The following is a 71,573-nucleotide window of genomic DNA, read 5'->3' as shown; positions in this document are numbered from 1 at the left end:
CTGTGCAGGAGTGTTTATGGAAATTTCTGACCATGTTACCTGAAGTCTGTTTGTGAGGTCAGACGCTGATGTTGAACGGAAGCTGTTCCATCAGGTCGAGGTCAGCACTCTGGGAAGTTCTTTCACACCAAACTTGGTCATCCATGTCTTTATGGACTTTGCGCACTGGTGCGCAGTCATGTTGGAACAGGAAGGGGCCATCCCAAATGTCTTGGTACGCTGAAACATTAAGAGTTCCTTTCACTGGAACTAAGGGGCCAAGCCCAACTCCTAAAGCACAAGCTCACACCATAACCCCCCTTCCACCAAACTTTACACTTGGCACAGTGCAGTCAGACAAATACTGTCCCCCCAGCAATTACCAAACCCTGGATTGCCAGCGTGATTCGTTGTTCCAGTTCTGTTCAATTCAGTTTTATTTATATCTTGACAAATTACAATAAGAGTTGCCTCAAGGCCAGAGAACACATCTCACTGCAGCTGGCTCTGTGATTTTTCCGTGGACTACTGCTTTGTTGCTGTTGTTCCCAGTTGCTTCCATTTTGCTATAATGCCACTAACAACTGACTGTGGAATATTTAGTGGTGAAGAAATTTCATGACTGGACTTGTTGCATCCTATCACGGTACCACGCTTGAATTCACTAAGCTCCTGTGAATTCAAGCGTCAAAAATATAAAATGATTGTAAAACAAGTGTAAAGTACCATGCACAAATGTTTGTAGAAGCAGCCTGCAGGCTTGGTGGTTTGATGTTATACACTTGTGACCTGGATGGGTCAGGGAAAAATGATGGCAGTACCGTGTATTTTATCGCCAGTTCTTCTGCCTTTATTGTGACTTATTGATCATGATTATGCTGTGCACAGAGATATACAATACAAATACCAAGGTCTTGCTTCTGCCATCTTCAGCCATCTCCAATGCAGGAAGTTCCTCTTTACCAATCAGACAAACTCTCTTTATCTCAGTGATAAGTCCAATTGTCCATTATTCTCCCGGTTCTTCACTCCTTCTGTGTCACATTCAGCATTGTGTTGCATACATGAGCACTGATTTGCCCATTGACGACTGAAGGCTACACACACCTAAAGTCAGTACGAGTTACATATCATGGTCACCTGGTTTATTGATTGAGTACAGCTGTGTTTTAACCTTTGACAAAGTGGTGAAGATGTGGACCGTACTGTCACGGCGGCGTGGGAGATTCTAGCTTGCGCTGCAACGTTTGTGCTTTATATTGAAACGTTGTTTTAATTAAACACAAGAGCACAAATAGTTTCTACAGTGTGCTTCTTTCTGAAAAGCCAGTTTGTCTGTGAAGCTGCTCCTTCCACTAACACGCAACGTACAGCAGAATTCAGGCTTGACATAAGTACCTCTCAGAGCCATAGTTTTCCACAGATATAATTTCCTGCCTATTCCTTTAATCATCTTTCATGGGATGCAGAGTTTTGGTGAGGAACTGTAGTTCGTGGAATGATGACTCAATAATTGATCAGAATAAATGCATGTCTGGGATACAGAGCATTTCTTCACCTGCAGGTATGTGACGAAGCTGTTAAACCCCTCTAAAGTCATAATTATTACTTGTGTTCTCCTAATACCAATACTTTCAGCTGACAGCTCTCCTAATATGAGTTATGTAAGTGACAGATTGTGTTTGGGTTCATGCTTTTGTAACGTGAGAGTTGTTTTCTCAGCAAACACAGACGCTGACCTGTCAGCTGAAATATTTCATACCTGTCTGTGTATATTTCACAACTAGGCAGACATCATACAGTCAACACCGGTTTCCTGAAAATCCATCTTGTTTATTCATATGGTAAGCATGATGCAGTTGCACAACACTGAATTCTCCAAATGACTCATTCACCGCACCGGCAGTGACCCTGGAGTTTAATTAGCTTCAAATGATCACATAACATAACACACAGCCCCTACTGATTCAGCACACTCTGTAAACATTCCTGAAATGCTTTGGCTGTCTGCACTCCGCTTTACTTCAGAAGGCATTTTCTGGGTCACAGCCAACTGGCATTGATCAGGATCGTTAACAGCATGTTCCCTCTCTTAAAATAGCCTGCTGTATCACCCATCCTTAACCAAGAATAAAAGCTCAGCAGTAAATCAAGAAAATGTGGACATGTTAAATGTGTAAGATAATTGCATAGGAATTGAAAAGCCCTCTGTCCTCCTTCTGTTCATCCTGGGCACCATTAAGTGCGTTTAATGGTGTTTGCTACTATAAAGGAGTGCAACCTTGTCAGTGTCATGGTCCTGGGCCATGTGGGCCCAGTATTCTTAGTTTTCATGTATTTTTGTATTTTGTTCTTTATTTAGGCCATGCTTCCTGGGTTGATCTGTTACGTTGTTCCTTATGTGTTTTCCCTTCGTGACTCTTACCCCCTGTGTGCCCCTCTGTGTATTTATGAGCCCTCGTCTCTCTTTGTGCTTTATTCTATGTTTTCCCCAGCCCGTTATGTCTGCGTTCTCCCCGTGCTCTCTCTCCTCCTGTTTGAACCTCTGTGTACTTCCTGCTTTACTTTGCCCATCTCCCATCAGTGTTATGTTCACTCCTGCCGTGTCTTGTTATGATTATCAGTGTCACCTGTGTTCCCCGTGTGCATCCACTTCCCCTGATCATCCCTCATGTGTATTTAGTCTCTGTGTTTCGTACAGTCTGTGTCGCGTCGTCTGTGTTCTCACCTCCATGTTTTCACGGTCAGTCCTTGCAGTGATCATCATAGTCTGAGTTTTCTTAGTTTGTCGCAGTATTAGTTTTCCCAGTTTAGTTATAGTCTAGTCACGCCATCCCTGCTTTGTTTGTGCACTTTGTCTTCAGCCATAATAAAGGCTCGCTTTCTGTTAAGTCCACTCCCGTCTACTCACTTGTGTATGCACCTGGGTCCATCACACACACCACCGCATGGCCTGTCTCTGCAGACCGTGACAGTCAGTTTGATTTAACCTCCTAGGACCTGGCGTCCACATATGTGGACATCACATTTTTGGTTGTCTAGACCAAAATACTAAATTTTGCTCTACAAGTGCCTGATATCCACTTACGAGGACATTATACTGCCTCTGTTTCATCAAAATTTAAAACAAACATCCTCATATGTGGCTCTCATTTTTCTTAGAAACAAAAATTAAGTTAAAAAAAAAAATCAGGTGATTCTTTGTTTTTGCATTCATCGGATCTCAATATGCCCAAATATCAAAGAGAAATTAAAAATGCATGCCATGGAAGAGTTCAGGTCTTAGGAGGTTAAAGAAAGAAAAAGCTAGTGTTCTGTTTAAAGTGTAAATAAAAACAGAATGTAGTCATCTGCAAATCATTTAAAGACTCTTTGAAAATACAACATAACAAGCTGAACTGTGTGCTGACGGCAGATGTTGAAAATAAGACATTTTTCATTTTGGAAAGAATGCATCACTTGGAAAAAGCTGGCAGAGGAGCATGTTTGTCACTGTGTTGCATCAAATCTTCTTGTAGCAAGTTTCGTCTGTCATACTTTGTCAATGGTTGACTGCTTTAGCTCCTAAACTTTTTTTTATGACTGAGCCATGCTGGTCCATCCTGTAAAAATCTTTCACCATAATACTGTTGCAGATGTTTGCTTTAAACCTGTTTGCAAAGAACACACCACGTGGCCCTTCTCTTTAGTCTAGAGGACACAGTCTCCTTCATTTTCAGGAGAAAATCTGAATTTACTTGGTTGGACCACAGGACTTCAGTCCACTTTAAATGATCTCTGTTACACAAAAGGTGGCGTGTTATGTTCTTGCTTAAACCTTATTTTACAAAATGTATCGCAAAGAAGCATTTCAGCGTGCAAGAACTGTATTCAGAAGTATTTCCAACCCCAAGCACCAATTTCAAATAGCACTGAGAAATGTTATTGTTAAATTGCTGAACCACTCATGCGTGAAATATTTCACAGCTTGGTGAACCTCTTCCCATCTTTTCACCTGATACACTCTCAGATCACATTATTAAATAACTTAGTTTTCACATACTCCAGCGTGTTAAGCATTACTAAGTATTGTATAGGAAGTATACCATCTCAAGTTCTTAATGTGCTGCAGGCATCAAATTCAGAATGAGTATATTCTTGTTTTTCTTGGTTTCAACTTTTAATGTGTTGCTTTTGTGCACTTTTCAATTAAATCTGGAGTTTAAACGATTTTACAAATAACTGCATTGTGTTTTTGTTGTTGTTGTTTTTAAACAGGACTGTATTAGGTATTCATAAAAATTCTTATCAACAACTACAGACTGATGTTGTCACATACACAACTGTTCTCTGGGTATGTAGACAAGTCAAGCCAACTTTATTTATAAACAGCTTTAAAACAGCAAGCACTGACCAAGGTGCTTAACATTAAGGAATACATTAATACTAATACTACTAATAATAATAAGAATAAGAAGAATATATTTAAAAACGGGGAAAAGTACATTAAAGCACAATTTGCATATATGTATAAAATACACAGCAATAGCCCAGTATGTTAGCCACATACAGTACAGACACATACACATTACGCTCATATATGCACACAGCTGTTCCTTTATAAGGGATGGTTTTGTTTTGTTTTTGTTTTTATTTCCAGTCTGTTTACTGAATCTTGCGATCAAAAACACAAAATAACCTTTACAGTAAATCAAGTGTGAGTTTTACCCTCCATTGTGCACTGCAGTCATTCTTTACCACCAGAGCACAGGATCATTTTTCTGTATTTTGGCTGAAACAGCTGCCTGTCCCATTCATGTCAACATATGCACCACTTAACCCGTGGAGGAGTCCACGCTGTGCAGTACCTAGCTGTTTTTTTTAAACTTGGCTCAGAGAAATCAGCAAAAAATTAGGATAAAGGACAAAATGCAAAGACCTGTTTGAGAGAAGGATAAACTGATCCTTTATGAAAGCAGAAATGTGCTCTGTTGACTTTTTCAACGACTCTTTCGCTTTGAGTTGTTACGAGATCTTGTCATGATTGTGGAGTAAATCCAAGAAAAGCCATTTTCAAGGAAGGTTATCCATTGGTTATTTTATGCTCAGTTTATCAGTGATAGCAGACCTTAGCAATATTAGCAGATTAAAGCCTCTACAGAGGCTCTAAAGAGATTTCTCAGTGAAAAACACTGAGAAATCTCTCAGTGATCATTTGAACATTACAGAATGTGGCTTTTCTTAGTCATCTGTTTCTTGATAGGCTTTATTGCTGTAGATATGCCCTCAGCACTCCCTTAACTAGGAACACCTAAAACATCTAAAGCAGTCATGATGTCATAAATACCTGTGTTTGGGATGTATAAACAGTTCAGAATTTGCTGATGTGACCACAGTGGTATACAGTCAGACTTTCCACACAAAGTGTGCAGTGCTGGGGTTATATTAATTAGAGATAACACCTCATACACTCCCCTCCTAAACTGTACTCATTTTCGTTTTCTTTCTTATCTTACACAGTGAGGATTTTGCTGATTGCACGCACTAGATAAACAACTGAAAGAGGATTTAAGACATTTATAATAATATAGTTATATAGTTATTTTTTGTTGTTGTTTATAACAGCCTTGAACCGTGCTGTTGTTATGTTATTAAATTGTTGGCACACTTTTACAAAATAGACATAAGAATACGCTCAAGGAAACCAAGTTGCATTGTGATGATAAAGTTATAGTGAAAATGAAAACTGTGTATTTGTTGATTGGAGTGAAGAAGCATGTCATCACTGCAGTTGACCAGTAGATGGCCTCTGGTTATCATTATTTCACTTGAGAAAATAATAAGAAACAGGTACTTACTATTGACTTGCTGCTCAGACTTAAAGCTTGTGCTTTCAATTAAAAATAGGGGAAAGTAAATCTGGAAAAGTTTGTCATTAAAACAAAACAAAACAAAAAAACTGCCCCACCCCAAACACAGAGTATTTGAACACTGCTGGGACACACATTGGCTGATAATTTGATTCATATTGAAGATATATAATTTTTAAAATAAATAAATAATAGTCCAATAAAAATTCTCAACAGAAAGATTGTTTAATCAAAAAGGTTTTAAACTATTTATTATCAAAGTCAGCTGAATGTACTGGTATACTGTTCCAGAGCTTTGGTGTCACAGACTAAAACGCTCTGTCTTCCCTGGTCTTTAGTCAGGTTTGAGGAACAACTAACAAATTCTGAGCCTGTGAACAAAGAGCAGCAGTGAGCAGCAGTGTGTTTTGTAAAATGGATATTAAAATAAAATAAAAAATATTTGAAACGATTCCTAAGATCTATTGGGAGCAGGGGCGGCTCTAGAGGAATTTTCTTTGGGTGGCATGGAAATCAGGTGGGGTGGCAAAATCAAAGCCATTTCTTTACACGTATGCAGGTGTTACATTCTGTAGTCTATATGGTTAAAATGCATCAAATGCAGCAAGTATATGCATGTTGCATGTAGAAATGGTCTGTATGATTCCTAATGGATTTAACCTGAATAATTAAACATTTCAGTTCAGTAAAATCCAGAAAACAACACAACATGAAGTGGCTCATTTTAAGAAATAATCAGAGATCTGCTCTGTCATGAAAAAAATGGATGTATATTTCACCAGAATTTTTAACATTAATTACACACACCTTCACGGCATTGTCATTGTAACAATCAAAACCTGTGTTGAAATCTGAAGTGGCCATGATTGATTCAAAATGTGCTCTGGTGTTGGTTTGTTATGAAAACAAGAAATAAAGCAGCTTTGGATGCTATGGGTTCAACAATTTTTTAATGGGGTTGGGGGCAGGGTAACATTATGCAATATATTAAGTTTTAGAATTTATGTTCAATGTTAAATGTAGCCAGGCTCAAAGTATCAATTTTAGCTTATTTAAATAAAAAACATGAAAAAAAATTTTCCAGTTCAGCTGAGGAGACTCTAGAGAAGAATTAAATATTCTATTTTGATGGCTGGATTTAGCTTTTGAACAAAAAGAAGCAAGACCCTTATTGATTTAGGATATAGTTCAAGAGGAGTGTCTTGATGCTCAATCATCCAGGTAAAGAAATCCCAAAAAGTTGATTCTGTTCATCTGGATGTAGAATTTTTGGTGGCAGAAACATTTCGTCACTCATCCAAGTGGCTTTTTCGGTCTCAGCTGACTGCAGGTTTCCTCAACGTTATAAACAGTACATTACACAATGACTGAAACCAGATCACTGGCAAGCAACGGGCTGTGAAGTCAGTTTCTTGATCATTAATATGCAAAATGTCATGACCATTGATCAACAACCACTGATCAAAGACTATTGATCAATGATCAATGGCCATGAGTACCATTCACAGAGAGTTGGGGAATGGCTGCAATCACAGCATTGTAAGATGGCGACAGATGTACCCTTAGGCCCCCTCCTCGATTCAGAGATGGTCTTTCCCTTTTCACCTAAATGGCCTCCTTGACTCCACGCTCAAACCAGCGTTCCTCCCTGTCCAGGATGTGCACATCCTCGTCATTGAAAGAGTGTCCACTGGCCTGTAGGTGTGAATAGACTGCGGAGTCCTGGCCTGACGAGTTAGCTCTTCTGTGTTGTGTCATACGCTTCGCCAGAGGTTGTTTAGGTTCCCAGATGTATAAATCCCGGCAATCCTTCTGGCAATCAACAGCGTACACTACATTACTCTGTTTGTGCCAGGAGACCCGATCCTTGGGGTGGACCAATTTTTGACTCAATGTGCTTTGGGGTTTAAAAGCCACAGAGACTCTGTGTTTAGAGAAAAATACGTCTCAGCTGTTCCGATACTCCTGACACATAAGGGATCGCTAAGGGTTTTCGTTTAAACAACAGTTGTCCTTCTCTCGTGGATTGTCTGGAGCTTTCTGTAGGTGCCTTCCTAGCTTTGACAAAGCTGGGATAACCTCATTTACTCAGGGCCTTCTTGATATGATTCTTCTACTTCCCTGGTCGCTGTATCTGTGGGGATGGTGTTTACTCTGTGTTGTAGCGTCCTGATGACACCCGTAGGTTTACAGTGAACATCGACTTTTAAATGTGCCCCATTACTGATGGAAATCTCACAGTCTAAGAAGGCTAACCTGCCTTTTCATTATCCTCCCTGATGAATTTGATGTGTTGGTCCACCGACTTAATGTGAATAGCGAATAGTGGTACATCCTGAGATCTGATTTTCACCCAGGTGTTATCCACATACCTGAACCAATGACTTGGTGGTGTTCCAGGGTAGGACTATGATCAATCGTCATGACAGTTTGCATATTAATGATCAAGAAACTGACCTCCCAGCCCATTGTTCATCAGTGGTGTTAGTTTCATTCATTGTGCAAACGTACTGTTTATAAGGCTGAGGAAACCTGCAGTCAGCTGAGACTGAAGAAGTCAGTTGGATGAGTGACGAAATGTATCTCCCACTGAAAACGCTACGTCCAGATGAACTGAATCAGCTTTTTGGCAGTTCAAGAGGAGCTACCACCGTGGTCTCCATCTTGTTGAAAAAAGGTAACAGATCCAGTTAGTAACCTGGATTTTTAGTGGACTAGGGTCAACAGCCTATCCAGCTTATGAGGCTTAAAAGACATATACAACTGAATGTCATCGGCATATAACTGATAAGAAATGTCATTAAAACAATAAATAATGACAGTTAATGGAAGCAAGCAAGCAAGAAAATAATAATGGTCCCAAAACTAACCCTTGTGGGACCCCATATGTTAGAGAAGCATTGTTAGAGGTTAAGGTTTATGGTTAAGGGTAGGGTTATGTTTATCCATTTGGCACACCCAAAATGAAAAACAAAACAAAAGAAGTGAAAGGTCCCATTAATACAAATATTTCAGAGCATTTTTTAAAGGTAAAAGTATCTAGTTTTTTAAAAGAAAAAAAATGTCCTTAACAAGTAAAGCAACTGTATTGGTGAGGTTGTGGATGTTAAGAGATAACTGATAACAGTTCTATCCCACCTCGAAAAATATATATGCACTATATACTAAAATGCTCCCATTACACAGACAGCTTTTATACACAGTACATAAACAGTTAAAACTGAAAGATTTGTTAAGGAATTAATTCTCGAATTCACTACTTTATACTTTATACTAATTTATCTGTTTTCATCAGACAGTTAGCATGAGGGCCCAGACTGCATTATGCTGTGGCTGTGTGAACCTATCTTTACATATGTGGCACTAGCTACATTCAAAAGAGAACAAATGCACATACATCTGCCAAGTGTACTTATTCAGTTACAGTTGAGCAACTGAGCGCAATCTCATGTCTAACTTTGTTTGAGGGTAGTTTGTGAACTTGGTGCCTCCTCTAGGGAAACAACAGTGTTCTTATCTGATTCACTGTCAGCAGAACATGCTGGTCCGCTCACTCAGATAGAGATTTGATCTGGGGATGTAACCTGTGATACCCAAAGGTTTGAAAAAGACAGTTTGTGGAAATTCTGGGGAAGCTGTTTAAATGACCCATGCTGTGTGTTTACTGCTGCCAGCAAATGATGAGGTGTTGTTATATGCATTCACAGCCTTTTCTACCCTCAGTTTGGTGGGTGTGCCATGAGCAGGTGTTACCCTGCAGTCTTTTCTGATTTTTAAACGCAATTCAAAGTTTATCCAGATGGAATGCATGAAAGTTAGCAAGTACAGTTTTAATGATACTGACAGGTCAACTGATCTAGATCCTCTCATGGACACTTTATTAGCAATATGGTAAGCCTTTTTCACTTCTCCATGAGCAGAAATTTATGTTTATTCTCTTTGTGTAGTTTGAGGTCTGTGGTAAAATTGCAGTCAGAGAACAGGACTTCCCCAGATGCCTGAGAAACTAGAATAAGGTGTAACGGCCATTTTTCAATACTGGAAGAAAATGTTCCCATTCCCAGAACTTTTTTCATCCCTCAACATGCCTGCTGTTTTATATCGAAATGTGTATGAAGTCATGTGAAAAAGAAAGTATAGCTGCTTTCAATTCTAAGGTTTTACTTATCAGGACAAAAAATAATCTGATGTTGACAGTAAATGTGATGTGTTGCACCATATCATTATCTATTTTATAACAACTAAGCCGAAAAGCAGTGTGTGGAAAATGAAGGGTACCCTTATTGCTCCCATAGTAATTAAGAGGGTAAGTAGCAGCCAGGTGCTTCTAGTTAAATGTTTCATTAACTGGTCATCAACAAGGAGGAAAGACAATAGCAACTCTGCATTTACTTCAGGTTATTGCTGCTTAGGGTGGATCTACAAGCTTTTAAATCATTTTTTTTTAAATTTTCTGATAAATCCTTGAAATTGAAAGAGTGTGTCCAGTTCCTCTGCATGATGCAGGCGTCATTGTTTCAGAGTTTGAACAGCTGCTGTCAGACTGCCATTCAGCTGGGTCCATAATTTGCTGGACTCTGTTCACAACTGATCAAAAAAATCAATATTTGAGCAAAGTGAAGACTTTAAGCTTTTATTTAAGGAATTTGACATGAATTTTGAATGAAGTGTTTATTTACTATCATTTTATACACAGTCCCCCGTTTTCAGTAGAGAATTGACTGTAATTTCATATCCTTATTACTGCTGAAACAGAGTTAAGTAAAGTTGATTCTGAATTTTCACTATGGGGCCAAAAGAGCAGGAATAAAAGGGATACATCTGTTAGCTCAGAGGAATACATTGTTTAAAGAATGCTCTTTTCTTTAGTTTTCTTTTTTTATGACTTGGGAGTAAAATTTTGAAGATTTTTTTCCCACACTGTTGGTTAATTGGTCCGCTTTACTCCTCCCATTTACTCAACTAAAGAAGATTTTTTGATATTTTTTTGTGACAAATCATCAAATAATTCAAAAAGCATCAAACATAAGCGCCCCCAAAATGGAAGCAGCCAATCGATTTAGTGAGAATGGTCTCTATGAAGAGATACTGGAAAAACAAGAACAATACAGAATTTCACAGAGCATATAATACACTGAGATTATTGCTTTACAACAATCCCATCAATAACTTAATGTAGTTTATTATTATTATTATTATAGTTGTTGTTGTTGTCACTGTTATTATTATTAAATGTTTAAATGGTTGTATTTTATTTTCGGCATCAGTCTCATTCTTACAGCGTTATAACTCAGGGTGTGTGTTTAATAAAATGTCATATGGGGGTTAAAATGATAGCAGGCTCAATCTGTACGTCAGGGCTGCCTTTATTATTTTGTTATTTTTAAGGAAGGGAAGAGAGGGTCTTCATCCTGAGAGTGTGAAGCTGGACAACATAACGGTATGCCCCTCCACCCCCTTCCCACCCCAGAGCTGTGGACTGCAAAGCCTGGTGGGTATTGAAGTCTTCACAACAAAGAGAGAAGCCGTATTCTCAACGGCTAATGCGGCGCTGTCGCTCCCACTGAGGACTACCGGTACCGAGATGCGCAGCTCGGGATGGTTTCCGGTAAGTGCGCAAAATGTTTGGACCGGGCACTGGAAGAAGGGGAAAGTGTGAGGTGAGGAAATGACCGGGCTGCTATTTTTAAGTCGGCTGTAAGTACTTTCAAAAGAGGAGGCGGCGGAGGAGGGACGTTCGTCAGGAGGGATGTAGGGCTGCTGATTCCCGAGCAGCGAGTACAACACGGTGAGTTTGCTGCAGAGATGTCTGCACAGACAATAACCTGCAAGTTGCGCTCTCAAGTTGGTCAGTGCGAAGCAGCCGTTTTCAGAAAGCGATTTGCACGTTCACAGTGCGATGCTGCGCGTGAAAGTGCTGTGTTTCTGCACAAAGCGAGTGCCACAGGGTCAGCACACATCTTTGCTCCTGCTGCAATTGTTTCACACCCTGGAACTCCATTTTCCCCGCTGATGCTCTGCTCAGGAGACCGTGCACAACAAAGGATCTGGATGATCAGGATGTGCATGGTGTGTGCCGATGAATGTCGTCGGAAGGTCCGCAGACCGGTTATTTATCCGCGTCATATTGTGCCATATATGCTACATCTAAACTATATATACTGAGAAAGAGAAATGGCCAAAACGATTGTCCCTATAGCTGTCTTATCTCCGTGTAAGTGTTGGTGCTGGTGTGCAAAAGAAAAAGAAAAAAACATGGATTACTTTTAAGGACATATGATGCATTTATGGTGGGGTGTAACACCTATAGGCCCATCTTCAGCTCACAGTAATAATTAAAAGGGTAATACATTGCCTCAGGGCCTGCATCTGTAGGCTTGATAAATCACAGCATGGCGGAAATGTCAGGAACAATGACAAATCGGGGGATAACAGACCCCACTCTATTTATGTTTATTTGTTTATTTACTCTATTTCATAAAATGTGTCTACCGGCAGAGTTTTTATTTTGAGGTGTGACACCGGAAGTCGCCGTTTTCGCTGCGTGGCTGACTTGACTCCGGTCTCTCGTTCACTCAGCAGCATCTTGACTCCACTGGCGCGAGATCCGCTCGCGGGGAGAGAGAGGGCAGGTCGGTGCCGCGAGCCTTCTCGCACGGGCTCCCGTTTTTCCTCTCCTGGTGCCGGGGAGTAGCAGCTGTTTAATTTCATGCTTTTTTACGACATTGCCCGATTCAACCTCTCAGGTAATTTTGTATTTTTGTCTCGGGAATGAAAACCGGTTAAGTAAGAGTCAGTTTAATCTCGGCGATACAATTAGAAATCCGCTGTCCGTGTAGGTCTAATTAGGACATGGATTGTTAGGGCAGCGATGAAAGATGTGCATGTGTGTGTGTGATCAAAGTGTGATTGGAGAAATGGCAGTCTGGCAGGGCAATTTATATTTATTGTAATTTTTTCTTTTCTTATACGGATTCATCGCAGCCCATTATTATGGAGAGTGCATACTTCTTCAAGGACGTTATAAGCTATACTGCCATGAGGAAATGAGAGTGAAGTAAATTATTCAGTTTTACTCCAGACCAGGCTGATAAACTTCCATCTCAGAGAGCCTCCTGATGGAGAGGAATAAAAATGTGTTTATAATAAGGCTATTATTTTATTGTCTCAATTTCTTTTCAATGCATTCAATGCAGCTACTGAATCTGACACACGATAAAACTTGGCTAATGGTCTCATCAGGTGTTTTCTCTCCTTAAACATGCAATGAAATCCATTTCCTGTGGTTCCATCCACCATAATAACTCTTGAAGTTAATGTGCTCTTGCAGAAAAAAAGAAGCTCATGGCTTGTGTTCGGGCTCTTTCCACTTCCCACTGGAAGCCTCCTCTTTAATGGACCATTAAGAGGAGAACCACAATGGTTAAGCTGTCGACTGTGCCTGATTCATTTGGTTAAACCGCGCAGATGAGACTAGTCTGAGCATCACATTCCTTAAAAGCTCTTTGCTGAATGTCTCAGATCAATCCTCGTTCACAGGGCATCCGCTGGCAGGGAGCAGAAGTGGGCGGCCTGCTCCGGTGTGTAAACATGCATGTGCGCCATGGCAGAGCTTGTCGCCGATAATCAAATAACTTCACTTAAGTTATGCTTGGTTCCCCTGCAGTGCAGCCTTCACGCAGGTGGAAGGACACTACAGAAGAAAAGTTTAGCAAAGGCGAGGAGCTTTTTGGGCTCCTTGTAAAAGTGGGGCACTGGTCCCTGTGGTGAGAGGCACTTTTCTGGGGCAGGCTCTGATGACGCTCTCCCAGCACAGATTGGGAACAGACGCCCTCGTCCATCCATTTCGGAAAGAGGTGTAGAAACTGTGCAGCCCGGGACAGACAGCTACAGAAAGGTCCAAGCGTAGACACAGCAACATGGGTTCGATCGCCATGTTCTGTTTTACAATCCTTATTTCTTTTTGATACCTCACTGGAATTGGCCTGTAAGTATGCCTCAGCTCAGCCTACCTGCTGCACATAATAACTTGTATTCAAACATTTGCTCGTTGTGTTCAGTTTGTTAGAGTCTACCTTGTTAGGACTTAAGCATGGAGTTAATTACTTTCTTCCAGTGATTTGGCAGCTTTTTGTGCCCAGAACCCTGGAGTGAGAAGCAGACTGCTATTTAAAGATGGCATAACTCAGCCAGCTGCTGCCGTTTCCGCTCCCATCGTAATTGAATCAACACTAGTAGACTGCGCCAGTGAGGGTGTGTGCACTCCGCAGAAGATTACACAGTCGGGACCTCTAGGCGGTCTTTAACAGTCACTTTCACATACCTGGTTGGTGCATTTGGGATTTGGAAGCCAGGCTGAAATAATCGGCCATGCAGGGATGTAGTTTGTGAATAGTGATTGATAAAGTGGGCAGGTAAGTTAGGCTTTTTTATGTATTCTTCTCTCCGAAGAGGTCAGCTCGAATTAAGAGTTTGTGTCATTAATTGATTGTGTGCATCCCGTTTTCTTCGATCTGCTTGTCCAGCTGTGTGAAGCGATATATGGCATCTGTTAGGGGCCTCTGAGAAGGTATCTTTCATGGTTAAAACTCAGAGGTCCTGCATAGTTTCGATAAACACATTACTTTCATATCGATCTGTTCTGTACAATCAAAAAGCAGGTACAGGGTTAACAACTCAATAAGGAACTAGGCCATGAACATCCCTTTTTTATATCTGTGACTGGCTGTGAGCGTGACAACAGCAAGTGAAACAGAACAATATTTTCCTGTGGAACGTATCTCCTCAAGCCAGTTCTTTATTTATGAAAAGCCTGAAGTGAAGTGTAGTCGAATAATCCTGTTTATATGTATAGATTTATATGGAAAAGTCCCAGTATTTTAATTTCCACCCCCTGCCTTTAATCCGCTCGTACTTTGAAGACCTAGAGATATTTTCTCTTTCCGTGGAACACTCACCGCACAGCTCGATTATTTTGAGTCATCTAGCCAAGGCTGTGGCACTGGGCGGGAGTGTAAAAAATTTCATCTCTGACCACAAATGCATCTGCCTCGTCTCAGTGGTGTTAGGGTTCTCATCCAGTCTGTGTGAGTCTGTATGCGAATGGCTGCACTACGAAGGCTACAGTAATTTCAGGCTTTCAGGCAGTGCTGTTTGGCCTGTTTGATGTGCAAGTGATGTTACTTACACTTCTTCTTTTGAAAGGGAAGCTGACCTCTGACCTGCCAGAAAATTGCCCTAGAGGAGAAATAGAGAAGAATTCCAAACTGAATATCCAGAATTATATATGTAGTGAACTGTTTGCGTTTATATATGTGATATTTGGATTATTTTGCAATACGATCACAGCTTCCTTAGACTGACAGAGCTTACCTTCAGGGTAGGACATTGGCCAGTGATAATGTTAATGATCTAGTCAAGGGCCTCCGGTAACAAAAGCCAGCACACTTTCTCTTAATATATCCCTCACTGGCAAAACCATTAGATTTCAAGGCAATAAAGCTGCAGTTTGCCTAATTTACTCAAATGTAAGATGATATGAAGGCCATTAAAACCCAGAATTTTGCCTTGCAGTGAGGCTCATCAGTAGTATTTAAGAGCAAGAAGGAATTTTGTGGCCCAAAGCCAAACTTTATGGTCTGGGTTTGGGCCACTTCGTACACTGACAATTATAACCAGCGTTTTTGTTTGGTTTTTTTCACATTAGATTGCTTGTGGTTTTCTCACTGCAGAAAACATTTGTGCCTGATTTTCTCTAAAAGATGTGGCTTCCATAGCATTTCAGCTATTTTATTGCTAAGAATGTCTAATTTGCGCTCTGCTGTACAATCATGCTTGCATGTCTTGTTCTGTCATTGAACCATTTAAACAATCAACAAACACACTGTCTTGAATTATTAATCAGGTTCAGCTGGGACTAGAACTAATGAATTAATTAGAAAATAACAACTTATTTTCTTTATAGCTGAAACTTTAAATCATTTCAATTTAATTGTATTAATATTGTGCAAAATCACAACAATAGTCACCTGAAGGAGATTTAAAGATGCCATAACAGACTCGTAATATTGTTTTATTTATAACTTTCTAGAAATGTCAGAAATGTATGAAATAATTCCCCACCATTCAGATGTTGTCATGTGCAAAGAAAGTATATGATTCCTGCAGTATATGACTAAGAAACCCACCAACACAGTAGATTTGAGAGGGTGGAGTTCTGCCTTAGTTCATTCTGTCTCATCTCACCAACAGGCTTTAATCTATACCTAGCCCTTTGATATTATCATTCCACTAAGCATGTGACAATTAACTTGTCAGCCAATTTGGAGGTTGTTGGCATATGCTAGGAAAGTGGTTACTATATCCCCAGTCACACAAAATCTGTATTCCCTTTCTGGTTGGCAAAAACCTCCTTGTGCTTGCTTTGGTTGCTAGCATATTGCTGCAGTCACCCTGAGTTTGCATGGAAATGGTTGTTAGCGAGTGTTTACAGACAAACATGAAAAACTGCAGTCAACCATGGAAGTCTGCCTGAAACCAAAGCAGACGCTAGGAAGAGTTTTTCAATCGTAATTTGATTCAGCGAGAGCCAGCAACCTCCAGGAACCAGTGCCAACCAGTCGGCGAATGCACATTTTTTCATAGCAACTGGTCATTATGACACGTCCAAGATGGCAAACAAATCTCAAGCAAAGTGTGCATGACATCAACACCTGGTCCCCCCAAAATTCCCGACAGTTTACATACTTTAGATCAGCGATCCGCAACCTTTTTTGCGCCACGGACCGCTTTAATGTCAGACAATATTTTCACGGACCGGCCTTTAATGTGTCGCGGATAAATACAACAAAATAAAATGATACGACCAAGACAAAAACTGTGGTATTTTGTAAATATAATGATAAGCGCAAATTCACTGTGTAATTGTGTAACTTTATTAGCAGCGCCCTCCTGAAATGTGCCAACAACATCCTCCTCTCTGCCCCTTAATCCTCTCTGGTTGCTATGGTAACGCGTCAATATTTATTTCAAAATAAGACACACAACTACAACACGGGAAAAGACCCAGGGAAACCGAGCTAATGATAAAAACTCTGAAAACCATAAATTTCACACACGAGCTTCAACTCTCGCGGCCCGGTACCAAATGACTTGCAGACCATGGCCCTGGGGTTGGGGACCGCTGCTTTAAATAATATACCCAGTATGTGTATGATTGATTTAATCCATTTGATTAAAACTGCAGTAGATTGGTCCAAACCAGTGTGGTTGTAAAGTCTTTGCAGTCTTGTGTTGGTATTTGAAGGCAACATGACAGAAGATGGACCAAATGAAGGACGATTCCCAAAAACATAGTGTTGACTCAATGTGCTACAAAGCTTAGCTACAGTGGGGCAAAAAAGTATTTAGTCAGCCACCGATTGTGCAAGTTCCCGCACTTAAAATGATGACAGAGGTCAGTAATTTGCACCAGAGGTACACTTCAACTGTGAGAGACAGAATGTGAAAAAAAAATCCATGAATTCACATGGTAGGATTTGTAAAGAATTTATTCGTAAATCAGGGTGGAAAATAAGTATTTGGTCACCTCAAACAAGGAAAATCTCTGGCTCTCACAGACCTGTAACGTCTTCTGTAAGAAGCTTTTCTGTCACCCACTCGTTACCTGTATGAATGGCACCTATTTGAACTCATCATCTGTATAAAAGACACCTGTCCACAGCCTCAAACAGTCAGACTCCAAACTCCGCCATGGCCAAGACCAAAGAGCTGTGGAAGGACACCAGGAAAAGTATTGTAGACCTGCACCAGACTGGGAAGAGTGAATCTACAATAGGCAAGCAGCTTGGTGTGAAAAAATCAACTGTGGGAGCAATCATCAGAAAATGGAAGACATACAAGACCACTGATAATCTCCCTCGATCTGGGGCTCCACGCAAGATCTCATCCCGTGGGGTCAAAATGATCATGAGAACGGTGAGCAAAGATCCCAGAACCACACGGGGGGACCTGGTGAATGACCTGCAGAGAGCTGGGACCAAAGTAACAAAGGTCACCATCAGTAACACACTACAACGGCAGGGAATCAAATCCCGCAGTGCCAGACGTGTTCCGCTGCTGAAGCCAGTGCATGTCCAGGCCCGTCTGAAGTTTGCCAGAGAGCACATGGATGATACAGCAGAGGATTGGGAGAATGTCATGTGGTCAGATGAAACCAAAGTAGAACTTTTTGGTATAAACTCAACTCGTCATGTTTGGAGGAAGAAGAATACTGAGTTGGATCCCAAGAACACCATACCTACTGTGAAGCATGGGGGTGGAAACATCATGCTATGGGGCTGTTTTTCTGCCAAGGGGACAGGACGACTGATCCGTGTTAAGGACAGAATGAATGGGGCCATGTATCGTGAGATTTTGAGCCAAAACCTCCTTCCATCAGTGAGAACTTTGAAGATGAAACGAGGCTGGGTCTTCCAACATGACAATGATCCAAAACACACCGCCCGGGCAACAAAGGAGTGGCTCCGTAAGAAGCATTTGAAAGTCCTGGAGTGGCCTAGCTAGTCTCCAGACCTCAACCCCATAGAAAATCTGTGGCGGGAGTTGAAAGTCCGTGTTGCTCGGCGACAGCCCCAAAACATCACTGCTCTCGAGAAGATCTGCATGGAGGAATGGGCCAAAATACCAGCTACTGTGTGTGCAAACCTGGTAAAGACCTATAGTAAACGTTTGACCTCTGTTATTGCCAACAAAGGTTATGTTACAAAGTATTGAGTTGTATTTTTGTTATTGACCAAATACTTATTTTCCACCCTGATTTACGAATAAATTCTTTACAAATCCTACCATGTGGATTCATGGATTTTTTTTTTTCACATTCTGTCTCTCACAGTTGAAGTGTACCTCTGGTGCAAATTACTGACCTCTGTCATCATTTTAGGTGGGGGAACTTGCACAATCGGTGGCTGACTAAATACTTTTTTGCCCCACTGTAGATGTGCATCAACACTATATCGTTGACAATGTATTTTTACTTCTAATTATACAGCAGTTATACTTGTTAATCAGTCAGTACTGCAAAAGTAAATATTTCTGCTTGGTTTTCTTTGCTGCCTTAATTATCAAAGCTTTTGTGTTGTGATTTTGCTTCTGTTTTCCAGCTTTTCTATTGCAAAGAATGGACGGTGCACCACTTTGAGTACATAAAATTGCTATTTGTGAGCTTGTCCATGAGCGGTTACATAACTGAAGTGTCATTTTACACACGACTCTGATTTGAATGAATGCCAGAAAGCCATTTACTCATTACCGTCACCATGTATACATCAATGGATACAAACTGTGGCATCAGACCTTTTGTGATTTAGTGGACTGGAGCTATAGTCTGCTTTAAGCTCTGTAAAGTCTGACCAAATTGTATCAGTTTTTATTACACAGGGGCTTCTAAAGGCCTTTGTAGTATTTCCTTCTGCTTTCTTTCTCCTACAGCACGCACCTTCAAATACACAATAGATTCAGTCTGGTATTAGAAATTACTTTTTTTGCTTCATCCAAACTCATAGATACATCTTTTCCGGACATTTATTCCCGGACAGGTTCAAGCTCTGAGATATGGAGTATTATTTGTCTAGTTGTGACTTTTAGTCGGTGTGCCTGTATTTTCACGCCCAGGTGTAATCGGTTTCTCTTCGCAGTCTTATCGGAAAATTCCTGGGAAGTGTGGATCTCCTAGTTGTGTGTTGTATGTCAGACTGTGATGTGATCGACCTTGTTTTTCTCTCTTTCAGAGTGGATAGGATGGTTGGAGGTGGCATCGTCAACATGCTAGAGACCTGAAAAAATACTGCTGTACTGTTGCCAAGAACCCCGACCACCCACACCCCTCCCATGACTTTGTGTAGTGTATGTGTACGACTTTTTGCAGTTGCACAAATCCAATTAAATATACAGAAGTCAATGCACAGGAGTTTTATTTATATATCATATGCTTTATATCTGAAGGCAATCTAAAATGTTATAGCTAATACATAAAAGGGAAAAATTGCATTAAAAACTATAAATTGAAATAATAGAATAAAATGAATTATATAAAGGTATAAAATGAAACAAATGTAGAGCGGAGAATGTGTCTGCTCATGTATTAAACTTGTGTTTTTCAGGAGATGTTGATTGGTGTGCCTCAAACTCTGTAATGGAAAATCGTGGTGAGTACCGAGTTACGCGTTGTGGTTTTTTTAAATGCAGTGTTAATGCTGTGTTTCACTTTATTCCCCCATCGTGAATGACTCATTGCACACTCTTGTCAGACAGGGCTGGGGATGTTTATGTACATATGTGCGTACCTGACTTAGTCTCCCTCCCTGCTGAAGTAGCCTGTCCCAGTCTGTTATCCAGGTCAGGCCAACAGGTTCTGGAGTCATGCGGATTGGCTCAGTTCTCGCTGGAAGCCAGCCCGGCGTGGTGGCTTTATGTGGGGCACAGGAAGAGAAAAGGAACGCTGCCGAACACACTAGCTCTCCATCTTTAGAAGCAGCTCGAGATGCAGCCAAATGCTCACAAAGCTCTGATCTATCCAGGCATAATGACACAGCACAGTGCTCTGGATTCCTCTGAGGCTCAGATGAGATTTTTATTTTTCTTCTAAAGACACTCGAACGTCAAACGAAATCAAAGCACTAATTCAGGGGGTCCACTCCCGCTTTTCTTCTCATTTACAGAAAGTGCTCACTTTTTCTTTGCCTCTCCTCTCTATTTTCAAGCCTGATACAAGACTGTGCTTCTTGGCAAACATATTTCAAAGTCATGCTAATCCTTCCAAGTCTTTTTAAAATGTGATATAAGGGAGTTAAAAAAGTGTATAAAATGGTGCCTGGAGACATTAAAGGAGGCGAGCAGCATGATAAACACCCTGCACTAACATTAGGTTACTGAGCAGGAGTCAGCTAATGTTAGCGTGCAAACCCTGTATAGAAAGTGCAATGTTTATTTCTCTGATCAAACTGTCCACTCAACCTGGTCAGTGTCATTCTGTTGATGGCGATGAGAGCATACTGGACCTTTCCTTAGAAACAGTAATGCATCTGATCTTGCAAAGCATTTCTACTGGTCAAGGGTACTGATTGAAATTACATTACTATAGTTGCATTATAGTTGTGTGTATATATAACTATATCTTGTGTGTTGTGGTCTGAGATCTGCAGCTTCAGGTCTAGTGTCTTCTGTGTTGGTTAACTCTTTTTAATTCACTATAAAGGAATATTTTACATTGTACGGATATTACTGAGTACACGCACTGCACCTCATACTACAACACGCGCCGTATTGAAAACAAAACGTGTCTTTTCCCTGGAATGGTAGGCATCTTTCAGTGAATGCTGACCTGTGCTATGAGCCAAGGAGGGAGGGTCAGCAAGGAAGGGGGAGTCCAACTCCAGGAGGGAGGGAGGGGAGGTCTGAGGATATTGTGCGAAGGAGGGATGGGGGAAGGATTGAAGAAAAGGCACAGAAGGCGGCTAGATGACAGACACAGAGAAGCATAAAAGATCTTAGGGCATACGGGGACTTTGTCGCAGAAGAAGCACGGCAGGTGAAGGAGTTGATCTGTATCGTGTAAGGCGCACACTTAAAGGTGCAGGACAGGTAGGGGCCCCTCGGGGGCTGGATCATGGGACAGAGCCTCCGTGTGGAGATCTCAGCTCAGGACCCACAACAACAACAACATAGCCGCAGTGGTGAGTTTCTGGGCTTACATTCTTGGTGTACTTTACACAGCTGTGGTTTCCTCCATCGCTAACATCAACAACATGAAACTATTTTCTCGTTTACTAGTTTTCAAGGATAGAGGATAGAGCAGAGCTGAGGATTGGTGATTGTGTAATAAACTTTGCACAAATGTTGCGTAGCCTCCCTCCTAATTCTGCCCCTCATTCATGTTTACCACCACAAGGAATGCTAAATCACTGGGATCATGTGGCTAATTCTCTACAGTGTTTTTAACACACTCATGCATGACTTGTGCACTTATTTTCTTATGTTACACTGCACAGGAACATCAGATTGCATATGTTGTCTGGCTCAGAGGTTTTACATAATTTTGTACCGCACCAATTATTCCAAGTTTCTAAGCGCCGCACGATGTTATATGATCGTGCATTTTATGCAAGTAGTGAGTAAAAAGATATGTACAGCAGTAAAACGTTACTCATATTACAGTGTCATGTAATGACATTTATTTCTACTGGATCTTAAATTGTTGAAAATGTTAGGGAACACGTTTTTTCGCAGGAAACAGTCAGCGCTCGTAAGTGGATTAAATGTCATAATCGGCCCTGACAAAGGTAACTGTTACACCGAGGTTGGAGGTATTTCCTAATATTTATCCGCCTGGACTTTTGGTTTTTGTGTTAGCGATCGGGATAGCATGCTCCTTTACAGCAACAATCTCCTTTACCCACATGCTCACCTGACCAGCCTGCCATGACTCAGTGAATCATGAGGTTAGAGGGAAATCTGGCCAGTTGCATGGGGGAGTAGTAGGTGTGCCTTCTGGATATGGCTATGTCATAGGAAGACACCAGCACAGTCACACACTCTCGTGTTTCCTGTCTGCTGTGGCTTATCTGGGCAGACTTTCTCATTAGAGTAACACTATTAAGAATGTAGCTCTGTTATGAATGGAGCTATTTTTTTATATATCATCATTCATTAGTTTCCCTGTTGTACCTTCGAGCATAGTGTTTCCATGAGCTGTACAGTGGACTATGTTATTGAATATGAGGGGAAGAGGCTGCCTTTGTTCTCTGGGAGGAAACGGCACTCCACCCTGATTCTGTGACTGCGTTTCCAGCCCCCCCATCCCAGCCCGCCACATTATGTCTGTACTTTTTCTCTCTTTGTAGCCCTTTTTTTACCCTCTACTCCAATTCCAAAACCCACAGTCACACTCAGCTATAGTGTCACAACATGCCAGACCTCTTCACACTACAGCTGAAACAATGGCATGTTGGAGAGTTTTTCTCTGTATCTGTGAAGAATAATTTGGAGTGGATCTACAAGCTCTCTTGAACGTGACAGCTGATTTGGGTCTTCTGTACTTGTTTCTTTTTTGAGGACTTTTTTTTTGTACTAGTGGATTGGCACCTTTTATAATCGAGCTTCACTGGCTAACGGAAAAGACCGCTGAGGATATGGTCAGTCGTAGCTTTCAAATAGATGCCTGCTGCATGGGCTGAGTCCACTGCCATCGTCATCTCTGCAGTGCTTTGGAGTGTGCAGGCCTGGCACAGCCAGCTCTTATCCTGCTTCACTGGCTTCAGCTGAGCCACTGTGGCAGAGGCGTCTCTGACAGAACGGTCTGCTGTGTGTGAGAACCTCAGTTCTGGATCGCGGAGAAGCTGCCTTAAGCAATGCTTAATCTGGATGTTATGGCAGCTGGTCTGAGTCCTCAGATTTCTACCTCGCAGAGATAAGCTGGATTTCCACAGCGTGGACATGTCTCTCGACTCCAGACTCTCTGCTGTAGTTTCCGTCAACTCTCTGCAACTTGGTCTCCTGCGTTTTCGTCATCTGTGATTTGATGCTGGCATATACACAGGACAGTAGATTTTTGGTTGCTGAATGCTCCTTGCGTCCTCATGGCGTGCTGTTTTAAGTCCCACCACCATGCAAGCTGGACACTTAGCACCCCTCTTCAAGGTAGATTAGTGTCTGCTTTTTAACTACTTGTCAAAAATGCCATTTTTAAACTCACAGTAGGGTATGAAGTTGAAGTATTGTGATTAAAACTGTTTTCCTATCCGAGGTTTACAGTCTGTCAGGCTTCTGAGGTCTGTGTAAACACTCAACTCAAATTTTACACCGCCAGCAGTGTGGAGTTAATGTGCCTGTCCTTCAGCTGCAAAAAATGGGTTTGAATCTTGTGTCAGCAACCATTCGCCTTTCTGTAGTGTCACTTAGCAAGATACTGAAACCCTGCCAGCTCCAGGGGTGCTGGACTGCAGCTAGCTGATACTGATGTATGCGTATCAGTGTGTGTGTGTGTCTCAAATAAAGAAAAAGTTTCTATCCAGGAATAACGTTTTGTTGTTTTAGTGTTCCCTGGACTGCTAAGTAAGCCACATCAGTATTGTGTGAGAGCATATTGTTGTGGGAATCAGACTGCAGGGCATTACTGTCGCCAAGACATCCTGTGTGAGCCCGAGACTGGATGTTTTACATCGGACTCTGTTCTCTCTCTGCTGGTAAATATTATGTCTGCTGAATACAGCAGCTGCAGCCTGTTTGAAAGCCTCTCCAAGCTCAGCGCGCTGTCAGTTGGCCTGTCAGTCATGTGACCCAGAGTATGTAGCCATGTCTGCAGATTGCTTTTTAGTTGAGTTCTTGAAGCCTTGGTGACACCTAATGATAATTAGTGGTTTTTAAAGAGCTTTTGCTTCTTGTTACCTGTATGTGTGGGTGTGTACATGTGTATATATTTTATATATGTATGCAGAATGACTGACAACCTTTTTCTGCTGCTTATGTCTGCATTCGTGTGTGCCCCTCTTCTCTATGGGAGCAGCGAGGGCTGAAAGGCTGATAAGGCACTAGACTCCATCCGGTTAAGGAATGTGAGTACTTGACAGCGAGAAATCCTGGCTCAGAGCCAGTGTTAGGCTTCTCCTGTTAGCTGTGGATACGTGGAGGAGTCCGTGAGCTCTCAGCGTCACCCTGCCAAAGCACGCTCGGCCCCCGAGAACTAACAGCTAAAGATAATAACCGCCATAATGATCCTGGCCCTCGTTAAAAAGCAGCAGATGAGCTCAGTTAAAATAGAAAGCGCCGCTGCTGAGTGGGGTGTCTATAATTTCATGTTATAAGTTCTATTGTATTTGTTTTAAATTTGTGCTTTCTGTTTTAGATGATGAAGCTGAGCAGCACCACAGCACAATGGTGGGAGAGGGAGGCAGCACCGGGGACAGCACCCCTCCCCCGAAGCGCAAGGGCAAGTTCTCGACCCTTGGCAAGATCTTCAAGCCGTGGAAGTGGAGGAAGAAAAAAAGCAGCGAGAAGTTCAAAGAAACTTCTGAAGGTTTGTGCTGCAAACTTGTTCTCTTTGCGAATGCCACCTCTCCTTTCACCCCAGCGGCCGTATCAGTTGTATTCAAATGTCATTAAAATTCCTCTGTGAACATGTTTCCGCCCAAATGTTACAAGCAAGTTTGTCTCTCGCTATTTTCAGTGCACATAATACAATAAGATGAATACAAGATGTCTCGTTAAGAGATGACGTGTATATCATGGTGCCCTTGCGTTTTGAAGCGTCCTTTTTGGCTAATTAATCGTCTCTTTAGCAGTGTGGCACATGCCAGCTGTGAACATTTAGAGGGTGGAGTTCTAACACATCATCTAATGCAGGTTTAGGCAACTCCTGGCCTCGAGTGCCGTTGTTCTGCAGGTTTTAGATCTCACCCTGTGTCAACACACCTGAATCAAATGATTAGTTCATTCCCAGGCCTCTGGAGAACTTCAAGACATATTGAGGAGGTCATTTAGCCATTTGAATCAGCTGTGTTGGATCAAGGACACATCTAAAACCTGCAGGACAGGAAAGTCGTGTCCATAGACTGTATATGAAAGATGGATGTTTTTACTGTGACACCTGCTGGTTACTGAAGTTCTAGACTTTTGGCTGTCTCCTCGATGGTTTGATGCCGGACGTGATAAGAGACCGCTGCATCTGTACGAAAAATCGAGAGCAAAGTATCGCAGAAACTTGACAGTTACAGGGTGTTTATCCTTTTGTAGAGTACTATGTACTTTTGTACAATCTGACTTCTTTCTGCAACCAGTAGAGTTGCCCTTGCTGGTCATTAAAAGTATACTGATTTAAGACACTTCTGAATTGGCTTCACTTTTCAGGCCTAGAAGCCACACCCACATGTTATATACAGTATGTTATATATAAAGATACTTGCTAACTGATTCTAAGTGTTACTGAATAATATGGGAAACTTACAACCAGAAAGCATGGTGAAGAGGTCCAGTTCAGTGACTCGAATTAGCACAACATATATATATCTATATATATTGCTTCTGGTGCATGAGATCACAGTGAAAATTTTAAATCATAAATATCTTGGTGAAAAAATGGTCTATAAAATGTCATTTCCTTTTGCTCTTGACAGAACTAGAGAGGCAGATGTCGACAAGGCGCACCCGACAGGAGCTTATAGAACAGGGGGTGCTGAAGGAGGTCCCGGACAGTGGTGAGGAGACTTGTGTGATTCAAAATGTGATATCTTTGCAAAGCTTTGTCTGCGTCTGACAGCAGCAGCCCCGAGGCAATAACGCCCACTCAGACGGTACAGTTAAGTCTTCAGCACATGATAGCAGGAACGCTGTCTTCCCATGCAGCAGGTGCCTGAGACAAATTTAGAAAAACAAATTTGAGAAAAAACTGCTTTCACCTTGCTGTTTCTCAAAGTAATGCAATGTCTGTTTAAAATTACTTGCCACTCTCCAGAGCTGAGGAAAAGTGGAACAAATTGTGCCTTGCAGCAAAATAGCTTAGAAAGGGGGGGTGTGCAAACGTTCTGCTGGTCCCGCTGTTGCAGGAGCCCATTTATTAAATCTACAGCAGCTTCTTCATCACGGCAAACACTGACTGTCCATGGGGCTTGAGTTAAGGGCACATTTTATTACTGTGGGAAAAAAAACTGCAAATAGCAATTATTTTTGAACAGTTTCTGTATTGATTTTGTAGTCTTTAAAATCTCCCCAAAAATCACCCCTCACTGTATCTGAAATCCAGATTTAAAGAAGAAATAAGCAGCAATAAGTATGTTTAACAGTGTTATGGCTCAGTTGGATAGTTATCAGTTATCTTGCCATGCATCAGGTTAATTGTAGAATATTGAACACAGCACTACCAGTATGTAAAACTTTAAAAGATGTATCAATTTAGCATGTAATGTCCTTCCGCACTTTCTCAGTAGCTCAGAATATCATTCAGTCTTCTAATGTATTTATTTGAGTATTCACCAAGTGTTTTTGACCAATCTTTTTAGATGGAGAAGCACAAAATGTGAAGCAGTCGTATGTAAAGAATGGCCACACTCTGCCTGTTGGAGGAGGAGGAGTCATCAGTGGTGTCAGGAGCCCATGCAACCAGGGCCAACTCCCCTCAGATTCAGATTTTAGGATGAACCCTGCATGGCTCGCCCAGCCAGATGACCGAAGGGGCCGTTGTTCTCCCTCAGATGGAGACCGCCGTGGAGCTTTGGGCTCCAGGGGAACAGGACTGCATGACGATGGACGGAGAAGCGCAGGGATTGGGGCACGGGCGCAAGGGGAGGGCGAGTGGAAGTCTAATATGGCCTGGCAGGGCCACATTCACGGACAAATGGAAGAGAGCAGACATGGTGGCAGGCTTCACCCTGACGACGGGCAAAAGAGGCCAGGACTGCAGAAGGCCCCATCCGAGGACGGCAGGAGGAGTCGGCCTGCAGAAGGAGACTGGAAGCCTACACTCCCTCGGCATGCATCTGCTGAGGAGGGGAGGGCCCGGAGAGGTGAGTCACTTCCAGTAGTTGTCCTCCCTGCAATCTGAATTTTTCCACCAATTTTTACAAGTTGCAATCATAGCAGCACTGCTGTTGTCAGTGTAAGGCCATAACCGATGAAGTGCACACCTTTTACACCTTAACCTCCTTCATATTCGAAAAGTCGGTGATTCTTGGGTACCTTATCCCCTCCCTTTTGCTGTCACTTTTCTGCTTATATGCTGTCCTCCCAGATATAGACGGGCTCCTGTCAGCTCCCGGGAGGCCTGCTCCAGCTATGCTTCTTATTCAGGAACATGAGGGAATAGCTCGTCCTCTCTTCTCCTCTCCTAATTAATGTGGCGCGATCGCTATACTCATTATTGCCCTTTAAGGCTAGCACAGTGAGCTCAGTGATAATTGGTAAAGTGCCACAGCTAATTGATTTCCCAGAAAAATAGAATTTGTTCAAAAATAATGGTGTTTAGCTCTGTTTTTAGATCTCAGCTGTGTGGTTATCGCTCACGTGACAGGTTATTCTGTGCCAATGTGTAAACATGCTAGGAGTTGAAAAGTATGCAAACACTATAGCACGTCATTGCAGCAAAGAAGAAAGAAAATTTTGTCCACTTTCCTTCATGTGTCATTGCTCTGCTCTTCTTTTCATCTTACCTTGTTTTTTTCTTTTTTATGATGCTACTTTTTTTTACCTCTCCCACTCGCATTTCTATCTTTATCACATCTCCTGCTTCCTCTCTCTCTGTTCTTCAGTCTGACTTCCTGCTTTCCCCTGGATTAGTTCCTCTTTGATTTACATGGCATCACACTGATAACACTTCTGTAAATAAATAGCCCCGAACCTGAGAGCGGCAGGAATGGCGTGGGCGCAGCGGTGGGAACAGCGTGGGGGCCGGCTCGCGGGTATAGTGGGGTGGGCAGATGGAGGTTGGTTTTTTTGGTGGTAATTGCAGCCGCCTACTCTGTTTATCTTCACAGCTGATCCCTAGATAATGCCATTCTCAAACAAGTGCTATCACAGAGAGTGCTTGGAGTGCTTAGAGCTGTAGAAAAGTGGCTCATCGCTGAGTCTCTGAGCTGAAACATTTATAGCAATCCACTGGGATATTTGGTGAGATTTTGCTAATTCACTGAAGTGTATTTCTTATGATCATGCATAAATAGAATACAGTATATGCACTGCAGCTGAAAACCAATCATGTATTGCTTAAGTTTATCAGTCTCAGTTGACGTGCTGTAACTTTTAAAATTATATAAGCAGAATTACATGTTATGATATAAAACTATATGGTTAGCTGCTTTTTCCTTTTTTTTTTAGAATCAGACAGCCATTTTGCTCCTGACCTGGACACCCTACGTGAACCTCTGCCACCCAAACAGGTGATCATGCCTCCAAAATGGCTGGTGAGCTCCACCCCTGAACCTGGCAGCGAGTGTCCACCTCGAACTCCATCCAACCACCCCACGAGCCAGTTCTCTTCTCCGTCGGGTGTGACGTCCAAACCTGTTCGATCGGTGTCTTCTGCGTGTTCCAACACTCAGCAGTCTTCGGCCGCTGCCCTTACCCCCACTTCTCAGCCCGCCAAGCAGCCCCCTCTGCCTCCACCCAAGCCTGTGAACAGGGGCAACGCGGCCATGCTGGGTAAGCTTTTACTAACAGTAGCTTCTTAGGTTAACAGATGTTGCAGGGACAGGAAGCATACATCAACAATCCAACCCCTGCTCAGTTAGCGTGTAGTTTTCCAGCTGGCGTATACAGTATGTACATTTATGCGTCAGTGCACTACTGATGGTAAACTCTTCAGCACAACATCCTGTATACGATACTATCTTAACAGCACGAGCTGCTTTTCCCCAGTTAATTACTTATTAAGCCTGGATTATTGTAGCAGAAACGTATTCCAGCATTTTACGCTATGAGGATAACAAGGACTCCTGTGGCTGTGGGCCACTGCTTCCACAGATACAGTGTAGCGGTTCTGTGGTTTTGCCTCATCTGGGATCGTGTTTTAATTCCCAGTAGGGGGGGAGGGGGGGATTACAAAAATGCCCCATTTGTCATCAGTTTATTATACTAATTGTTGTTCTTGACACAAATAGAATACAAAATGAGTCAGTTAAGAACTTAAACTAGTTTCAGGTTAACATTTACACTACAGAGAACTCCTCGAAATCTAATTTCTCAGTACACTTGTTGACAGTTTACTATGAAGTGACTGTATTTTAAAAGCCAGGAAGCTTCTTTGCTTTGTGGCCAAGTTTATGGACAAAGAACAACTGAGACAAAAGGTGTTAATAAAACACACCGTGAAGCGGATACTGTTACAGTTACAAGGATAGTAATCATGTTCTTACCTATGTGTTTGTTTAGTGATTATCACTTCGGGAAACAGTACCATTCCCTCATAGTGCAACTCTGTTTATATACAGTTGTGTTCAAAAGATTGCATCTGCTCATCACTGGCATCGTCATGATCATCCAGGGTGGAATGATCGTAGAGCGTATGTGTGTAATGACTTTAAAAACACGAATTTGGGGCACAAGTTTGATTTTATTCTGGGTTTTCTCGATCCACTCGATCAGAAGTATACATACAGGCTCAAATATATACACTCACCCCCACTAATGTTGGGATAAATGTTCCTCAGCAAGTTACACCTCAACCAGACACTTTACTTACATAAGATCATGTTATATGGATATGTAACTACTTTGCCAAGTTTTGGAAAAAGACCGAAACTGTCAATATGAAATTCAATTCAATTCAATTTTATTTATATAGTGCCAAATCGCAACAACAGTTGCCTCAAGGCTCTTTGTATTGTAAGGTAGACCCTACAATAATACATACAGAGAAAAAACCCCAACAATCATGTGACCCCCCCTATGAGCAAGCACTTTGGCGACAGTGGGAAGGAAAAACTCCCTTTTAATAGGAAGAAACCTCCAGCTCAGGAGGGGCGGGGCCATCTGCTGTGACCGGTTGGGGTGAGAGAAGGAAGACAGGATAAAGACATGCTGTGGAAGACAGCCAGAGATTAATAAAAGGTATGACTCAGCAGAGAGGTCTATTAACACATGTTGAGTGAGAAAGGTGACCGAATATGATATGAATGACGGTAAACTGGTTTTACTGGACTGAGAGGATATCGACAAAGAAAAAACCGACACCTTGAAGCTCGACTGAAATTTTCAGCTGCCCACATGGACAAACCAAATTCCTTCTAGACAAATGTTTTGTAGTCAGACAAGACCTAGGAACATGGTACTGTCAAGCATGGTGTTGGTAGCATCATGCTCTGGGGCTGTTTTGCTGTCAGGGGTACTGGTACATCGCATAAAGTGGATGGAATAATGAAGAAGAATGACTACCTCTAAATTCTTCAACTTCTTCAACCTCAAATCAGCAGCTAGATGGTTGAAATTCCAACAAGACAATGATCCCAACACACAACAAAACTGGTTTTGGGATGGATAAAGCAGGATAACATTAAGCTTCTCGAATGGCCTTTCCAAAGACCCGACCTCAGTCAGGAAAATCTGTAGACTACACTTAAAAGTCAGATCCGTGACTCTGTGTGGATTAGAGGAAACCCAAAATAATTTAAATTGTGTGCACCAAATTCTTTTTTTTTAACTCATTAAAGATGTTTGCTGCACAATCATTCCACCCTGGAAAAAGAAAAGTTGAAACAGTTCAAATCAATCATTAAATGCCCAGAATTACTATGAAATTCATGCCCACGATGAGTGGATGTAAACTTCTGACCACAGCCGTAACTTATGAAATCAACAACACGACACCAGAAAGTAGCTGCATTCATTAAACATACAAGCTGAAGGCCTCCATCTCGTCCCTGTTAGTCTCCGCCCTGCAGGGGGGAGAAAACGCTCAGCTTCCACTCTACTGGTCCTGCTGGAAGCGAGAGTGCGACTATGATGTCTACCTGTCCCTGCCTGTCTACCTGTGCCGGCGGGCTGGAGGCCTGCGCTCAGGTAAAAGGATGCCCCCCTGGTATTTCTTTGGCTGGGGTGCCAATTTCTGGAATGCCCTCTTCAGAGTCTGCACACTTCATCATGTCGCATCCTTTCCTGCTGCCAACATATGTCTTCTGAAAAGCCTTTAACTTGTTCACCGGCCTTCATTGCTTTGGACCTGGTATATAAGAGCCGCATGCATATAACAAGCTGATAATGAGTGTGCTTACTGTATGCAGGAGACAACTTCTGTGTGAGTGCAGTTGAGTGTATTTTGCCTCTGAATAAGGGAGGGCCTTTAGCGGGTTCCAGCTGTGTTCTGCTATGCATCAAATGAATTTTATGTCTCTAATCCACTCAGCTCTCACTCAAATGGGATGGATGGGTGGACTTGAATGGATGACTGAATGGGTCGAAGAATAAAAAGGCAAAATGTTTCTAACATAAGGGCTCGACTTATTATAGAGAGGAAGTCCATTACAGTGTAGGTTACTGCATGTTGTAAGTCTGTCAGCACTGTTCACTTATTATGTCTGCTTTTAACAGAAATGTTGCCTTAAAGCTGTCCTCTGAAGTCTTAAGAGCCAAATAGCAAATATGCAAATGTGCATGCAAAACTGGAAGGTTTGCATTTGAGCTTTTTGTTTAGGAGCTTCAGGAGCTTTACTACGCTAATAGAAAAAGTGTCGGTGCGGGGTTAGTCTGGCTGTGAAGAGCATGGATGCATCTTTTTTGTCTCTGTGACCTGGAGCACTCGCTGCACACTGGTCTTTTAGAGCAAAGTGTGCGTTCATGGCCGTCATGTGAACCAACTTGCTGTACGGATGCAGTAATGCTCAGTCAGACATGTAATCCCAGCATTCGTGTGTCTTCTGTCATACCGGGTATGTTATACATGTGTGACTGATGCTTGTGCACTTGCGTCACAGTGACAAACTAGATTCAAAAGTAAAGCACTTGCTAGCAAATCACTCACACGCCTAAGCTGTAGCTGTTTTTCTTTAGCAGTTATGGTTGGATTAGCTCTTTTTCGTTTTGCAGGTGACTTCACCCAAGCAACAGGGGGCGCTAGCCTTGTTCCGGCCAAACCCTCTCCTCCGATGCCTCCTAAGAGGACCACCCCAGTCACCAAACGCAACACAGAGGACTCTGCTTCAAGCCATCCCATCATCCCCTCACCACTTTCTCTGGAGGAACACAGCAGCCTCCCCTTGGGCTTCCAGCTGCCTCCCCCTCCTCAGTCCCCTCCCCTGCCGACTCACATACCACCTTCTCCACCCCGCCAACACATACAGACCCACCACCTCCACCATCAGCACTCCTACCCCCATCCGCTCCCCCAACCCATACCAATGCTTTTCGACCCACCGAGCCCGACCAATGAGTCTCCCCAGCGCCCGGCTCCCGTACCGCTGCACATCATGATCCAGCGAGCCCTGTCCAGTCCCGGCCCGGCTCAGCCACATCCAGATGGGTCGCAGCGGGCACACACACTGCTTTTCGAAACACCTCTAGAGTACCAAGGAGGAGGTCGCCCTCTGCCTGTCAGCATTCAACCACTAAAACTGTAAGTTTCTCTGCACAGAAAAGTCTATGAATCAGTGTATACAAAGACAGTACATGGTGAAGAAGTATGGAGTCTGCACGTGATCTGTCTTTGCATGTAGCTTTCGGATCTTTTTCATCCATTTTCTAAGCTGTGTACACTTTGGACTTACTTGTATATCCATTTCAAGCTGAAAAAAAGTCCAGTCTTCATCATTGTAAAGTCAGATATAGCTGGAGGGACATATTTCAGTTAAATTCATTGAAAAACACGTCTTCAGGATTAGCCCAAAAAAACCAGAAAAAATGTTTTATATGCATGTATTTTTTTCCTGTTAGATCTGAGGATGACTACTCAGAGGAAGAAGAAGAGGAAGAAGATGATGAGGAAGAGGAGGAGTATGATGGGGAGATTCCACAGCCAGAGCTGGAGCCAAGGAGTCGCCGGTGCTTGGTCGGTGACGCTGGCATTTGTGTGATCCCACGGGGAAACGGCAATGACGACGACGAGGAAGAAGATGAGGAGGATGAGGATGAGGAAGGCGAACACGACATGCACGGGGAGGACAGTGATTCAGATGGTCCTGTGCCTCATAAAGATGAAGACTCAGATGAAGATGAGGAGGATGAGCCCCCGATGAGTAAGCATAACAAACTGATTCGGAGGTCATTTAGTGGCTTTTCTGGACTCTTTGTAAACCTGTGCAGTGTTGCTGCTCCTTCTCAGCTTACTGCATCTCTCCGCTTGGCTTTTATCCAGGCGCACTGGCCAGCAGGGTGAAGAGAAAGGACACCCTGGCTCTGAAGCTGAGCAGCCGTCCCTCTGCTCCCGACAGGGATAGGTTTACGCAGGAGAGAAGCAGCCGAGATGACCACCCTCCAGGACAGACCGGCCTCACCTGGCAGAGCAGAGAGCAGTGGGAAGCCATTCGCACACAAATCGGCACTGCACTCACGAGGTAAAGATGAGCGGTATCATTGTATTGTTTAAAATGACAGCAGTGAAACTGCATTTCCTGAAGAAATTAGACCAATTTTTAAAAGATCCTTGACCTGCTTATTACCTGAATGTCCAAGTGAAGTAAATGTGTAAAAATAGGACTCCATTTTTCTTTTTTCTTTTCTTTTTTTTATTTCAGGCGACTAAGTCAGAGACCCACTGCTGAGGAACTCGAGCAAAGAAACATCCTCCAGCGTTAGTATTAACTCTCTCTGTCTTTGTTCATGATCCTTGACTTGTTTGGACTCCTTTGTTTCTGGGTTTTAGCAAAACCCCTCCTCATTCTTTCGTCTGATGCTTTTGCCTCAGCATTTGTCAACAAAGTACATTTCACATCTGTCAACAACAAGCACATATCTAATTTTAGAAATTGCTTTTAAACCTGCCATCAAACCAAGCCTTTTATGCCAAAGTCTAAATTTGGCTCTTCTATTCTTTCTCCCATCTTTGTTCTCCCCTCAGCTAAAAATCAGGCTGACAGACAAGCCGAAGTTCGAGAGATCAAGCGACGGCTGACCAGAAAGGTGAAGCAGCACGCCGGCAAACATCCCAGTGTTAAACCATGTATTTACCTGATATTAAACTGACATAAAAAAAAACATCTTTATTGTAGCTGAGTCAAAGACCCACGGTTGCAGAACTACAGGCAAGAAAAATCTTGCGATTCCACGAGTATGTGGAAGTCACAGATGCCCAGGACTACGATAGAAGAGCAGACAAGCCGTGGACTAAGCTCACTCCTGCCGACAAGGTAATCAGCTGCATATAAAGGCTTTATCGGCACACCCGCTTTCTGATACAGCACTTTACAAAATGTCCAAGACAGTGTTACAAACATATGATTTTAAATGTTAAACATGTGCAACTCCTTTAGGTTAATGTAATTTTTAGCAGTATATTGTCTCGTTTTCTTTCTGAGTTCATGTTTAACCAAATTGCTGTTTTGTCTAGGCGGCCATCCGGAAGGAGCTCAATGATTATAAGAGCACTGAAATGGAGGTTCATGAAGAGAGCAGAATTTACACAAGGTAGACCTTTTAGTTGAAACTTGACTGGCTGATTGATTGCTTTGGTCAAATGAGTGAGGTACTGTGTTTTGCTGATTTGTTTTTCTACACCACTACTTCATATTGGTGGGGTACGGAGTCTATCTCAGCTGTTATAAACCGAGAAACTGGTTTATAACACTCTGGACAGCTCATGAGTCCATCGCAGAGCTAAAGGAGAGACAGATGAACCTCTCACACTCGCGTTCACATCTACGGCCAATTTAGAATCACCCATTAAGCTAACATGCATGACCACCCAAAACCTAGGCCTTTGGGAGGAAGACGGGTACCTGGAGCACAGGGAAGCCATGCAAACACCACACAGTTTTGTTTTTGTTGTTATTTATTTCTCCTGGTTGTGTCAGGGAAACAATGAAATATGTAATGCACACTTGAGAGTGATGCATCTTTGAACACTTCCTGCCATTTGCAGCCAACCTTGGCGCTCATCCTGAAGACATCTACCCCCCAACAGCAGGTTTTAGCCAAAGGAGTTTGTTACCTTGCTACTGTGTCAACACTGTTTATTTCATACTCCTTCAATTGTTAACGACCTTCAGGATGTCACTTATTTTAGTCTGTAGACATCGGCTGCCTTAGCTACACATGCACTGTGTCCTGTGATTGCTTTACACTTAAAGCCATCTTGTGTTGCTTGCACCTAAACACTTTAAATATGAATTAGCAGCAGTGGTGATCTGCTACTACATTAATAGAGTTGTGACCAGTAAACATCCATGTAGTCATCTTTCTTGTGCATGCCTGGTTGAATGGCAGAATCCAGCACTAACAACGGGCAGAAGAAGACTTTTAGAGCAAAATCTGTACCTTAAATAGCAATATAATGAATTTCCGTGCATTAAAAGCTTAAGGATTATAAAGGTGTGATCTTGCCTCATGAGAGCTGTTTGTTTCTTTAGGTTCCATCGGCCTTAACATCCCTGCTTCCGGATAAAGAAGCACTTAAGATCTCCGGCAAAGAAGCAGCTGCTCCCTATGCAGACAGATCGCCCTTTTGCGCCTCTTGAATGTACTGTTATCAGGGAAAGCCTGGAACCGACTCCACACGAGAATGCTTCTTGCTTGTCCTCCATCGCCCTCTCACTACATTGCTTTCACTGAACCGAGGTGTTGGTGGGTGGAGACCAGATGCAGTATTTCTCCCAGACGGCAGGGGGAACCACGTGCCAATAAAGTGGAGAAGTGGCAAAGGACCTACAGGGCTTACTCTCACTCTGCTGTTGTGTGGTGCCCCTCAGGGACTCGGATATAGTTACAACCTTTAATGCGGCCTCGTCCTGTGTTGCCTTTTTCTTTTTTCTTCTTCTTCTTTACTGTATATGGAAAAGCTAACTCATCTTTGCTAATGTAATAACGTAGAATAAAAATGGTAACAATAATGATGACCTATAACACTTCACACAGTAATAATAGACACAAACGGTCAGGAGTTGGCTGAAGACTTAAATATTCTGTTTTAGAACTGGACATCTCTGGGATATCGTGTGTTTGTTATCCACTCTACAGACTGCTGCTGTGATACGTTAGAGTGAAACTGGAAGAGATCTCATTGCAAAATATTCTGTAATGCACAAAATATTTTCTATTACAATTTTGATCACAAGGGTAGTGACAGCTTTTCTTTGAGCCTTCTTTATTATTATGATTATTATTATTATTATTATTTGGCTTGCCTGTGTTTGTGGTTGTGATGTGAGTCGGCCTTTTAATAGCTATAGAAAAAGGTCAGGAGGCTGTTGGTGTTTTAATGCGTGCCAACACACCCAATACTGGTTTTCATATCACTGATTTCTGCAACCCACTGCATGAGCCATTACAAAATCCAGTGCCACCGCGTCTGGATAATCTCTCTTCATTTATACTTTTTTCTTTTGTAAGTTTTTGTACTTCCCTTTAAAGATTGAACATGCAATACATTCTGTAGCCATTTTAAATAAGGTCGTTACGATAGTGTCTAAACTAAGAGTTAAATGTAAGTTGCTTCAAGTGTAGATCAGGGATTTATCACAAAAAAAAGAAAAAAACCACACCTGAAAACGCATAATCGGTCAACAGAAACTCAGTTTGGCTGGAACTTTTTGAAACTGCAGAAGTGTTTTACCTTGTCTTGTCTGGCCAGTAGCTTACAGGGTTCTCAGTGCTGTGTGTATAAGTTGATATAGGTTTATCTGATGCTTCTGTATATCTTGTCTTCCTTTTATTTGAAAAGAAATTTTAAATATAAAAGTATTATAGGTTGCTATTTTTTTAAGCAGAACATGAGTTTATGATTAAATGCTACAAGAATGGGAATATGAAAGTGCACCTTTCTGTAAATCTGAGTTCATTTTTAATTGAATGTGGAGTTGTATGAGCTGACAGTCTTCTTTTTAATTGTAAATAGTCTGGATCTAATTAAAAATCTTGCAATTCCTCGAACCTTCTTGTGAAACAACTCTGCAACTGAGGTCCAGTAGACCCAATGACTGTTCAGGTTGAGTCTTTTGTCTAAGCTGGAACGCCTAAAGAAACAGTGGGTTTGCAGCAACACCTGGTGGCGATTTAAGTTTTTGCACTGTCTTTTGATTATTATTTTTTTTTAAATTGCTGGTTTAAAGGCCTTTAGTGTAATTTAAAATGTATTTTAAGTAATAGGTTATATTTTAGATTGACACCAAAGGGTGGAGTTGTCAAACATGAGCCCTGGGGGCCAGATTTGTTCCCGCAAAGACTCCAATCTGGGCCACTTGATGGTAGTTTTGGAATATGTGAAGGAGGGAATAGATTTTAAACTTTTAACTATATTTTTAGAAATTTTACAGGTTTTCCTACTGATAAAATCTCCCATATGGGAGTAATTAAGCCATAGATAAATAATCAAAAGTTCCTGCTTTTTCATATGGACTATAGTCATTTATTTTTACAATGGGCCCACAGTAAAAATAAGTAAATAATTAGAACAATGAAAAACTAATCTTGTGTGAATTACCAACATCTTTCAATTTTGTAATTACTGAAAAGTCTGGACAGTTAGCTGCCAGAACCTTTTCTGTAATTTTACTTGTTTATTTGTTTGTGCTAATAGATTTCTTTCATTTACTACAGCAGTATGTCTTCATCGTGTACAAAAAACCGAGAGGTATAGTTGAAATTGCACTTTTCATATTATTGGGATTAAATGTGTAGGTAAAGGTCTTCACAGTGAGAAAATTGAGAGTTTTGCTAGTAGCTTTAGCGTCAGCTAAAGAAAGAAAGACAAGACTGAAGGTAAAATATGTTCACAGATCTTTAAGGTCTGTGTTGGACAAAAGGAAATCTAGTTACAAAATATACAACAGATAAGGGACAACCTAAAAAAAAAAAAGGTTTGTAGGTTACTGATAAATTTTTATCTCTTAATATCAATTAGACATAAAAGTGATACAAGATGGATTAAGGTGAAAATCAAAAGATTCCCAACAGTCTCTGTGTTAATATCAGCTGGTCAGCATTTTCTTTACATTACATACAGCTTGCTTAATTATTGAGCTGTACAAGATAACAGAAATATTAACTATATAAGGTAAAGGTTTTATATTACGCATTCAACTTTAGATGAAAATACCACTACTTTTACATTGTTGTTGTTGGGTGTTTTTGTTTGTTAACAATAATACACTGCCCTATTACAGCTATTGACGTGTACCTTTACCTAAATTCTGCACTTTTTGAAGTACTTGAGGTACTGAGGGTGAGATGGAGCCAGATGATCTGCTGTGGCGACCCCTAAAGGAAACAGCCAAAATAAGAAGAAGTAGGAGTAGAAAATACTCTCATATCTTTGGTTATAATAAAAACTGAGTGTTCCACCAGACGTTAGTACTTTTACATTTATAACTGATCTGTAGCCCGATTCATTCACCAGAGCTACCTGTCCCAGTTCTGAGAAAGATGATAGGAGTACTTCCTCCAGCACCAAGTATTACTTAATTTACGCAGATACATGGCTTCGCCGGATGCACTTTATCATAGATAGATAGACATATATACATGTAAACATCTGTCTGTGTCCATCTTCCTGTGGCTCTGAGTGTTACTGTCTCTTTAATGAGGCGGGCGTTCCAAAGGTTCCACAGAACGTAACGTAGCACGTCTCGAGACCGGGAACCAGGCTGTGCACGTTCACTTCAAACTGCACTCTTCAACATTTCACAGGTCAGTTAATTATCACCTCCTACACTTTACAGATGGAGAAATACTGCACCACTGAATCGCACGCAGTTACATTGTTAAATTATGTTTCTCGGTTTCATTCATTCAATGTCACGCTAACACCCTAGCTAGCCAGCTAGCATTGGCTAGCAAACAGTTAGCCGGCATTTGGCTGAAAAGCTTTACTTTCAATGCCGGCCAACTAACTTTGGTTAAGCTGTAACAACTTATATTTACTATCTTGCTTTCTCGCTGTGTTCGTTGCTCGTTGTGACACGATCATTTACAGTCAATGTTTTAAACCACATACAACTCGTTCAGCAGCCAAGTTAACTGAATGTTAGCAAGGGCACATGGGCACTGCCAGCGTTAGATCACGCAGCTTAATTTAAACTGTCCAGCGCTGTAAAGGAGATGATAGCACTATCCAAGCACTTCCTTATGAAATCCCAGCGTCTGTCGTACGATCTATAGTGGGGACCAAAAGCTAAAACTGACTCTCATTTCAAACTGTACCACGTGTCCTTATTTTTGTGGGCAGTGGTCTCTTATCAGCATGAGAAGCAGGGGTGACTGAAGCGCAGCTGTTTGTGGGGTGAAAGAACCATTGAAGTTAGGCTCCGACAGCTGTTGAACCCTAAGAACTGCTGGGCAGTCTTAGAACAACAACAAAAGGCTTTTTGTGTATTATGTTGGTCTGCTGGCTAGTCTGTAGTGCTGTCTAAGAGTCAGGACCACTGTGGTCTGGACTCTGGTTTGAGGGTGATTGTGGTCTATAAACGCTTTTGTATTTAGAGAGCTCATACTAGTGTAGCCTGGTTTTCTCCAGGTTACACTAGTGTTTTGTTATTGTGGTCCACGTTGCTTTTCTGTCTGCAATTAAAATACTCATTATGAGTATCGGTAAGTAATATAGAGAGATGGATGTATACTTTACTCATCCCCAGGGTAGACATGCAAATGACTTTTAGGTTAAATGTCGGCTGTTCATGTACTTAATTATCTGCCTTGCCTTGTAAATTTGAGACATTTGTGGTATCTAATAACTATCTGTTTAGCCTTTTTGTTTCTTTTATTTTGTGTGGTGTAAGAATTCTAGCGTACTTTAAATTACTTTGTTGTACTGTTTAACTCACATTATCCATTTAGTTAAGAAACTTACCCAATTTACACACAACCTTATATTTTCTTAAAGTCCAAAAGTGTTGCTATCATGCCTGCCAAAAAGACAACCACCAAGAGAAAGTCTGCTGCTATTGTGGAAGATGATAAAGACTCCAAAAAGGTGAAAGGTAAGTCACTTCCCTTTTCAAAACAGGAGTTTATAAAGGTGTAACCAGATTCAGTTTGAACAACTGATAGTCCAGCTAAAAAGTGGCATTGCATTTAAACATGTACACCACTTGTATTTGAGTTTGCTGAAGTAAGATATTTCTGTTAAGCAAGTATTATGGACATATGTGAGAGGAAGGCTTTTGACTCCCAAGTGTATCACACTGCATTGTCAGTGTTTTTACTAACTTTTTACTAATTTCATCATTTTCCATGTGTTTTCCATCAAACCAATAAAATTCAGTGCTCACTATGAAACTGGTTGTATATGTGTTTCAGTTTCACACAGGAGTCATTTCAAAGAGGCGGGGCAGGTTCTTGTTTTGGGCCAAGGTGATGTTGGACAGTTGGGTTTAGGGGAAGATGTCATTGAAAGGAAGAAGCCAGCACTTCTGTCCCTGCCAGAGAAAATTGTTCAGGTGACAGCTGGAGGCATGCACACCGTGTGCCTCGGCGAAACTGGAAATGTAAGCAAACATCTGTCTTATTTCTCACTTCAAAAAAATGTAATGGCAACCTGTTTGTAGCGTTTAACAAAGAGCTTCTTAGTTTCTCATGTAAACTGTTTTCTTTGTTTAGATTTACACGTTTGGCTGTAATGACGAAGGGGCTCTTGGTCGGGACACATCAGAGGAGGGGTCTGAGATGATCCCGGGAAAGGTGACGCTGAATGAGAAGGTGGTCCAGGTATCGGCAGGGGACAGCCACACAGCCGCACTCACAGAGGATGGATCGGTGTACATCTGGGGCTCTTTCAGGGTTAGTGCTATCCCTGCTAGTTAGGGAGTCTGGTCCTGTGTGCTGTCTCAGCAACTATTTTTATCACCCTTCCATTACTTTCTATGTAATTGTTTTTGTTCAAAGGTTTCAAATCATTTTTCCTTCAGCACTATATTATTATCCAAACCCTAAATGTTGTTCCTAAACATTTATTAACGCTGTAAAATGAATGTATAAAAACTATTTTAGTATATTGTAGTATGTATGCAGTGGAATCAGAAAGCATTTAATTTTAATGAATAAAATCATAATCTTCTTGTAATTCTACACAATGTAGGGAAAAGACTTTGAAATTTATTTAATGTTTTGACTGTCTAACATGTTGTCTGCATATTACCCTGTTTTCTTAGGATAATAATGGAGTTATTGGTCTTCTGGAGCCGATGAAAACGTGTGCTCTACCAGTTAAAGTCCCTTTAACAGAACACGTTGTTAAAATAGTTTCAGGTAAAAAAAGAAAAGGTTTTTGTTTAGTGCTTTATGTTACTATGTGTGCACTATAAATGAGTTTCTAACTGGGATATTTGTGTAACTGATTTCTTTACTAGGTAATGATCACGTGGTAATGGTGACGCTGGAAGGAAATCTATACACGTCTGGCTCAGCTGAGCAGGGGCAGCTGGGAAGAGTGCCTGAACACTTTTCAAACAGAGGAGGCAGGAAAGGCCTTGGTACGTAGCACACACCTTTTCTGTTTTTTGGTGGATCAAAAACTGTAGATTTATGTTAATATCTGATTACATAAATGTTTCTTTTTTATACTGTCTTTAATGTTCTATACATCACTCCTGTTTATTTTTGTGATCTCAGAGCGGCTGCTGGTTCCACAGATGGTAAAAGTGAAAGGGAAAGTTCACTTCGTTGACGCCTTCTGTGGAGCGTACGTCACCTTTGCTGTGTCAAAAGAGGGCCATGTGTATGGATTTGGCCTCTCAAACTATCACCAGCTGGGTCAGTGTGACTCGTCACTCCTGCGTTATCCTTTGTAAACTCTACTGCCATGTACTATTTGTGACTGCGACAGTGACTGTATCATTTCAAATGAATCTTTTTAGGCACCAAAAGCACCAAGATGTGTTTTGTCCCTGTAAAGCTTACATGTTTCAAGAACTCGACCACTGCCTGGGTAGACTTCTCTGGAGGACAGCATCACACACTTTGCCTTGATGCTGAAGGTAAGCTGGCTGTGTGTAATTGCAGGCAGATGTTACGCATCATCTGTTAGCACTCAAGTCAGCTGGAGTGTTGGACTCTTGTCTTTCAGGGCAGGTATATAGCCTGGGAAGAGCAGAGTATGGTCGTCTTGGTCTGGGAGAAGGGGCTGAAGAGAAGAGCGAGCCCACACCTGTGATGGGGATAGAGCTGGCTAAAGGAGTGTCGTGCGGGGCGTCTGTCAGCTATGCAGTTACCAGAGAAGGTGAGAACCAAGGCAATCAGGATGGGAAGAGTAAAACAACTGAGTCTGTTTGCAGCCCCTTTTTTTTTGTTATTATTTTCTTCTGAAGCATTGAAGTGCAATGAGACACTATGCTTTGCCCTAAATCGTCCTAGCTTTAAATTTATCTTACAAACACATGACCCCTCATTTCCTGTTTGTTTAGACATTGCTGCTGGTGACAGTGAGATGGCAGCAAGTTTAATCCAACTTTAGGCATGAAGAGAAAGTAATGTGAGGTTTATTAGCAGGAGATCACAGTTAACCTTGTTTTGTAGGGATACTTGAAGCTATTACTGTACGTTAACTACCAGTTGTAACTTACACTACCAGTCACATCTGCACACACCTTCTTATTTAATGGTTTTTCTTTATTTTCATGACTATTTATATTGAAGATTCTCACTGAAGGCATGAAAACTATGAATGAACACACATGGAATTATGTAGGAAACAAAAAAGTGTGAAGTAACTCAACATGTTTTATATTTGAGATTCTTTAAAATAGCCACCCTTTGCTTTGATTACTGCTTTGGACACTCTTGGCGTTCTCTCTATGAGCTTCATGAGGTAGTCACCTTGAACAGTCTCCTTCAACAGTATTGAAGGAGTTCATAGAGATGCTGAGCGCTTGTTGGCACTTTTGCCTTCACCCTGCCATCCATCTCATCCCAAACCATCTTGGTTGGGTTTAGGTCAGGTGACTGTGGAGGCCAGGCCATCTGATGCAGCACTCCATCACTCTCCTTCTTGGTCAAATAACCCTTACACAGCCTGGAGGTGTGTTTTCGGTCATTGTCCTGTTGAAGAATAATTTGGGTCCAACTAATCGCAAACTGGATGGGATGGCATGTGGCTGCAGGGTGCTGTGGTAGCCATGCTGGTTCAGTTTTGAATAAATTCCAAACAGTGTCACCAGCAAAGCACCCCCAAACCATCACACCATCGTTGGGAACCCTACATGTAGACACCATCCGTTCACCTTTTCTACATCACACAAAGACACAGCGGGTGGAAGCAAAGATCTCAATTTGGACTCATCAGACCCAAAGCACAGATTTCCACTGGTCTAATGTCCATTCCTTGTGTTTCTTGATGTTTTTTGCTTAGTCGTGGTTTCTTAGCAGCTATTTGACCACAAAGGCCTGATTCGTCTCCTCTGAACAGTTGATGTAGAGATGTGTCTGCTACTGGAACTCTGTGTGGCATTTATCTGGGCTCTAATCTGAAGTGCTGTTAACTTGCGGTTTCTGAGGCTGGTGACTCGGATGAATTTATCCTCAGCAGCAGAGGTGACTCTTGGTCTTCCTTTCCTGGGGCGGACCTTATATGAACCAGTTTTGTTATAGTTCTTGATGGTTTTTGCGACTGGACTTTGGGGACACATTTAGAGTTTTTGCAGTTTTCTGGACTGACTGACCTTTAGTTCTTAAAGTAATGATGGACTGTCGTTTCTCTTTATTTAGCTGATTGGTTCTTGCCATAACATGAATTCTAACAGTTGCCAAATAGGGCTGTCAGCTGTGTACCAACCTGACTTCTGCACAACACAACTGATGGTCCCAACTCTGTTAAGAAAGCAAGAAATTTCAGAAATGAACCCTGACAAGGCACAACTGTGAAGTAAAAACCATTTCAGGTGACTACATCATGAAGCTCATTAAGAGAAGGCCAAGAGTTTACAACACTGTTAACAAAGCAAAAAGTGGCTACTTTGAGGAATCTGAAATAATAATAATAATAATAATAATAATAATAGATACTTTATTGATCCCCATGGGGAAATTACTTGTTTTTCTCTGCATTTGACCCATTCACTCTGTGAAGCAGTGGGCAGCCCACTAAGCAGGCGCCCGGGGAGCAGTGTGTAGGGACGGTACCTTGCTCAGGGGTACCTCAGGGTAGCCGTTAAGTGGATTCGAACCGCCGACCTTCCGATCATGGGGCGACCACTTTACCTACTGAGCTATCCCTGCCCATATAAAACATATTTAGAATAATTTATCAATTTTTTCTTTGCAAAATAATTCTATATATCTTGCCTCATATATTTGATGTCTTCAGTTTGTATCTATATAAAATAATGAAAAAACATTCAATAATGTGTCCAAACTTATTCTTTAATGGTTAGAAAGTTTTTAGATATGGAAAAAAGTCTTCAGTAAATGTGTGACTGACTGTCTGACACAAAATTGTGAAGCAGGATTCTTATCAGAGCCATCACTCACAGTGCAACAAGTACTAAACTTTCACTCCTGGGTTTTCACACAGTCGACACCCTTAGAGAATAAAAGGTTGCTCGCTCTCCTTACTGTCACTTTTTCCTACTCCAGGATCTGTGTATGCCTGGGGCATGGGCACCAACCTGCAGCTTGGCACTGGAGAGGAAGATGATGAGTGGAGTCCTGTGAAGATGACAGGCAAACAGCTGGAGAACCGTGAAGTACTGATGGCCTCCAGTGGAGGGCAGCACACCATCCTTTTGGTCAAAGACAAGCAGGAGAGCTGATGTCCTGCACTGACAGAGAGTGAAGGGGGCGCTTCAAGGTGGGGCCAGGGTGCCTAAATCAGGGGAAGGGTGTTGATGAATGTGACTTCCTATGCTGAGCCGAGGGAGTGTGAGACGTGCGTGATAGAGGGGAGAGGTGAGGTTTGTCCTCTTTTATGGAAGCTCCTGTGCCCTTGGCATTGGGGAATGTTGTGATGTTTTTGGTAGATCATGACAAATGAAAGACTATTTTTTTTAAAGCTAGTTTTTGACAGTCCTTTAAAGTCTTTTCATCTGGTCATTTGTATGACTCTAAGATGTTATATGTGATGTTTATGACTGTGCATGTACATAAAGGAAATGGCAGTGCAGGATGTTTAAGGACATAAAATAGTCTTTTTAATGTTTTCATTAAAGCAATAAGTAGATTAGATCTTTGTCAGACAGGACCTGTACGCCTGGTGAGTTTAACATGTGCGACTACTGTTCGTTCTACCCAGTGCACACAAATTTGTTGTAACTGTTTGGACATTTGGTAACACATCATACTGTATCCTGTATTTTGTTGCATTTCCTGTCTGAAAAATAAAGCTGATTTCTTTTTTAAGGAAAATACAAGACACATTTACTTCATTTCATTTACTGTGTATTAATAAGATCCTGGTTACAGCTTTTTGATAGTAAACCCTTGCTGCTTTTCTTTAACTGTAAAAAGAACATTTGTCTGTGTGCGTGTGTGTGTTTGTGCTACAGAAAAGGCAAATAGAGGCCCACTCACTGAGCTGTTTATTGTTGAATACTCGTGCAACACAATGCTGGAAACATTGCTAAGAGATTTTAGTCCATGTTGACATGACAGCATCACACAGTTACTGCAGATTTATAAATTGTACATTCATGATGAGAATCTGCGTTTCCAATGCATCCCAATGTTGCTTTACTGGATTGAGATCTGGTGACTGTGGAGGCCATTCAAGTACAGTGAACTCAAGCAGTCTTCAGCAGATGGATACGCGATATAAAATGTTCCCCACACCATTACAACACCACCAGCAGCCTGAATTGATGATACAAGGCAGGATGGATCTATGTTTTCATGTCGCTACGAGTTACTGTTGCCTTTCTATCACCTTGTAGCAGTCTGGCCTTTCTCCTCTGACTTCATCAAGGTATTTTTTCCCCGAGAACTGCCGCTCATAGGATAGATTTTTTGTTTTTGTTTTTCAGACCATTCTCTGTAAAGCTTATATTTGTGCGGGAAGTCACTTAAATCACTTTTCTCCCTCATTCTAATGTTTGGTTTCAACTTGAGGTCATCTTCCCCTTGTTGGTAAAAAACAAAAACAAAAACAACAACAACAACTAAACTGTATCAGAAGTTTTAGGCCGAAGCCCATCATGTGCAATCCTGACTGTAAACAGCACAGTTACACTGGTGTGTCAGAGGGAGAGGTTTTCCTTTTAGCCCTTAATGCAAATTAGATATTTGCATTAAGGAGACGTTGGACACGTGTAGCTAATAAAGTCCCTGTGGGTGAACAAAGCATTGCAGTTCTGCATCAATATCACTAATGTTTCCTTATTTCGTTAATCCAATGTAAGACCTGAAACATTTATTCTGTGTGTAATGTTATTTCTAATTAAATAACCATTAATTATTTATTTATTTTACTTGTTAAAGAACCTCCAGTGTAGATCACATAAAGATCCTTGATTCTGTAATAAATATAGTGTTCCTTTGATGCACCTTCAGGGCATCAGTGGGCTAAATGTTAGAGATTGAATCTGCAGAGTTTGGAAAGGTTGCCAGGAGATGTCAAGGATTGATGCTTTTATCAGCTTTCCACATACTGAAGCATTCATCTTATTATAGTCCAAAAGCTTCTCAGCACAAAGACTCACATTCATACAGGAAGTCGGCAGTGACATCCTGCCATTAGTTCCTTTCACTTTTGGCTCTGATCCTCTTCATTTCACAAATAAAAGAGGAGAACAGCTACTCTCACACACCTGCACACGTGCACAGTCACTCGGAGATCTACATACGTCTCTCATAAGCTCATATTTGGGTACCACTCTCTGCAGGGCTTTAGACTACACACCTCTGACAGACTCTTCATGAGCAGCATCACGTGAAAAAAAAAAAGATGAAAACATCACAAATTTAGCATCATGTAGCTCTGCATCAATCTGGGATGTAGCAGCTCTTGAGTTACCCTGCTGCTTTTTTTAATTAACATGCTATTTCATAAAGTCTTGAGTGCTATTTCTCAAGTGTGACCTAATCATGAAAATCCAAAGTGGGCTGATGACTTGAATTCTTTGGAGAGGCTTTTCTCCGAGTTTCTTTCATTTGCTGGTAAGAATCTGTTAAATGCGTGCAGCAGGAAGCAGTTGTCCAAATCAATCCGTCTTTATATCGAATTTCTGCCTCATATAGAATTAACACAGTTTGGATAATATGCATCTGAATGTGTGTTTAGGCAGGTTAAATGTAGAGAGGAGAAGGAGCAGCCTCAGAAACACTGATATTGACCAAATGGCACACTTCACACTGATGTGTGTTTTTATTCAACTTAAAGCACTTTAAAGATGCACTGCTTAATGACTTGCATTTAGCAAGTGGAAAGAGACTACATTCAGTAGGTGCAGATATTGTCTTTAAGCAGGCACATGGTTCATGTTAGGATGTTGTTTGGTGTCAGGCTTTAATAGGAGGAGAGTCTCACTTGGAGAAAACATGCCTGAGAGCATGTGCGCTGGCGAACCGAAATCAGATCTTATTAGTGAATAAATGACTCTCTTGCTGTTAAGCTGCTGGTCTTCCGTCCTCTGTGATCCATGCTAGGAGTTATTAGTGACTGCCTTGATAGGTTGAACTGCTCATCCGCTGGTATGAGGGGATCTCCTGAGGCCCACAGCAGTGAATCAAGAGCCGTGCAGAGGCTTAAAAGAACGCAACATCTTTTGAAAATAATGCTTTTTTTAAAAGACGTCTTGTCCCGATAGGATAACACAACACATTAAACACTAGCAAAGCACAATTGTATGCAACGCATCACTTCAACAAGATGTGATGTATCTGTCTTATGGACTGTGTTTAGCACTGGGTTTAAGTCACCTTCATGGACAGCAGCTAACTGACAGCAGGGAAGAGGGAAACTGAGACAGTCTCGTGACGGAATTGAGTAATTAAGGCTCAAACCACATCTTTAAACTGTTATTCTGACCTGAACTGGTTGCTTGTAAAGTTTCACGACTGTATCCTCTTCATTCTAGTACCTACACCATCCAGCCAGGCCTCCTATGTAGGATAGGTCCCTGACTCAATGACTTATATACAAACCACTGTGTAAAATGTAAATAAAAACATAATGCATTGATTTGGAAATCCCATAAATCCAGATTTTATTCACTATACCACACAAAAACTATCTGATGTTTAAACCGAGACATTTAACAGTTTCTTTAAAAAAAGAAAGAGAGAGAGAGATGGCTCATATTCTGCCCAGTTCTGCATTGTCAGCCTAGATGAGATTGTAAAGTGAAAACACGCTGTCAGCCATGCAGACATGTTTTTTATACTGAAAGATTTACATGACTGCATCATCGCGATATAATAGAGCTCAAGTTGTGTATTTATCCCAGTTTCCCAAACAAGATGATTGTCTTTTATTAAGCCAAACAACAAATCTGAGCTTTTGCTCCCAGCAAAGCGATATGAGCAGGGACACACACAATGCAGCGCTGTTGTGAATGCTTCAGTGAGATTTTCTCTGTTCTCCATTCTGTTGAGCATATGAGCCGCCGTGAGCGAGGGTTAAAACACCAAAGCACTTCATTAAGCGTGTGTCACTCTGCAGCTAGACCACAGCATCTCAGTGTTTGACTGTACTTGTTTTATAGAAAATGTGAAACAATGAAAAAATTAAGCAAATGTCACAGTTGTGGCAGTGCTGTAAATCTGGGTGCTTGAGGGGTGAGCATGCAGTCACGTCAGAAGCCAGACAAATGTTTTTAACTAAATTCTTTATATTTTTTTAATGCTTTGTCTTTTAAATAGCGAACGTGCAGGCAGAGCCATGTGACTGTCAGAAGGAGCACGCTTCTAGTGAGGTTTCAAAGAAATCTTCAGCAAGCTCTGCTCTCCTTCACTCTCCCAATCACAGATGTGTCTGGTCTCTCTTTGTTAGCACTGTGATGTAATACACAGGACCGTCTGAGACATCAAGACTGAACATTTCTCACTCCAGGCGTTTGAGTGACATATTTCAACTTTCAGCAGAGAGCCTGATGCCATCTAAGGTTTCTGTTTTCTAAGACATCATCAGTCATTCTGGGCAGAGAATCTTATCAGTCTTTAAAAAAATGAACATTTGAACACACAATCCATCAGCCACAATAAATAAATATATATGGCCAAGATGTTGTTGTGTTCGCCTCATCTTCCCGAAGCCTAGCTGACGTTCGCTGCAAGCATGTGTCACTTAAGTGTTAAATGTGTCTGTAGTGTTTTCTTCTCAGGCAGTTGCTCAGCGAGAGTCTTAATTGTTTTGAATGCACTGCGGCGCAATTCGTCCTGTCCTTGTATTCTTCAAGATGAGTACCAGTTAGTCGAGTAAATAAAATTAAAAAATAAAATATAATTAAAAACACATCGCTAGAGCCAGCACAACATTAGCACATTATCAATCACAAGGACACGTTATTTCTTTAATTTTGATTTGCTATAGAGCCAAAGAGGCACAGCAGAAGACATTAAGTTGTGGGGAGTTAAACTAGCATGTTGATTTAGGTCTTCTCATGGGATTTGTTAACAATAGCATAATACAGTATTGTGCAAAAGTCTTGAACCAACACTTGTTTCTTTATGTTTTGCTTCTTTTTTTTAAGCGCTCCTGAACAATAGTTCGTCTTTCACTTATTTGCAGAAGAGTGATTTTTGTTTTTGTTTGTTTACTTAACAAGATTTAACACTGACCTATGAATCACTGAAACATAGAAAGGCAAGGGATGAACCAGCGTTGTGTCTACACATGACAGAGATAACAGAACAAATTCTAAATAGCATCATTAGCCTCTGTGTTACTAGCCACATGTCACAAAAACAGATCATTTGTTCCCATTTCTTTAGTTAAATCTATTTAAAAATGCAGAATAAAACACAGTTCGACAGCTATAAAATAGTATTTTTTTCCCCAAAAAAACTCTGCCAAATTGAAACGAGACAGAGAGACAGATTTTGTCAAGATTGATGGAATTATGAACGCAGAAAAGTTTAATCAGATCTGGACTTGATACATCCTGCAATATCATCTAGACGCTTACATTTTCAGCATGACAGTGATCCCAAACTCACTGCAGTAAAAAAATATACCTGGATAGAAAAACGCACAATGGACCACCATCAAATCATGGATGTGCCTCCCCGAAGCCTCGACCTCAGTATTAGTGAAGCAGTGTAAGACGCCCTTAACAGAGATCAGAGCAAAAGGCAGCAAACATCCCAAGAAGAGCTCTGAGTGTCCTTCAAGAAGCCTGGAGAACTATTCCTGAAGACTGCTTAAAGAAATGACGTTCAGGGTGTGTTGAAGAATAAATCTTGTCAAATTTCGACTTTCAAACTCAGTATTTGCTTCGTATACTGTATTTCCAGTCACCTCAAATTCAACTCTGGAGCTACTAGGGTCCTGATCAATTCAAGTTTGAAGGAGATCAGGCTAACACTTATCAAAAAGTGGCAGACCCAGAGACAGTGACACCAGTGACAAAACAAAAAACACCTTGAAAGTAAGACTTGATTACATTTTATTTTTTACATTTTAAAAAATTAACAAAAAACAGTTGCTTCAAGGCGTTTTATACTGTAGAGTAAAGACCCCACAATATAAGAAAGAAACCCCAACAATCTGATGATCCCCTGTGAGCAAGCACTTTGGCAACAGTGGACAGGAAAAAACTCCCTTTTAACAGGAAGAAACCTGTGACAGAACCAGGCCATCTGCCATGACCGGTTGGGGAGGGTTGATGGTAAAGAATTTAAGTTTCTTCAATTTTTGAAGAAAAGCCAACTAGCCTTAAGAAAAAGTTTTTGACCCCTTTCCGTAATGAAATCCAACGTTTAGCAGGATCTCTATTGACTGTTCCTTCTCCCCTGTCTGTACTTGTACAGGTACTTGTACTTTCCATGCTAGAATCATTGGATTCTACCAGATTTTTGGGGGGGTTATCCCAGGTTTGACACCCAGCCTCTGCTGATCTGATTTATCTGCAGAGACTGGTTTGACCTTTTTACCCCAAGACATGTCATCTTCTGCATGCTATGCAAGCCTTCTAAATGCGGGCTGATCCTGTTGCGTGCAGCTGCTCTATTTTGTCGGTTTCTTTGGATTTCAGCTGCAATCGCACGGTTGTCAGAAGTGGATGACAGTCTAGACTGCTTTGTTTTCTGTTTTTTATGATTTCACTTGAGGTAACAAAGTTTTCGATTTCATTTTCTGGACTGAGGAGTGGGCACACTTTCATGCTCATGTGGGATGACTCCACATAGCAATCTACTGCAGGGTCCTTGGGAAGATGTTTCATCGTAATAAAACGATGTCCCAGACCTTCAACAGGTGTGATTCTTTTTACAGAATCCAAACACAGCATCCACTCGAGCAGGCTTAAAAATGCCAGTGTGTCTTCCACTTTGGATTCTGTGTGTGGCTGTAGGTGGTGTTTGGGTAAATCTTCTATGCATTTGTCTGTGATTGTTTTACTGTGTTTGATCAAAGTGCCTGTAGATACTGAATACTGAACTGGTGTCTTCAGTACCCATGTGTGTTTCATTACCTCTTTTCTCTTCCAGAAATATTTCTTGGTGTGCTGACCAAGCATCTAGCATTTCCATTGAAATGAAAGTCTCTGCGACATAACCGAATGACGCATTACGTCATGGGACGTAATGGAAAGGCTGCTTTGAGATGGAGCAGCGGTTAAGAGCTTAAGAATGCAAAGGTCTCTGAAAAGAAATACAAGTTAGGAACATAAACTCTGGTTTGTAAGCAGGACTTGTAGAAACCAGAATGGTGTAGACGGCCGCTGTAGCCAGCTGACTGAATGTAAGAGCACTGGACATGAATTCACACATTGTGGATCTGTCATCAGTGCTGTGGCTTTGAAGTTGAGCAAAACTGATGGTAGAAGTTTCTTCTGAATTCTTCAATTCAGGATTCTGAGTGCAACCCATTTGAACTAGCTACCCAGAATGCATTGCAGCGTTAGCCGTGGTAGCCTGTAAGTGAAATGTTTAGTTTTTAAAAGTACATGAAACTAAAACCATATAAACTATATAAAAGTGCTTGTATAAGTTGGTGAATGCGTCAGTATAGTGCAGAATAAAAACTATATAAGAACCAGTCCATTTCCCACTGCACACCAGGTGTTACTACTGTGAACAAACCACGCTTCATATGCTGCCCCTGCAAAAGGACAGCATTCAAACCAGCTGAAAGGTAGGCTGTGGAAAGGCTTGTTATATAATAACAGCTTTCTGAGAACTGCTCAATGAAATCTTTTGGATACAAGGGAGGGACGCTTCAGGATAAGCTCTGTTCATCCTGCAGGGACTTTAATGTATCAGGTTTTTGTATTTTTGTACTTTCTTTTCAGCGCTCATGAATTTTACATGATTCCAAAGTGTTTTTAAAGTTGAACATCGCCAATTTTACACATCAAAGTCTTTTATGTTTGGGAGTACTTGTGCATATATTAAAAATAAGTTGTATAAAAACTAGCTCCACAGGAAGCTTTGTGGATGTCATTTGAATAAGCATCAGCTGGGGGTGAAAACTGCAGATCAGACCTTTTTGTAGCTTTGTAGCAACCACAGACTGTGTGCCTATGAGTACAACACAGGAGAATTCACACCACTAATGTTAGAGAGTTGCATTCTGGGTAATGCAGGTGGCAAGTTTTGAAAAAAAACCCAGAAAGGCTTGTTGATATAGCTATCAAATAAATATCCCACATGAACAAAGTCTTTCAGAAATGTGTTTGAACTGACACACTGTTCTTATCTGATATTCCAGAGCATGAGTGAATGCTGGCGTTCAGTTTCATTTGGTGCAGGATTGAGCTGTCAAATGTACAAATAAATTTGATTGTGGAATTTCTATAAAATGCAGAAGTTAGTAGTCTTTGAGCAAAGTTTCATCAAAATTGGTCCACTTGTCTAGGAGGAGATATACAGACATACAAAAGCGACAGTCATTATATAATCAGGTGCAGCTAAATGATTTGTAATCAGTGTATTACAGCTTCATTTACATTTGAAGTGTATAACTTGTGCGAATACAGAATTGTATGCCTTTTTATTATGTGACAAGAAAAGCAGATTATTTTTAATAATCAGAATATGATTAGACTGTTAACCTAAATAAATATAAAAAGGTAGATAAATATCAAAATCCAGACAACAAACCAGTTTTAACCAGTTGTTGTTATGACTTCACTGCATGAAATCGTAATTTGCATCAGTGGGAACAAGAGCTGGCTATTAATTTTCACAGAACAGAACAAATAACCGCAAATGTTCACGTGTGTTTCAATACATATCCCATACAATTTTCCCAATAAATTTCCCATTTTCCTAGCAAAATATAAAGAAGTGAGTGGTGTCTCGAGACTTTTGCACAGTGCTGTATAGGGGATTACCAGCCTCAGCCTTCCATTCATACAAAGATCACAGGATTACTCCACACTTATTTCAAATTGTGCTTAATTTAAAGATGGACTTTAAATGTGTTGTGCCTACCCCAACGCCCTACGCTCAGGCAACCAGATGACACTATGTCCCATCTGCATTGCCTGCTCATTACACTCAATCCAACCAAGAGATCACATGTGAAACTTCCACAGTGTCAGTAATTTTTAACAGGATCTGTAATAATGATCACATACAGGTGGATGTTTTATTGAAACAGTGATGATAATCAACAATATTTCAAAATAAAAGTCCAAGATACAACTTATACTAGTCTGTATGACAGTGGGGCTTTTTTTTGTTTTTCAAAAACAAAAGCAGTTATTACATATGCACATTAAAGTACTTTAGATACTGCAGAATATAAACAGATTTTAAAGATCAAGCACAGACAGTCAAACATCTGTCTGCAAAAACACAGAAACACAAGTTGAAAAAGGCATTACTTACTTTCATTCAGCTGAAAATACTATCATCCACATTGCAGGACATTTTTACTGTGCCTATAAAAAAACCCAGTTAGAGATTGTCCAGACAGGAGACAGAGACCTATTTCCTTTCAAGATCTGGAATACTTCTCCTCACATTTTAACTATGTGTATATAGTTATATCAGATTTGACTCGATGGTACGACAGCTAAACAGCACACTGAAATAAAATAAATCACAATCAAAATACTGAAAAATATCATTACACCGTGATATTATGTACAGATCTGACACAGTTCGTACTCGTGTATATACACAATACTGCCAAAGCAACACTACATTGCTGCACTATCAAAACGAGAGGCATCAATTTGAATTCTCTCTCTTGTGTAAATGTCCAGCAATCATCACTGGAAAATTGTCCATTAGGTTTAATATGTTTAAGAAGATTCTTCCTGCCCACTAATGCATTTGATCTAATTCAGATTTTCCTCCAGGTCAATTTGAGGCTATTTAGTGATCTATCGCTGACTTGAAACAGCATTTCCACTGCATTTCCATTGTCCCCTTCAGCTTGTCACCCATCTGCCAGCTGAACAGCTTTTTGGTTATTGCCTAACTACTACAGGAGCGGAAACATAGAGTCAGCCAAACAGTCATCGCTGCTTATTCACGAAGGCAGTATTTTCATGTTTTTTGATATCTCTTTAACCGGCATCTTTCCTTATGTGAAACATCTGCTAGTTCAAATATCACAGACAGAAAGCAAATAAAGCCTCAACCTTACATTCATGATATTAGTGAGTTTTTAAACGTGTTGACATGAAAGAATCTGCTTTTAGTGACCAGCCCACGGAGAATTATCAGTCAGCTCAACAGCAATAAGATAGTGGAGGTTTTACTAGCTAACAGAGCTAACGAAAGAGAATAAACATGCAATTTATAATTGTTAAATTGCAAGAATAAACATTTGTAAATGAAAAAATAAGATGTTAGAAAACTAGTGCACATTCTGAACAGTTGTTGAGACACTTTTTAGACTTCCAACAAAAATGCCAAACAAAAAGGAACCTCTACCTCACTCTGATGACATGGCCAGCTAAAGTGGCAGAGTGCACATTGGCTAAAACGGTCACCAGCTTTGAAAGAGCTTTATCAAATCAACCTTTGTGTGTAAGATTAACAGATTGGTAGCCCTTTTATGAAACGATCCCACAATTTTAGTGTTAGATGAATAACAAGCGGCAATCAATAAAGTCCCCGGGTCTGATATTTGTCTGTAAATCAGTGAAAGTCTGTGCTCCACACATGTGAGGAGACAGCAGTGTTTCCTCTGCCAGCAACGACTGGCATCATCAGTCAGTCTGGTTTTCAGTAAGGAAAACATATGATCTTTTTGATTGTGGTCAGCTGACTGACTCGGCCAATCACACAATCGCCACCGCTTGGCCATAAAAATACACCTTGCTGGCAATGTCTGTATGCTTAGGATCAACGTCCTTCTTGATATCCTGCTAATTTATGGACTGAGCACATATGGTGCAATGACTCCCATTGTTTACCTAATATGTGAAATCCCACAAACACAGTTAAAGCTAAAAGTCAGCTTGTTGGCTTCCCAGTGCGCATGTACTGTTGAGATAGGTGCATTATTGGTGTGTATTTTTTTACACACTGCAGTAATTTATATGCATTTTTAAATACATATTATCATACACAGGGACACACGGGGATGTTTGTGATTGTCCTGAAAGAACCCCCCACCCCAAAACCTTGTGACACATAAAAGTTTCAAAAACAATCAATCATTCATTTAAACAGCAGCTCAGAAGCCTGCATGTTTAAATTCAGACTCCTGTGGTGGAGAACTGCGTGACTTCAGTCTGGAGGTCATCATGCACTGCTCTCCCACCCAGCTGATCCATACCTAGTCAGGCGGGCGGCTTCGCTGTCGGCGCAGGGGCACAAACGGACGCGGGCTCCCGCGTGCTGTTGCGGACTCTGGAGAAGCTGCTCTGCTCCGGGCGGGAGCGATAGGGCAGGCAGAAATCCCTGAAGCACCTTTTGAAGTTCTCATCCATCAAGGCATACAGCACAGGGTTCAGACTGCTGTTGGTGTAGCCCAGAGCTATGCAAATATGCCAGCAGGCCATGGTCAGGAGATTCTTGCGGTCAATTTTCACAGCGGTCTTGACAATGACGAAGATGTGAATGGGAGTCCAGCAGATTATGAAAACCGCCACGACAACCAGGACCATCCGGGTGATCCGCCGCAGGTTCTTGTCCTTCTCTTTGGAGCCAGAAAGCAGACGGACACTCTTAAGACGCAGGATCATCAGCCCATAGCAAACGGTGATGACCAGGATGGGCACCACGAAGGCAAAAATGAATACACAGATTTTTGTCACCGTGTCCCAGTACCTTTCCGGTTCAGGAAATCCAAGAGAGCACAAAGTGACTCCTGAGGAGGTAAAACAATTGCAAGTTTAATAAAAGAAGGAGAGGCTAACTGAAATTAATAACACAACTCAAAAGTCTGTTTTATTTTTCCTTTTAAACAGCCAGTATGTTTTCACAGAGCAATAGTATTTTCCAGCGCCTCTTTTTTTTTTAACAGCAGCAATGAAAATTCCCTCACCTTCTTCTGTCACCTTGGTAACAGCCATGATCATCACGGGGACTCCGATAGCAGAGGAGAGGATCCAGATGGCGACGTTGATAAGCTTGGCTTTGGCGGGCGTGCGGAAGTCCAGGGCCTTGACCGGATGACACACAGCGATGTAGCGATCCACGCTCATCATGGTGAGCGTGAAGATGCTGGTGAACATGTTGTAGTAGTCAATGGCTATCACCACTTTACACAGGAGCTCCCCAAACGGCCACGTGCTCATCAGGTACTTGGCGCTCTGGAAAGGAAGGGTGCTGGTGGCGAGAGCGTCGGCCAGAGCCAAGTTGAAGATGTAAATGTTTGTGGCTGTCTTCATCTTCGTGTACCTGTTTGGTGGGAAGAAAAGTGCAGAGCACACTTTAAACAGATTGTGACACACAGCGGATGGGAACAATTGTCAGCTGGAGGAGACTGGATTTCTTCCCAAGGTCTGGCTGTTGCTATAACACAAAGAGGATGTCTCGTGTGGCTGACTCACGACTTCCATTAAAATTTTAAAAGTTACAAAGTTTTATTTAATTCATTTAACCATAAAACCAATAATCTGCTATTTCCTCTAAATAAATAAGATTTTTTTAGGTGCATAATGTCATTAGAGCGCTACACTAAATGCACAGCAGCTCGTCAGCTTCTCTGGAGCCTCCATTAAAACACATTTCCATGTAATGAATTGATTATAGCTCAAAGCCCTCCAAACTCCTACTTGATTTTAGATTAAAATTATTTTGTGTGTGTGTGTGTTTTTTTTCTGAGTGCCAGCTTAACATTTGCCTGGCTCTTTTAATATGGATTGCTCCACATCAGCCCACAACATGACACTCTGTGGGTCACATTTGATTAAATTATGTTTCTGAAGTGTTTTGCTGTAAAATATCAGACTCTGAAAGGATTGTGGGAGACACATCTTATTCCCAGGTATTAAGACATCTATGTATTACAGCACTGATCTCATCATGTAACTGCTTTGCCTGGGAGTGTGAGTGATATATTTAAAGTTTTCTTCATTTCTTTTTCAAAAATTAAAAAAGAAATCCCCAAAATCGAGAATACATCATATCGACACAGTATCGCTTTTTAAGGTTGAGCTTTGGTTTATCATCTCAATTTACAACCCCACTCTCTTACAGGAATAATTGGTGCAATTAAATAATTTCAGGGCTAAACTGTAGATTACGCTCCATCCTCTTCTTACATGTGGGAGGTGTGTGTGTGTGTGTGTGTGTGTGTGTGTGTGTGTGTGTGTGTGTGTGTGTGTGTGTGTGGGTGGGTGGGTGGGTGGATGTGATGGAGAGCGGCTCTCAGGCGCAACTGGCACTGTGGGCAGTTACGAAGGGGACCATCACAAATAAAGTACGAGAGTGAAAATGGATTTCCCTCGAATAGAAATATGTGAAATTGCTCTGCTATATTTTAATAGGTAACATACAGAGTACTTTATGGTCATTTAAAATAAACCCTGATCACATGAAAACATATTTATCCTATCCATATTGGGGTTTCTGTCATATGTGCATGAGTGTGTCGCTTTTCACCTTTTAAAACGTGTCGAGCAAGTAAATTATTTTGTCTTCCTTTCAACACATTCCCTTTGGGTTATCGTTATCTGAATAGCGTGTCCTTCTTACCTGACCACCCCGTACATTACAAGCACGTTTCCCACCAGTCCCACCACGCAGACGAGAGAGTAGAGAGCCGTGATGCAAACGTGGATGACAAGTCTTCTGTCCTTGTTGGTCTCGTTGCCAGGAATGGAAAGCAGATCCTCAGAGCGCGTAACATTGAAAGGAGTTACTGAGACCGAGTAGAAATAGTCCGGGAGAAGAGTGGAAAACTCCATTGCGGGGATCCAGGTGCGAACAGAGCGCAATAATTCGAGAAGTACGAGCGCACGAAAACTGTGCGACAAATTAAGTCATCGGGCGCTCGGAGGATGTGAGAGCTGTGCCTCTGCGTCTCGCCCGCCCGCGTGTGAGTGGCGCGTGCGTCTCTGCGCACTGGCGCACAAAGAACAAGCAGACCGTTTCCCTGACAAGTTCTTACCTTGCCTAAAGAGACTTTTTTTCAGAACGCGTGAATTAAAAATGCTTCATCATCAGACGATTGCCAGTCATAACCAAGATGCCATAACATGTTCTACAGCCTGACTCTTCTCACCGGGCGGTCACCATCACGTTACCACCTGACAGCACCAGGGAAACATTTAGCTTGCTTTTGATAGCATTACTGCATAGCAGCAAGTGCTTTAAGAACTTTACACATTAATGATGTATTAGTAAACGAGGAAGTCAGCCGATGTTAAAAACGACACCAGATCACCAGCTTTATTAACAACTCAATTATGTTAACTGTTTTTTAATGGTTAAACCAGTTTATCATTTCACTCATGAATCCTATCAGTGACCTTTGCACCCTAATTTAGTAATTTTGCCTAAATAGATCTCGCCAAACACGCTCTGTAAACCTGTGGTTTTCCTGCTGTTCCTGTCATCCATCCTAGTTATGGCAGATCAGTCAATAACTGTTTAGCGATGGGTTGCAAATGTTTAAAGAGTCTAAGTTGTAAAACCCTAATGTCCCAAATTACCGGCTTATGACCCTCGCAGTACTGATCACAGCTATATGAGCAAACACACTGACACAAGCCTACAAATACATATGTGCCTCCATTTGAGAACTGTGTATTTACTCTGGGTGAATATTTAATAAGTGGGGGCCATTTTTTAGTAATATAAATGTGATGAAGCTTTTCTTGTCCCTGGATATCACTGTATCACTGTTGTGTTTTTACTTATTAGAACATTTAATTTGTTTACTAACATTAGATTTACTGAAGCTTTACAGCCTAACATGTACAGCTGGCAGCAGATCATAGGTCCTTCATTACTCTTTTTCTAAGAGTGCCAAGCAGACATCTTTTTCCAATTTTAATGAAAGCATTCATTTATCTGTAGCTGCCTTTCCATTAACCTGGACATCAAAAACCATTACAAACAGGCTGCAGCATGTAATGCTTTATGGCTCCTGAAATTGAGTGTGTCATGCATTTGAGTCTTTCTCTAACATGTGGGTTTTTTTTTGAACATGCACAGATACAGATTCTCCTGTGGCTGTATTAAAATTGCAATAATCGATGCACTCTGCAGACTGACCTTTAAGGAACGGCCATCAGCGCAGCACAAAGCAGTGAACGGGCAGCATTTAAATGGTAAATGGACTGCATTTATTTAGTGCTTACTTACTAGGAACATTCACACAGTGTGTTTGTGCTATACATACAGCATTTGTCCTACTAATGGACATGCTGGAGAACATGTTAGGTTTTCAGTATCTTGCCCATGGAAACTCTGCCATACAGACAGGCAATGATCAAACCATCACAGAGCCATAATCTCTGGTAAGCCATAGCAGGTAACACCTTTGCAGTGTCTTTGAAATAGACTATTTGTGTCTCCCTAAGAAAAGAGCATTTTTAGATTTCACAAGCTTGTGTTTTGTACTGGACTGATCTGCCAGTTGTTCAGTGTTTGAGTGCTATGAAGTCTAGTGAGGAGGACTGTTCCTTGAGAGCAGCCAGGTTAACATTTCTGATGTTCAGTCAAATGTCTGTTGATTCTGACTTTTAGTGATCCTTTACTTTTCCATCATTTTCTAACTTGCTGTTCTTTTCCTTTAAAATCTCTGTGAGATTTCCCATTGTCTTTTTTGTACTCTTTAAAACTGACATGCTCTGTCTAACACAGCTGCACAATTCAATTTAGTGGTGCAGGTGGCAAAAACAAAAACTGCTGGGACCAAAGTTAGGCTTCTGACACAAGAGTCACACTAAGGCTTCCTCACTATTTTCATTCCTTCCCATGAAACTTGAACCAATTCCTGCAACATAAGGCTAAAAAACATTCAGTTCTCAAACCCTGGAAAATGTAAGCTGAGAGTATCGAACAGGTGCTTTTCTGGGATTTTTAAAATATATGTTGCTGTTACAGATCATTTGAATAATCTTTATTATGTGGTGCAACTTTATCTATAATAATGTGGAAAAATGATTATTAGACTAATATATTAAAATATGAAAAGTAACTTAAGGTTTTACACAAACAAACAGAAAGTAAAATATTTGCATCCAAAGTATAATTGAGCAGAAGCAGAAAGATGCTAACTGGGAAATATTAACACAAAATGCTGTCACAGATATATGCTGATATATGCTAAGACTCACACTACTGCATTCCAATTCAGTTCAATTTACATGGAACCAATTCACAACAACAGTTGCCTCAAGGTGCTTATTATTATAAGGTAAAGACCCCACAATCATGCAGAGAAAACACCAACAATCAGACAAACCCCTATGAGCAACCACTTGGCAACAGTGGGAAGGAAAAACTCCCTTTTAACAGGAAGACACCTCTGGCAGTTCCAGGCTCAGGGAGGGTCAACCATCTCGTTGGCTTGGTTCTGCACTGCCAGTGGCACCTGCACCATAACTAGGCCTCCTCCTTTTCTTGGTGGCTGTAATGACCATTTTAACGTCAATGAAGAGAATTGCATTGTGGGATAGTTATCTTGTGGTATTTTTGTGCTGTATATTAAAAATGAGTAATTCTGCACAATCTTTATTTTCATGCCCAACCTTTATGATTAAATGGCTCGTATAAACAAGTTTGAAAGCACTACAGCTTTGTCATTCTCAACAGAGTACCGTGCTAAAGTGTCATGTGCTGATATAAAAGTGCCTCAAAAGTGAGCGTAAGCTGATAGGAAGGAGGCGCGTAGGTGGAGAGGTCACAGTTACTGTCACACAGACATTTTCCTTCAAACATTTCATTAAATTCAGCCCACAAACTCTGCTGAGGGCTCTGTGTATATCTAGCTTATATACTTACACACTTCTGGCGGCCATGATCACAGCAATCAATCTCAAAACAATAGTTCAAGTGGGACAGCACATCCCACCAGCATTAAATGACTTACTCAGCAGTTCAGAAACAAAACTCACTCCATTTAATTTCTGGGTGGGAGAACAATGTATGCCACAGAGCTTACGTTGGAGGACTATCTACTCTGTTAATGAATAGGACTAAAAATACTGTAGTGTGTTAGTTCTGTGCAGGTGCTTCCTATAATCAAAGAGTGTGCACGTTGAGATGCATGTTTCTCTGTAGACAGTTGTTATAACTGGTGGAAATATGCTGCAAAGGAGACAGAATTGGGTCTGGACATAGAGTCACCAGCAGGAACAAAATGCTGCTGTTGCTCTTGTTTATATTCTCCTCGCTCCTCGGGGAGAATCACTCATGATTAGTGTGTACAGGCAGTGTGATTACCCGCATCACTCATCAGCCCAATGGAAACCTTGGGAAACATTATGCTGCTTTCCTGAACCCATTCATAGCAGGGAATACAGAGTACGGGCAAATGAAAGTGAACTCGTTGTTGGGTTTTTGCATAAACATACAACGATGATGTTGCATATTTGATTTCATAATGATTGCATAAGACAGGCAGACTCCTGTCAGCTCCCAACAGATTGTTTAGTTTTAACGAATAATTTTAAATAGATTAACTTTTCAGTGTCTATACATTGCATTTTCACATTGTATTGTGTGGAATTAGTCCCCTGTTTCGTGCACGCAACAGCAGTTCTGATGTGAGCCAGAATACTTTAACTTCTTAAAGGTCAGAGAATAAAGTACATGGCTTGACATTTTATTTCCTCACGTCGTGAGTTTCTCTTCTGTTATTACATGGATGAGAAACTAAAATGAAAATATATGGAGGCTTTTTTAAATAATATTATCATTTAGCTGTACGTTCTGAATCTGTCAGAGCTGAAGGACAGTGGAAGCAATTACTCGTGCTCTGTCTTAGCTGTAAGATTAAAGGACATTTTGTTAGTTACACCTTGTGTTACTACCTGATTAAACCTCCTTTTGCCTTTAGACCTGTTTTAATTACAGGGTTCTGGAAACATTGCTCAGCAACAACATTGGTCCATATTGCCGGGATAGCATCCGACACGTGCTGCAGAGTTGTTATCTTGGAATCTCTCAAATCATCCCAAAGGTAGTCTGTTGGATTGATTTCTGGTGACTGTGGAGGTAATTTGTGCATAGTGAACTCATTTTCATATCCAAGAAGCCGTGTTCAAAGTGACTGAAATCGCTTTTCTTCCCCATTCTCTTTTTTGTTTTTGCCTGTCCCGTTTGGCTCTTTTGCATCAGAATTATTGTCTAAAGGCAAAGAAAGATGCCCAACAGATTTACTTTACCAAATTGACCATCCCAGCCTTGCCATAATGGTCCATTTGATTCACCTTTTATTGTTTATTTTATTTTCACTTGCTGAATACGGGACAGACTTGACTGGGGGAAAGAAGGGGAGAAAGAAAGAGGGAAAGAGAAACAGCTGAGAAGAGGGACGGGGGAGAAGGGCAAAAACCAAAAACCAACAGAATGGGCAGGAAAAAAAATGCATCTATCAATCACCTGGGTCACCTGTTGAGAAAGAAAAAAGAAAACAAGCAGAAGAGAACAAGAGTAATAGAATAAACAACATCACAATGATATATGGGAATATGACCGTAAATACTAAATATTAAACATTATTGTGCAGCACATAAGATCAACAGAACACAGTGTGCTTTGAGGTAGGAGCCAAAAAGGGTGTAGTTTGTGGGTGTGATCACCCGTGTGTACACCTGTGAGCATGGACGCGCTTGTTTTTTTAAAAGGTTCCTTCATGTAATGATCTGCTAGAGGGTGTGGGGGGGCCACAGCCCCGTCCTCCAGGGCATGAAGCAGGTATGGAGGAGATCAAAACTCCAGACATCCAGAGGCCCCCAGAACACAAGAGACCAAGGAAGACTAACAGAGGGGCAGCCGCGCCACTGTCCCAGAAAGAGCTGAGGAGAGTCCCAGATGAGGGCTCACTCAGCAGCCGCGGAGCAGAAGCCAGGGGGGGTTGCAGTGACGCGCCCGTGAGCTCCGCCAGCAGCCAGCCGTGCCTGAGTGAACGAGCCCCAGGCCGAGAGGCCGGGGGCACCCCACCTCCGAAGTGGCCCGAGCGAGCCCCAGGCTCCAGGCCCCGATAAGCGGCCGCCAAGGAGTGAGCCGGTGTGTACCTGGACGCCCATCCCCGGACACAAAGAACCACCAACGCACCGATGTCTGAGGGAGTCCGCCACTGGCAGGGGAAGTGGTGGTGGGGGGAGATAGGCCTCCAAACCTTGGAGGGCCTGAGATGTCCCCAGAGAGGTGGCGCCTGACACCCAACCTGACATATAGACACAGACATACAGGCACACACATATACAAACATCCATTCCCACCCTCATGCTCTCATATGCACTTACTCCACACTCAACCAACGTGGAGACAGACATAAAGAGACGCTGTACACACGATCACACTCCCAGCGCCGCCCGGCCCCACAGAGCCCGGGACAGTCCACCCAACCCCACCACAGAGAAAACTGCACCCACCCCACCATCCACTCATCTTCCAGACTACATAAGACAATAGACGCCCAGGCTGAGATCTTCCTCCACCTCTCCTGTATCTCCCCCTCCTGCAGAGAGAGTTCCTCAAGAGAGGAAAGCTCCTGCAAGATGTGACAACCTCCCTCACCAGTTGAAGAGCCCCCCAGGTGGCTCGACGCACCGGCGGCACCCCCATTCTCAAGCACAGTTCAAACTTCAGCAGGTTATCTTTATCATGTCTACATACCGAAATGCAATGAGTTGCTGCCAGAGGAGACATTTGCATAAATGGGCAACCGAACAAGTGCACATAACAAAACTGTGTAAACAGACTGAAGGTAAAACATTGTCTATATAAAATAATACTTCACCTAAATTATGGCAATTTCCGATATGAATCCATGCTTGTAGTGTTATTGATGCACATCTATTAGACTTTATTTCTTGTACTATCTGCACTTCCTGTTCTGTCAGAAAAAGTTATTGCATGATCAACATGTCCTCTTAGTATGCTTTTTAATGGATGAGCAGTGACAAAAACAACTCAATCATTTCAAGAAAAAGATAGGAGCAGATTTCATTCACAGCAGTCAGCAGCCTGGTAAATTTACGACTTTGTAATAAAGTCAAAACTTTAAGCCTGATATAGTGTGGCAAATGAAAACTGTGTGTGAGCGTGTCTTAAATGCAACCAGAACAGCATCATTAACTGCTGTGCAGAATTGAACAGGAATACACACTTTTTATCTTTTACATGTGCCAGCTAAAAATGCATTTCCCTCGTTGCAGTGACAGTGCTTATGGCCAACGTTTTTAATTTGCAGGGAAGTACACAGACACCCTGCTGTGCTTTCATTCAGTCATGGTGCACAACAAAGCTGCTCTGGTCTACAAATCGTCTCACACCTGTTTATTCTGCTTTAGCACCAGAGTTTTAAACTAAACAGAACATCTTTAAATCACGTTTGAGAAAGATTTGGATAAGCGCAACATATTTATATCATATTATACTGAACACAGATTAATAATAGTTGATGGTGCTAATGAAGGTAGGGCAAGTCGGAGGTTTGTAGTTTTAATATTTATGATTTGGGGTGTGAGAAATAATTGATGAAGGCGAGGAGCTTAGAAAGGGGTGTATTTGCTCAGTTTTTTGCATTTAAACAGAAAGTGTTTCAATATATTTAATTGAATGCAGTGGGGAGGAAAAATGCTAATACTTGGTTGAAAACCCTTTGCTGGCACTGACAGCCTGAAGTCTTGAACTCATGGACATCAGCAGACGCTGCTTTCCTTCTTTTTAATGCTCTGCCATATGTAGCAGTTTCTTTTCTGTTTTCGCAGTTTAAGGACGGCTTGTTTCACCTACACAGAGCGATCCTTTGACCACATGTTGTCTGTTCACTGCAAAGTCTTCCAAATGGAAGCACCACACCTCAAACCAACTCCAGGCCTTTTATCTGCTTAATTGATGACATAACGAAGGAACTGCCCACACTTGCCATGAAAGACACTTTGAGTCAATTACTTCTGGTCCCTTTAAAGAGAGGGTGGCACATGTTAAGGAGCAGAAATTCCTAAACTCTTCATCCAATTTAAAAGTGGACACCCTCAAATAAAAGCTGACAGTCCACACATTATGTCCATGTTCATTATAAACTACAATTAGAACACGTTTCAGTAAACAGATTTATATGGACCTCACTGTATGAGTTCAGGATAGTGATGGTGGTGTAATGGGTGGGGGGCAGAGTTGGGAAGCAAAGAAGTACCAATAGTTTGTTACTGTAATAAAGTACAATTTTTGGGTACTTTTCTTCAGTACGTTTTCAAAAACTTAGTTTTGGTTTAATGTATTTGAGGGGAGTTATTATTTCACCTCCAAACATCAAACAGACTTGAGCCTAAACAGAACCACAGGAAAGGCAGACCTGTTCGTTTATTAATCACCAGAGGATGTTGCATAAAACAGGATGAGTCAGGATTTAAAAGATTAATTTTTTTTGTTTGCTTTGTTTTTGTCACAACACCAGAAGGACTGCAGGTGCATAAAGGGAGTAACATTTTTTGAGTTTCAGGTAATTTCAGCGTTTCTATCAGCTCAACAAATATCAGCAAACACACAAAGTGTTTGTGGGCAGCCTGTCACACAGTGTGTTGCTAGCTGTTGGACTTTTGTCTGTACTTTTGTCAACTCTGTTGAGAGGGATGTTTTCTTGGCACACTCTGGACTGTTTAATACCAACTAAGCATCGTTTAAGCACCACAGCCTGGTTGAGTGTTGTTGCTGATGATATCCATCCCTTATGACCACAGTCATCTATGGATGGCTGCTTTCTGCAGTATAACATTTCTCTAAACTCAAATAATCTCAAACTATTTGTTTTCAACAATGACAATGAGTGAAAATATTAATAATGCTGTCAATTGTCAGTTTTCCAAATACAGTATGTAAAATTCAGCCTCACTTACTGCTATATTAATTTGAATGTTCTTTCGCCTTCTTCCACAACGATTTTATGATTATAATTTGACAGTCAAATTTGAAGTGAACTACCGCAGAAGTTAGCTGCTCACGATTTTTATGAGCCTGTAAACTACTGAGCTGTCAGCTCAGCCTGGTAGTCATTTTCAGGATATTGAAGAATATTATTTGTGCTATAGCGTCCTTGGAGAGGTTTAGTCTTCTCCTTCGTTTTATGTCTGTGGTCTTTTCCTTCATAACTTGATAAATAGTGGGCATAAATACACTCAGAGAACACACAGTCAAATATATTTCCCTCCATTATTAAATTCCAAGCTCGTGTCTTATGAATACAGAGTTTTACTTGGTCGACTGGTGTGCACAAAATTAATTACTCGGACTAATTCAAGCTATCACTTCAAACAATAATGAAAGCATTGGTGCCAAATCCATTCAGTGTTTTCCCCCTTTCTTAACAATATTGAGGTAATAATATTTTCTTATGTAAAGAGAACGTCTCCCCTGACATGATAGCTGTGACTGACAATCTTCTGTCTGATTATGGACGAGCTAAATGAAAATCCACAAGATGCTTTTTTCTTCTGAGTGTGTGTGTGTGTGTTTTTCCATTCACAGCCATATTTAGTAATAATGGATAATGAGTTTCAGCAGTTTCTGTTGATAATTATGCAACAGTGATTTGTTTGGGTCTAGGACTTGATGAGCTTTTCTGATTTCCACCGGGAAGAGACAGCCCGCACAATGTGGATTTGACAAGACCCAGGCAGCATGTGCTAATTTAAAATGCTTTCAGCACTCGTTGTGTCAGCCGTTAACGTGAGCTTTGTAGTCAAGCTTTTATGGTGAGAGCGATGAGAGCCTAAAATCACAGTTTTTATTTAGGGGGACATGATTTGTTGTAATGCTGCGTGACCAGAGGCAACACAGCAAACCAAAGAGGAGGCAGAAACAGCCTTCAATTGGGAAGTCAGGCATTTTTTTTAATATATCTTTTTTTAAAGGTTCAAATTCTGGAGCAGCTCTCCTTCTGGAAAAATATTATTCACTCAGGGTTATGTGACAAGCCCGACTTCAGTGTTTATTTAGCTATTTCCTGTTATATGTTGTTTACTTAGTTCCTTGAGTGCTTTTGGGCTTTTATCCTGGATTTGTCTGCTCCATGTCTTTTAATTTGTGTTTTCTTTTCTGTGTTTATCCAGTTATCTGTTCACTTCCATTAGTCTTCTTGATCCTATTGACCTCGCCTGTTAAACACTCACAGATAGGAAGACAGCACGAAAAATTGTTCTCATCTGAATCGTTATCATGGCTGAGATTGAAATCTCACTGCTAAATTAATGTCGGATCAACATTAAAATACTGATGAAACCTGGCAGTGTGACAGGAATGACATTGATTCATAGTACTGCTCATAAGTGACAGCGGATCAGGTGACAATGATGAGATTGACAAGTCACTGATTTATAGTTGCCTGGGAGATGATCTCGTGGTAGACAATATTACCATACTCCATAAATCTCCTCTGTGAATACATCAGAGTTAATAATGTATTTATTTAATCAGTAATATACATCACTGCCTGCTTATGCCATTAAAGCTGCTATCGTCAGGATTATTACCCACATATCTCTTGTTTTTATCTATAATAGAACAGGACATATTGTTTTTTATTGCCCTTTTATTCTAATGGTCTGACTGTTGATATTTGTTTATATGCACCAACTATAGCAGTAATTTAATTGTATGCTTGTGTTTAATGACAGCAAAGCTTATCTTATCTTATTTTGTATGTGTATTTAAAACACTCATTATATTTATGGCTGTCAGAGTGCTCACTATCAGATACTTCTAAAATGTCATTTAGTGAAGTTTCCTTGGTAACGAAACTGATAGAACCTAGAATGACTATGTTTGCTAGGATGAATTAGGGAAAAAGATATATACAAATTGGAAAATCTAAGCAAAGTGTGGTCCTATCATATTTTTTTCACGTGCTTATTCAGTTTTTTTCCTTTATGTCTTCTGACTCAGCAAACTGGCCGTTTCCCCTGGCAGTTCACAGCTTCGATCCAGACCGGGTGGAGGCAGGACAAGATGTAGGAGCGAATTCACCAAATGTGACGTTAAAAAGATGAAATAGACTTGTGTTTTGAACTGACTTGAAGTTGTCTGTTGTCATTTACATGTTACATCAGGCCTAATGTTACTTTGGTACTTTGCTGAAATACCACTGAGGCTCTGTTAATCTTCTTTTGTGATGTATCTGCTTCAGTATTAATCAATCAATAATCAATGACAGAATTTGACCTCGAATTTGAAGTGGTAAGTGTATTAGTAAAATAATATTGATTCAGTGAAATTTATGTTGACAATACAATGTTGGTTTAAAATAGTTTCAGCTCCTGTTGCTCTCTGTATTCACCCCTGTTGTGTTGACTCCTCCCCACTGGCCTTGGGCATCTGTCATATCAAGTCATTGCAAAAGTTTGCATAAATTCGTCACGGGCATGAACGTCGTGGTGTTTTTTTGACTTTTAATGATTCCTTTGAACTGTTTTTGTTCACAGATTGAATAATTGTACAGGATACACCTTTAATGACTTAGTAGCCACCAACAATCTTCTTGTCACGATCCCTCTGTCCTCGCCATGCTGGCTCACCACCTTTTGTCCATTTCCTCTCGCTCGTGTGTGTGTGTTTTGGTTTTGATGCTGAAACGGGGCCTTCCTAAACTTCCCACCTTTTGCTTCCACAAACACGATGCAGTCACACACCTGTTCCTGCTGTCCTCGTCCGTGGCCACTAGTTAATGCGGTGGAAGACCTTCAGTCTTTGGTGTAAAGAGAGCAGCTGGTGTGATCTGGTGCTTTTATCTCTGTGTTGGTGCTTACCTGTTTCCTTGTCAGCAGATTCTGGAGACACCCTGACTAAAGAGCAGTGAGCTGTTTTGTGTTCTTGTGACTGAAGCTTTGGATCTGTGTGGATTTGTGGATTATCCCTGTTGTATGGAAGCCCTGGATCTTCCCTAGAGTTTATCTTCTGTTTGAACAGTTTTGGCACTGTGAATAAGTCACTGAACCGTCTGAGTAAGTCCTGCCTCACCTGTTACACCTCTGGCTGCATATTTGAGCACTCCTCTTGGCAGAATTGCTCTGTCCTACTTCCCATCCTGCTCTGCTCCTGGACTCTGCTCTGCTATGTAGCTTCCTCACAGTCTAAACAACAAATGGTTTATTACTCAAACTCTGTACTTCAATAAATCCTGTTTGTTTCTTTTAGTTTCCCTTTTGTCTTTTGCTTTGGAAGCTCCTTATATACCTGTTTGTTTCCCTTTGCTTTCCTCCCTGTGGTTTATTTGACACTTTTGGGCCACTTTTGAAGAATTATGGAATTAGAATCGCTGCTTTGTGTTTCTCATTCGACTCCTCCAAAATCTGAATAAAATGTAACTCTGCCTGCCTTTTAAATCATGCATTTAGGTCCTTTACCAGCACATTAAGGCACTTCTGACTTCTGCAGCAGAGATGGTGGTTCTGGGCTGTTAACATATGCCTGAGTAATGGTTTGAAAAAAGGAATAATAAATGGTTTTGTAATTGAACTGCTCTTTTGTTAATTGACAAGTGTTTGTTTAATGGAGCATGTCTGTAACACACACGCCAAATGGCCTGCAATATTTCAGCAATAAATCTTTAATGCCTCTTTACCTGAAGGTTTTTACACTAATTATGTTTATACGCACACACACACGTTATTTTCTTTCATTGACTATCCTTACTCCTGCTCTCACTGGACAATTTCCTTGAGGGTCGCTGGATATCTGCGCTAATTTGCAGTGACGGTGCAGTATGAAAATAGGTGTCAGTTGGGAAATGAGATGGAAGAAAGCAGGAGGTACTTCTCTAGCAATCGCAGGAGTGTAAGGCACAGACACAGAGCTTGCAAAACTGTACAAAAACTGTTATTAGAAAAATCAAAAATTACATGAGGGGAGAGAGGAAAAGGCTTATCTAACAGCTGGATGAGACAGAATTTTATTATACACATGACTGTTTCTGTGGCAGAGGATCGTCAGCTTTCTCTGTTAAAAGGAAACCTGCTAAAAGGTTGAGAAAAGCATTTGACTGTTATGTCCCTTGATACCACAGAGTACATCCATCTGTAGAAGCTGAGGTCAAGTTCTACAGCAATGTTTTTTGGCTTTTGTCATGCAAAACAAAGGCACAGCTCCAAATATGTAAACAATAATTTTAAAGTGTTTATGATGTATGAGTGAAGTGGTGCCACTAGATCTCAGGAGTTGAATTTAATTAAACTTAAAACAAATCTCTAGGACTGGTCTTAGTTCATCTGCAAGATATTATAAAAATGAATACAGCAGTTTACACTTAACAGTGTTTGTTCTTTCAGAGTATTTGAAATACGTAAGCTGGCGAATAAGGAAAAGGCTGTATGAATCATGGATGCATGAATCATGTAACCAATGTAATGTCAAAATAAAGCATCACAGACATTAAATGACTTCCAAGGTTACAAAAGCAATAAACAACAAGCATGTCCCAGCTGAGTCCATCACTTTATTGTGTTCCCTGGAAGCAAAGAC

The 71,573-nt window shown here is 41.3% G+C and overlaps 3 protein-coding genes across 11 annotated transcripts; 2 read left to right on the top strand and 1 right to left on the bottom strand.

Annotated features, from left to right (window-relative positions):
• Positions 1 to 11,449: 11,449 nt before the first annotated feature.
• phactr4b (phosphatase and actin regulator 4b) lies at positions 11,450 to 37,919 on the top strand. Of its 9 annotated transcripts, none has more exons than XM_086310922.1 (16): positions 11,450 to 11,616; positions 19,616 to 19,730; positions 19,988 to 20,032; positions 24,727 to 24,897; positions 25,994 to 26,074; positions 26,876 to 27,379; positions 28,686 to 29,009; positions 31,233 to 31,364; positions 32,388 to 32,913; positions 33,231 to 33,532; positions 33,652 to 33,850; positions 34,031 to 34,086; positions 34,354 to 34,415; positions 34,505 to 34,642; positions 34,843 to 34,919; positions 35,861 to 37,918. In XM_086310922.1, exons 3-16 carry the CDS (start codon positions 20,020 to 20,022, stop codon positions 35,874 to 35,876), a joined length of 2,601 nt encoding a protein of 866 aa, XP_086167048.1. In that variant the 5' UTR covers positions 11,450 to 11,616; positions 19,616 to 19,730; positions 19,988 to 20,019; the 3' UTR covers positions 35,877 to 37,918. The 9 variants fall into 9 exon arrangements, with proteins under 9 accessions (XP_086167048.1, XP_086167053.1, XP_086167049.1 ...); XM_086310923.1 differs by lacking the exon at positions 11,450 to 11,616 and adding an exon at positions 12,419 to 12,574; XM_086310924.1 differs by lacking the exon at positions 11,450 to 11,616 and adding an exon at positions 13,675 to 13,815.
• Positions 37,920 to 38,994: 1,075 nt separating this feature from the next.
• rcc1 (regulator of chromosome condensation 1) lies at positions 38,995 to 45,784 on the top strand. Its single transcript, XM_086310930.1, has 10 exons — positions 38,995 to 39,134; positions 40,327 to 40,423; positions 40,743 to 40,930; positions 41,043 to 41,222; positions 41,594 to 41,690; positions 41,792 to 41,914; positions 42,054 to 42,194; positions 42,299 to 42,418; positions 42,508 to 42,660; positions 45,012 to 45,784. The coding sequence occupies exons 2-10, from the start codon at positions 40,345 to 40,347 to the stop codon at positions 45,185 to 45,187; spliced, it is 1,257 nt and encodes a 418-aa protein (XP_086167056.1). The 5' UTR covers positions 38,995 to 39,134; positions 40,327 to 40,344; the 3' UTR covers positions 45,188 to 45,784.
• Positions 45,785 to 54,116: 8,332 nt separating this feature from the next.
• Positions 54,117 to 58,954, bottom strand: oprd1b (opioid receptor, delta 1b). Its single transcript, XM_086309924.1, has 3 exons — positions 58,635 to 58,954; positions 56,980 to 57,335; positions 54,117 to 56,802 (listed from the first exon to the last, which is right to left on the bottom strand). The coding sequence occupies exons 1-3, from the start codon at positions 58,844 to 58,846 to the stop codon at positions 56,273 to 56,275; spliced, it is 1,098 nt and encodes a 365-aa protein (XP_086166050.1). The 5' UTR covers positions 58,847 to 58,954; the 3' UTR covers positions 54,117 to 56,272.
• Between the last annotated feature and the right edge of the window lie 12,619 nt (positions 58,955 to 71,573).

The sequence above is a fragment of the Aulonocara sp. 'chitande type north' Nkhata Bay genome, linkage group LG11, assembly GCF_057382095.1.
Source record: "Aulonocara sp. 'chitande type north' Nkhata Bay isolate Kocher_YH1m ecotype deep benthic linkage group LG11, A_spYH_male_GT1.1, whole genome shotgun sequence".
Taxonomy (NCBI): domain Eukaryota; kingdom Metazoa; phylum Chordata; class Actinopteri; order Cichliformes; family Cichlidae; genus Aulonocara; species Aulonocara sp. 'chitande type north' Nkhata Bay.
This window is presented reverse-complemented; position numbering and strand designations above follow the sequence as displayed.

Bases quoted from the DNA above. Each gene is read 5' to 3' on its own strand.
- phactr4b (XM_086310919.1), top strand. From the start codon at position 21,493: ATGGGACAGAGCCTCCGTGTGGAGATCTCAGCTCAGGACCCACAACAA. The intron at 21,560-24,726 runs GTGAGTTTCTGG...TTTCTGTTTTAG, and splicing joins ACAACAACATAGCCGCAGTG to ATGATGAAGCTGAGCAGCAC. The intron at 26,075-26,875 runs GTGAGGAGACTT...CAATCTTTTTAG, and splicing joins GAAGGAGGTCCCGGACAGTG to ATGGAGAAGCACAAAATGTG.
- rcc1 (XM_086310930.1), top strand. From the start codon at position 40,345: ATGCCTGCCAAAAAGACAACCACCAAGAGAAAGTCTGCTGCTATTGTG. The intron at 40,424-40,742 runs GTAAGTCACTTC...TATGTGTTTCAG, and splicing joins AGACTCCAAAAAGGTGAAAG to TTTCACACAGGAGTCATTTC. The intron at 41,691-41,791 runs GTAAAAAAAGAA...TTTCTTTACTAG, and splicing joins CGTTGTTAAAATAGTTTCAG to GTAATGATCACGTGGTAATG.
- oprd1b (XM_086309924.1), bottom strand. From the start codon at position 58,846: ATGGAGTTTTCCACTCTTCTCCCGGACTATTTCTACTCGGTCTCAGTA. The intron at 57,336-58,634 runs GTAAGAAGGACA...CCCACCAAACAG, and splicing joins GTAATGTACGGGGTGGTCAG to GTACACGAAGATGAAGACAG. The intron at 56,803-56,979 runs GTGAGGGAATTT...TTACCTCCTCAG, and splicing joins TACCAAGGTGACAGAAGAAG to GAGTCACTTTGTGCTCTCTT.